The sequence below is a fragment of the Lithobates pipiens genome, unplaced genomic scaffold, assembly GCF_037356315.1.
Source record: "Lithobates pipiens isolate NorthernLeopardFrog02 unplaced genomic scaffold, aLitPip1_a1.2 Scaffold_16, whole genome shotgun sequence".
Classification (NCBI taxonomy): Eukaryota; Metazoa; Chordata; class Amphibia; order Anura; family Ranidae; genus Lithobates; species Lithobates pipiens.
Window position 1 is genome coordinate 568,728,025 of NW_027507748.1, and position 72,089 is coordinate 568,800,113.

Sequence of the window (72,089 nt, forward strand, 5' to 3'; positions counted from 1 at the left end):
ATGTAGGAAGTAGCAGCTCTCAAACATAGGTCCCAAACCTTAAGATGCCAAGAAACTGGCCTGATATCCATCCAGTTTATAAAGCTTTTCAATGCTCATGACTGTATGAAGGGACCCAATTGCTAGATGACAACTAGACTGAATAGTAGTCTACTATTCTGCTTTCTTCTAACCTCAAATCATGGCCATGTGTCCTCTCCAGGGACCTTAAAGGAAACATGTTCTCAACATTTCTGGAGTCAAGCTTGATACATGTGCACATTGTTGCACATTGTAATCATATCTCCACCTCTTCTCCAGAGTGAATAACTCAAATCTATGTAGTTGACCCTCATAGTTGAGGTTCTCCATCCCCCTTATTAATTTTGTTGCCCTTCCTGTCAGAAACCATGAACCAGATCGAGATAGAAGTACAATTAAATCACCCTTGTTTATTTTTTTTCTTTCAATAGATTTTCATTGGATTTTATCACATACAGATATAACAAAACAGAGGATAAGGGAATAAAGAAAGGTAAGGTAGGTTATGTTATTGGACACAGTAAAACAAGAAAATATCTGGGTACATACAATCACAAAGTATCTGCAACATATACCATGCAATTACTGAAATATAAGATAACTTCATTAACGAGGTTTGAACCTGGTGGTCCACAATTTCCAATTACTGTCAAAGGTTTTGCAAGAAAAGGAGTTAAGTGCCAGCAGTCTTTCAAAGGAGTAATTCCTATTCACAATAGCAATCACCTCAGAAAAGTTAAGGGCTAGAGAACTCTTCCAGTTACGTAAAATTAGGTTACGTGTTGCCAGGAGAATATGTGTTACCATGGCCCTATCACTGTATGGAAACTTATCTATACCGATGTGTAAGATAGCCAAGTTGGGGTTTGGGGGCGTTAAGATACCTGTAAGATCAGATATCGTTTGGAACGTTTTGTTCCATAGGCCTCTTAGACACTTGCATTCCCACAAAACATTTATTAAGTTCCCTATCTGACCGCATTGCCGCCAGCACTGAGGTGAGGAAGTCGGGAACATGACCGACAGTCTGTAGGGAGTGTAATGCCACCTATGTAGTATTTTCAGGGTCATTTCCCAATGACTTACGCAATGGGAGTATTTTTGAATGGTTCTGAGTGCTAAAAGCCATTGGTCTTCAGTAAAGGTAGTTGCTAAGTCCTTTTCCCATTTGCTAAAGGCAGAATGTTTGTGAAACTGTCTTTTGTCCTGGAAAATGTTGTAAAACAGGGAGATACCCTTGTCATTGGGTTTCGAATTGGAGTAGAAATCCCAGGCTTTTGTGGGTATTGAAATGAGGGGTATTGGGCATGAATTCAAAAAGTAATGAGCACGAGCGCATGAGAACCACAGGGAGTTCGTAGTTCGAATTTTGAGACAATGTGGTCTACCGACATAGGCACTGTGCCCTGGAACAAGTCCTGGACATAGCATATATTTTTCGCTTTAAGGCGCGACGTCTGTAGCGAGGGGAGTTTGGCGGATAGAAGTTCTATAGGTAGGTCGTATTGTAACCTAGTCGCTGCCACACTCTTACATTTGAAGAGATAGCGCCATGCTTGTAATGACACCTGTATAGTCGGGGACATATGACTGGTCACCCAGGGGTCCCAGGCATCGCTGAGCAGAAAGTCCGCAGGCCTGTCTACAGGAAGCAAAGAAGATTCGATGTCCACCCATTGTGGACTTTCTGCAGAGCGGAACCAGTATTTGAGTTGATCAAGTCTAGTGGCCCACATGTAATCTGTAAGATCTACATATCCAGCCCCCCCGAACGCCTTGTGGGGTAGAAGAACCCGACGAGGACATCTGGCTCTCTTACCCCCCCATGTGAATTTCCACATACTTTTGGACAATGCTTTAATGTATTGAGCGGGTATCGGGATTGGTAAGGAGCGGAAGATGTAGAGTATTTGTGGCAGTATTGACATTTTATAAGCTGCTATTCTGCCCAGCCATGATATTTCTTTTTTGACAATGTCCGCGAGTTGTCTGTCTATGCTAGTCAATAGCGGTGTAAGATTCTTCTCTGCAAGAGTGGATGTTGTGCCCGTCAACGTCAGGCCTAAGTAGGTGATGCCGTTGTCAGACCAGGAGTAAGGAAGAGTAGATTGCAGGACTAGTTTAGTGGATGGGTGAACTCCCAGGTCTAAGATCAAATCACCCTTGTTTATTAATAAAAAAATTAAAAGATAAATAGAGTAAGCGTAGTCAAAGCATAGCCAGAGTCCAATAACCGTATCGAATAGCCAGCCAGTCCAGAGTTCAATAACCAGATTGGGTAATCAGCCAGGCCAGAAGTCAGGGATCCAAGTGGAGCAACAGCAAGCAGGGTAAGGAGCCAGAAGGGATGTCAGCAAGCCAGTCTTTAAACAGAACTGCAGGAGATGGTTTCTTGTGATGTGACCAAGATGAAGGCAGAGATGAAGTAAGCTGGACAGCTTTAAGTAGGCAGGTCAGACGAGTAGGATCAGGAACAGCTGGGTGACTGTGGAGAGAGATGAGAGCTGGCAATTAGCCGACAGCTGAGCAGCCAGGCCAGAGAAGGAAGGGCTAAGCCAGCCCTGACAGTACCCCCTCCTCAATGACCCCTCTCCCTCGGAGGGCCACCAGGCTTGAGGGAAAAATGTCTATGGAACTTGCGGAGGAGGACAAGGGCATGTACGTCTGGGGATGAAACCCAGGAGCGTTCCTCCGGACCGTACCCATTCCAATGCACCAGGTACTGTATGCGCCCACAGAAACTACGGGAGTCAACAATGGATTGTACCTCATAATCCTCATGGTTCTCAACCTGAATAGGGTGAGGACGTGGCACCAAGGTGGAAAAACGGTTGCAGACCAACAGTTTCAATAAGGAGACATGAAACACATTAGAGATGCACATACTAGGAGGAAGGTCCAACGTGTAAGCCACTGGGTTAATCCTGCGAAGGATATGGAAAGGCCCAATAAACCGAGGTGCAAACTTCAGTGAGGGAACACGAAGTCGGAGGTTGTGAGATGACAGCCAGACCCTGTCCCCAACCTGGTAGGAAGGCGCAAGCAGGCATCTACGGTCAGCATGGAGTCTGTACCTATCATTAGCATGTTGCAAAGCCTCCTGGACTTGTACCCAAGTGGAACAAAGACCACGGAGATGCTCCTCTAATGCAGGTATACTCTGCGGAACAAACAAGTCAGGCAACATGGAAGGTTGGAAACCATAATTTCGCCATAAATGGAGACAATCGGGAGGCAGAATTCAAGGTACTGTTGTGAGCAAACTCTGCCCATGGTAATAGGACTGACCAGTTGTTATGGTGGTCAGCAATATAGCAATGTAGGAATTGCTCCAAGGACTGATTGGCTCGCTCTGCGGCCCCATTAGACTGCGGGTTATACGCAGAAGAGAAAGCAAGCTGGATTCCCAACTGTGCACAAAAGGCTCACCAGAACTAGGAGACAAACTGACTGCCCCTGTCCAAGACAATCACCTTGGGCAGCCCATGTAAGCAAAAGATCTCCCAAGCAAAAATGGAAGCCAGTTCCTTAGAAGTAGGCAACTTCTTAAGTGGAATACGATGACACATCTTTGAGAACCGGTCAACCACCATAAGTGTTGCCTTGGAAGTTGGGCAACTCCACAATGAAATCCATTGACAGGTGTGTCCAGGGCCTCTCTCCATTGGGTATGGGTTGTAGGAGGCCCACTGGAAGGTGTCGTGGAGTCTTACTCTGAAGCACACACGGCACAGCAGCTACGAAGGCAGTAACATCAGCCCGTGGACTAGGCCACCAGAACTATTGGGAAATGGCCCAAATGAGTTGATTCTTCCCAGGATGGCCAGCTACCTTGGAAGAATGGTAAGTCTGGAACACAGCAGTACGGAGACTCTCTGGGACAAAGCAGCGGTCACAAGGTTTCTCAGGAGGACCTGAGCAGCATAATTTTGTCACCCAAAGGAGAAGTAAGACTGGTGCAAACCGTAGCCAAGATACGATCAGGAGGAATCACAGGAACCGCTACCGACTCCGACTTGGAAGTGGAGGAAAATTGTCGTGACAAGGCATCAGCCCTTACATTCTTAGTACCTGGTAAGAATGAGACAGATGAGCTTCCAGGTTTTACTACCAATGCTTAAATAAACAAGCTGGGGCTAGAAGCTCATAGGTTTCTATAGAAGTGAGCCTGATTTTGCACTTTCTAGCTTTAGTAAATTGTGTACTTAAAAGTGGAGTATGCCTGTATATAGTGACGGATGGCATGTGTAATAGTAAACGAGTGTATAGGTTGGAAATTAGACCATGTTTATGTAGATCTGATTTACAGGCTTGTTCGAATATAGTGAAGCTTGGGGATTTCATATCAGATGGCGCATTGTTGTGAAAAAAGATTTCTATTTGAAGATATTTGAAAGTTTCTGTATGTGGAGGATCATAATTTTCATGAACAGTAGGAAATTGTGTGATTAGAGAAGATATATAGAAATGATGAGCACAGGTCAAACCAGCTCTTGACTATGCAGAGAATGAGTTTGGGGAGGACCAAGCCGGGTAGAATGAGGGATTATGGAGGAAGCAGAGAAGGGGATTATGTCTAGATTGTAGGCCAAATCAGTTTTTTTTAACCTACCCCAAATGGTAATGGGATTGGTACTGTTCGGTGCTGCGTTGGGTTTAGCCATAGAAGATTTCGAACAGATAGAGGATCACAATCGGCCAATTCTACTGCTACCCAAAGTGGGATTTCCGTTTTAGTGTGGTATTTGGAAAGTTGTAATAATTGGGCTGCATAATAATATTTTGTAAAATCTGGCACACCCAGACCACCCTGAATTTTAGGAGCATATAGGGTATATTTAGGAATTCTGGGTTTTGTCTTACCCTGATAAAATGTAAAGTTTTACGTTGTACGATGCATAAAAAGTGGGATGGTATAGATATAGGGAATACTCAAAAAAGATATAAGAGTTTTGGGAGGATGGACATTTTTATCACTGTAATTCTTCCTAATCAGGCCAATGGTATGGTTGACCAAATATTGAGAAGTTTATTGAGTTGTGAAAGCATAGGTGGGTAACTTGTTACATAAAGATCCAGAGGGTTGGCTGTAAAGTTAATACCCAAGTAAGAAATAAATGTTGTAGACCAGGTGAATAGTAGAGAATGAAGAAGTTGGATTTGAATGGCAAGTGCCAATGATATATTTAGAGCTTTAGATTTGTGGGGGTTTATAGAAAGGCCTGATACTTGTTCAAATTTAGAAAGGATGTTCAGAAGAGTTGGCACTGAGGTTATGGGAGAAGTAAGGAATATTAAAACATCATCTGCAAACAGACATAATTAATGTTCAAGTCCTTTTATGTTTAGGTTGGATTGAATGAGTTGAATGAGGGGTTCAATTACCAATGCAAAGAGGAGAGGGGATAGGGGGCATCCCTGCATGGTTCCTCTCTCAACATTAATAGGATCAGATTTAAAACCTGAATAGGAAATATATGCTTTCGGGTGTTGATATAAGGCAGCTATGCATTTCAAGAAATGTGGTCCGAAAGAATTGAGTGTAGATAAGGCCATGATAATGAATCAAATGCCTTTCGTATATCCGAGAGGAAACAGGCAGGGATATGGCATGAACGAGCTGCATGGGCCAGAAGTGTAGCTTGACGAATATTTTCGCCAGCTTGTCTTGAGGGAATAAACCCTGTTTGATCTCTATGAATAAGGGTGCCAATAATTGGATTAAATCTAGGGATAATATTTTGGCCAATATTTTAACCACTTCAGCCCCGGACCATTTTGCTGGTCAAAGACCAGACCACTTTTTACGATTCGGCACTGTGTCGCTTTAACTGACAATTGCGCAGTCGTGCAACGTGGCTCCCAAACAAAATTGACGTCCTTTTTTTCCCACAAATAGAGCTTTCTTTTGGTGGTATTTGATCACCCCTGCGGTTTTTATTTTTTGCGCTATAAACAAAAATAGAGCGACAATTTTGAAAAAAAACGCATTATTTTTTACTTTTTGTCATAATAAATATCCCCCAAAAATATATAAAAAAAGTTTTTTCCCTCAGTTTAGGCCGATACGTATTCTTCTACATATTTTTGGTTAAAAAAATCGCAATAAGCGATTATTGATTGGTTTGAGCAAACGTTATAGCGTTTACAAAATAGGGATCGTTTATGGCATTTTTATTAATAATTTTTTTATTATTATTTTTTTTACTAGTAATGGTGGCAATCAGCGATTTTTATTGTGACTGCGACATTGCGTCGGACACATTGGACATTTTTGACACATTTTTGTCAGTTATACAGCAATCACTGCTATATAAATGCAGTGATTCCTGTGTAAATGACACTGGCAGTGAAGGGGTTAACCAGGGGGTGGCAGTGTAGGGGTTAAGTGTTCCTAGGGGTGTGTTACTAACTGTGTGGGGGCTGGGCTTTCATTTAGTGAACACTGATCTCTGCTCCAATCACATGGAGCAGAGATCAGCGTCACTAGTTGCTAGGCAGAATGGGGAAATGCTGTTTACACGGCATTTCCTCCATTCAGCCGTCCCGTGAGATGATCGCGGGTATGCCCGCAGCGATCGAGTCCGCGGGACCCGCGACCAGACTCACGGGGTTCCCGAACCGGCACGCGAGCACGCTGCCGGCGGCGCGCACGCGATGGCAGGGCGGCATTAAAGATTGGATGTATCAGTACGCCAATATGCCTGCCCATGCCATTCTGCCGACGTACATCGGCGTGCGCTGGTCGGGAACTGGTTAATATCGATATTGAGGATAGATATTGGTCTATAATTAATTGCAACTGCAAGATAATCTTGAACCAGTGTCTTGTAAAGGGGTAGAATTGTTGATTTATCTTTGATTGTATACCCTTTTTAATGCATGACAGTATTTTGCTAGCTGTGGCTTGGCATTGCATGCTGTTGCTAAGTATGTGATCTACAAAAATCCCTAGATCCTTTTCCATCATTGATTCTCCCACTGGAGCCCTTCTGAATGTGTATTTTGCTTATACAGTAATATAAAAAGCCATGTATAAATGTATAAAAAAAATGGATTTGACAGTAATCCTTATGACAAACAATCTTTAATCACATTTTTAACACTTTTAACATTTCCATTGATATTAACAGAATGGATTACAAAAACATTGCCTTGCTTTCCGTGGTCTTGGTTTAGATGTTCTGAAATAAAATGAAACATATATAATACACTTAAATCAATTATAATTAGTTTAAAAAAAAAAACAAATGGCATACAATACATCATTGCATTTAAAGTAGGCACGTGTATCCTTATTTTGTATGATGTAATTTACTTATATTAGAAAACACACCTCAGAAGGAATACATTTGAGCTGCAGTTCCACATGGGTTTACCTTGGGAGCCACATGTCCTTTACTGTGCCATTTCATAAATTTCACTTGCTGCATACAGAAGGGGACTGAGACATGTTTGTGAGTGGACTGCTGGGGAGCAAGTTGTAGGGATAGCTATGGTAGTTACCTGTGAAACCTGGTAGAAACTTGTCTCTATGCTGTTTCTATGCTGTGTTCTACCTGGATACTGCCGATATGCTAAATTTCTGTTTAACTTGTATGTGTTTGGGGAGAAGGGAGTCAAATTGACAGCAGGCACTTTTTAAAAAAAATTTTTTATCTTGGTCAATAAGTCCCCAGTTTGGGTGTACTGCTACCAACAGAGAGACCTGAGTTTACGTCATGTGGAGCTACTTGAACTGAACTTTTGGCCTCATCCTACCTTGTAAAGTCTTCCCATGTCCAAGAAGGAGGCATGGTCAGATCACCCAAAAATCCTGGAGATCTGGTATTGACTCAGCTTCCTGGCTGATTACTTGCTTTCTGTCTCCTGCCCATGCATTCCTATTGGCCAGTAAAGCTTTACATCCCATAGCAAGGGAAGTCTTTTGCTACTTGCTGCATTCTCAATTACATTGAGCAAATTTTAACTGGGAAAGGAAGTCCAGTTGCAAATGGCACTAAAAAGTAGGAGAGGCTGAGAATCAACCATTTCAGTTCTTCATAGATGTGTTTAGGTGACTTTGTATACTTGTATCTAACTAAGAAAGCTAGTTATAGATGGGTCGAAATTTGGCCAGTTCGGTAGGGACCAGCCATACATGTGTGGCTGATCCCAATTGACAGAAGTCAATTTAACAATCGATTTCTGTTGAACAGACTTGTTCGAAATTTATTTTGATCAGCCACTGATCAGTGTAATCTGTCAGAATACAATATCTCACTAGGGAGGATTCATCTATACACCTATATACACCTATATACACCTATATACACCTATTTACACCTATATACCTTGATTGTGTAGATTAAAGAAATTGTTTTTTTTTTTTGTTTTTTTTGTTCAGCCTGCTGGCTAAATTAAAAGAAAAAAATCCATCTATGGCCAGTTTAAACCTGAAATAATTGTTTTTGGGTGAAATAACACTATAATATAATCCCCAAGTAAAAAAAATACATAAAAATAAAAGTCCAAAAAATGTAAAAGCAACTTTAATCATTTTAATGGCTCATTTATCTTCAGTGTTAACTGAAACATTGTGTTCACATATCTTTTTATATTTTAATAAATGAGTTTGCCAGTCTTATTTATTCAAGTAGAACTGATTTTATTTTGGATAGGGTGAGGGTTATAACCCAGGTCAGTTTTTTTTTCCCCCCCATCTGTGTCCTATTTAAGCCTCTTACACATGATTGGATTTTCGGCAGGGAATTGTGTGATGACAGACTGCCTAAAATACGACCATTAGTACACTCCATCAGACAATTGTTGGGCAACTGACAAATGTTGGATAGCAGGCTAATATATTTTCGGAGGACAACGCTCTGTTGTCAGATTTTCATATCGTGTGTACACAAGTCTGTCACAAAAAAGTCCAAAGTACAAACACACATGCTCGGAATCAATGCTCACCAAACACGACATTAGCAGAAGGCGCCCAAAGGGTGTCGCTCAAGAGCTGAAATTCCACATAGTACGTCACTACGTTTGTGTTTGTTGGCCAAGAATTGTGTATGTATGCAAGACAAGTTCACGGCACACGCCCTTCGGACAAATGTCTGTCGCTTTGTCTGTGGAAAATCCGATTGTGTGTACGAGGCTTAAAGCCCCATACACACTATTCGATTTTCTGCAGATTTTTGTCTTCAGATTTACCAAAACCATATAATATGAGGTCAAACCTTAAGCGTTTCAATTTGTATGCAATCAGACAGGCCATTGCACTACATGGTTTTGGTAAATCTGAAGACAAAAATCTGCAGAAATTCTAATAATGTGTATGGGGCTTTTGAGGGATTTTCCTTAAAAGAGAAGTATGTTTTTTTTATTTTAGATTCATACTTACCTATGTGGATGCTGCAGCTGTCCCCCGCCGTCTCTGCACTGAGAACCGATCCACCAAACATTGACGATGGCTCGGTTTTCACAGATTCCTGAGAGGAGAGCTGCTGACTGTCAGTCAGCGTCTCTCCTCTCCGCTTCTCCATGCTCACTGGAGCACTGAGCTGTGGAGGGGTGGGGAGCAGCCGTCTCAGCAGCTCGCTGAGACTGCTGTCAATCAAGTCAGCTGGCGAATCCAGACTTGGGAAGTTGGGATGATGTGGTGCCTCGACCGATGGCAGTGACTGTGTGTATTGCAGCCGTTCCGACAGAAGCCAGCAGCCGACCGGCTCCTGATCAGCCTTTCCTAAGCACGGCCATTCTATATATTCCTTCTTAGTGGCTTCTGATCAGCGCTTTCAGCCAATGAGCGCTGACCGGAGTGTTCTGGCATGGGGAGGGACCCTGTCAGAACACAATAGCTCAGCAGGGGAAATCGCTGTACTAATATTGCATTGTTAGTACAGTGGCTCCGATCTGAGCTGTCCAGCTGGGTTGAACGGAAAAAAACTAGTAGCGTGTACCAGGCTTCACCTTCCTGTCCCATAACCACAACAGGGAGTGAGATTAAAACCATCAAAAGTGAGGGGAATTCCTGGTAGTCACCAGGGTCACCAAGACTAGTGTCCCTATTCAAAAATGTCTTCTCTATTCCTGTTCTGACAAACATTAAAAATGTGGGATTTTCTTTTAGTAATGACAAAAGATTTGGTGACTGTCCCTAACAGAGACAGTCAGTAATAAAAACCTGACAGGTGGTCTAATCTACTCATCTAAAACCAAACAAAAAAAAAAAGTTTTACCTTCAATTATACATGAACGCTTTAATGACATTTATTTGCTAATGTTAAACACTACTCTTGCCCTGAAAATATACAGTTGTGAAGAAAATACTTACGCTGTTAATCCAGGAGATGTAAGCGGACACTCTGGTGAACACTGTGGGCTTCAGGTAAGCATTGCAACCAAGGGAGGAAACAAAGCTAGCAATACCATGCACCTCAAACACTCCACTGACTGGACAGTTCAGAGGTCCACCGGAATCACCCTATGAATATAATATAAAAATGAAGTATTACTTTATACAGAAAAAAATGAATATTATAAAAAAAACATAAAGAGATAAAACTCACATTGCAACCAGCCTGGACTCCATTGCCACCAGCACACACCATGGTGGTCTTCACAGTGCTGCCCCAGTAGGAGCTGGTAGAGCAGGTTGCGTGTGCAACAACGGGCAGGGGAGCCTGCTGGAGGATGGAAGGCAGAGATCCACCAGCTGTTGATTAAACAAATAATTGTATTTATTTTAAATTTAAAGGAGGTTAGACATACTAGCAAAGTGACTGTCGCAGTAGGCATGCATTGTAGGTAAGAATATTTTAAATCAGTATTAAAACCCAGAACCAAAAATGTATTATATTGCAGCTTACTAATCATTACATGTGTTGGCTGCATTAGTTTTTTTTAACTTATTTTATTTTTTTAGGCTTTTTTTTCCCCTCGGTTTTCAGCTGGTGATTTGGCCAGTAACACACCTTCTGTATTAGCCCCTGTACACACGGTCGGAGATTTCCACAACCAAATCCGTTGGATTTTGCCCGTCGGATTTTGTCCGAAACTGTTGCATACACAAAGTTGGCGAAAAAATCCGATCTTTCAGAACGTGATGACGTAATTTCGTTACGATGGGACTACAATCAGGCTAGTAGCCAATAGCTTTGATGTAGGAATTTGATCTGAGCATGCGTGGCACTTGGTCCGATCAAAATTCTCTACACATGATCGGAGTATGTCCGATCGGCCCAGTTGGTCGGGAAATATTTCCAACATGTTGGAAAATTGGGTCCGACGGATATTCCGACGGAATCAGTCCGATGCATACCACACACAGTCGGATTATCCGACGACACGGTCCGATAGGACACATTCCGACGGATTCTCCGACTGTGTGTACAAGAGCTTAGAGTGCCCGAGTGCACTGCACTGCAGTTACACAATCAGTTACAGCAACTGTTTGTTTTTCCTTTGGGATAAAGGTTTTACCTGAATAAATAAAATCTGACCATTGTAAGCACACCTGTCAGTAGTAAATGGCTTGTCTCAACACTCTAGCTGATACATTTGCAGCTGAGCATGTTCTGTTGCAAATCAACAGACTTAATGGCCACATCATCAGTTAAAGTAAAGGAAATCAAGCCTAAAAAGATAACAAATGCAACCATCAAGTCAAAAGAATTGGTAAGCTTTGTTTGTTTGCTGTTGGGTTTAATACTGGTTTAAGTACAGAATTCTAAGGTCTAAGTGTGTGTCTTAATACTAGACCACACACAAAATATGACTTGACAGCAATAGGCTTCATGGAAAACATGGATTACAGGAAAATATCTGTAATGTGCACTGGAGTCAGAATTTCCATTTTATTTTCAAACCTGTAAAAATCTGCAACCTGATTGCTAACAGCATCAAAATCAAATCAAATCAATACGCGTGATTTTGTTACAGAAATACTTACTGGTGGTTCTTCCCCATCCAGTAATTGTGCAGCTGTAGTTGTTGGCCAGGATACTGCCATCAGCTGGCAGAGAAGCCAGCTTAACATAGTTATTCAGAGTGGCACTGGCAGCCAAATGGAGGATGGCAATATCGAAACTAAAAAAAAGAGACCACATGATATACAATAATTAGCAAACTCAAATCATTATAATTATTATACAGGATTTATAGAGCACCAACAGTTTAACAAAATGAAGGCAGACATTACAGTTACATTACCATTTAGTAAAAGAGGAATCAAAGGGCCCTGCTCGTTAGAGCTTACAATCTAGGATGCCAGTGTATTATATTAGTGTGTATACCCCAATTCCAAAAAAGTTGTGAGGCTGTGTAAAATCTACATAAAAAGAATGCAATGATTTGCAAATCTCATAAACATATATTTTATTCACAATAGAAAACATATCAAATGCTTACACTGAGAAAATTGACCATTTTAAACATTTCTCCTTAGCTGGACTTCATGTGACATCCTGGAGTTTAAGAGTTTAAGTGGTTAAATCTGAATGATGTCTTCAGCTGTAGGCATCATTCAGAAATCTTTTTCTGCCAGCAATTCCCTGTCATGTAAACAATCATATCGGCTGTTCAGCCAATTGATTATATTTACAGGAGGCAGGAAGGGACGTGCGATTCGCGAGCCAGAGAAGGAATCCGTCGGCGACGAAAGTTTACCATAAAGCTGACAGAGGACCAGATGGTCTCCGGTCAACTCTATGACTCTTGGAGGCCGGAGGCTGGCTGACGTTATGACGTAATGTCCGGCCCCGGCAGATGTAAACACTGCCATGTATTCGGCTGGAGAGGCTGAGATCATCTTTTTTTTTATCTCAGGCTTTCCAGCCTAGGGGAGAGATGTGGGGAACGATGAACATTAAGGCTACCTCATCCTTATTTAAAATTTATGGATTACTGCGGTACCAGAGAGGGACTTATTCACAAATTAATTAAGAATAAGTTTATTATAACAAAATTCTATACAAGAAAACACATAGTAAAACATCCAATACATTTGTGAGGTTCGATACAGTAGTTACACATATATATATATATATATATATATATATATATATATATATATATATATATATATATATATAAAATCAAAGAGATGGTTGACACGTTTCACTTGCAGAATGGTGCCAAACTTCGATACTTAAAAATCTTCATAGGCGACACAGGTTAACTGTTTAGAGTTACAAAGGTCGTCTTGGCTAGAATTACTGCTCTCGCTGTAATGTTTGTGGTGATATCTCACATGTGTGGTTTGAACACCATTTACATATGCTGGCACGATGTAGTATGCGTTCCCTTCTGCATGCGAGCACATGGCAATTGGGGCACTTTGAATTTTTTTTACATTTATTTTAGTTTTATTTTCTATTTTGAAACTTTTAGTTGAATTTTTTTTAATCGCTTTTATGCCTATTACAAGTGGTGTCAGTGCTCTCTATCTCGGTGCTGCTGTCAGTGCTCTCTATCTCGGTGCAGGTGTGGTGTCAGTGCTCTCTATCTTGGTGATGGTGTCAGTGCTCTCTATCTCGGTGCTGGTGTGGTGTCAGTGCTCTCTATCTCGGTGCTGGTGTCAGTGCTCTCTATCACAGTGCTGGTGTCAATGCTCTCTATCTCGGTGCTGGTGTCAGTGCTCTCTCTCTATCTCGGTGCTGGTGTCAGTGCTCTCTATCTCGGTGCTGGTGTCAGTGCTCTCTATCTCGGTGCTGGTGTCAGTGCTCAATCTCTATTTCGGTGATGGTGTCAGTGCTCTCTATCTCGGTGCTGGTGTCAGTGCTCTCTATCTCGGTGCTGGTGTCAGTGCTCAATCTCTATTTCGGTGATGGTGTCAGTGCTCTCTATCTTGGTGCTGGTGTCAGTGCTCTCTATCTTGGTGCTGGTGTCAGTGCTCAATCTCTATCTCGGTGCTGGTGTCAGTGCTCTCTATCACAGTGCTGGTGTCAGTCCTCTCTATCTTGGTGCTGGTGTCAGTCCTCTCTCTCTATCTCGGTGCTAGTGCTGGTGTCAGTGCTCTCTATCACAGTGCTGGTGTCAGTGCTCTCTATCACAGTGCTGGTGTCAGTGCCCTCTATCTTGGTGCTGGTGCAAGTGATCTCTCTTTATCTCGGTGCTGGTGTCAGTGCTCTCTATCTCGGTGCTGGTGTCAGTGCTCTCTATCTCGGTGCTGGTGTCAGTGCTCTCTATCACGGTGCTGGTGTCAGTGCTCTCTCTCTATCTCGGTGCTGGTGTCAGTGCTCTCTATCATGGTGCTGGTGTCAGTGCTCTCTATCATGGTGCTGGTGATCATCTCCTGCACCCTCTTCATAGCCTACCCTGACCTTTCCTCTCCTCCATTGCCTTCATGCACTCCTGAGTCCTGAATTGTCAAAATTTCACAGATAAAAAAACGAATGCTTGTCGTTGTCGATCCCAGATTCACTTAATACTTTTATTATGTCAGTGTCCATGTGGTGGGATTATGTGTGCACAGCTAGTAAGTATTTTGTGGCTGAAAATATGACCTGTAGGTTTTTAAGGTTCGCCTGCCATCGAAGTTCGCTTTCGCGAAACGTCCCGTCGGAAGTTCGTCCTTCTCTAGCAGTGATGGTCATCACAGAATCATGCCTGTTTTTAATGCAGTCCTGTCTGAGGGCCCGAAGATCACGGGCATTGAAAATTGCATTTCGGCCTTGTCCTTTGCGCAAAGAGATTTCTCCAGATGCTGGTCATCTTTTGATGATCATATGTAGTGTAGATGAGGATATAATTAAAGTCTATGCAATTTTACATTGAGGAACATTATTCTGAAATTGTTTGATGATTTTAAGATGCAGCTTTTTACGGATCGATGAACCTCTGCTTATATTCACTTCTGAGACACTCTGGCTCTTCCTTCTTAGTACCACTTACTTTGCCAGCTTTTTATTGCCCTGAGATGTGCCACTGCCATCAATTTCAAAATGACCTTATTTTTTTGGTACATTTTCTCAGTTTAAACATTTGATATGTTTTCTATTTTCTATTGTGAATAAAATATGAGTCTCCCCACAGTCAGAATACAACAGCTCAGCATGAGTGATTCTTGATGTGGATGTTGTCTTTTTTTTTTGTTCAACCCGCTGGTTGAAAGAAAAAGAAAAGACTCATATATGGCTGCTTAAGCCTGTGACCATAGTTCAAGAGCCATGCAGTGCATCCTTATGATTATCATGATGTCAAGTTGATATGGATGATAAGATAACCAGATAATGTCTTACCCAGCAGCTACATTGTTAGAATTCCATCTGACATGCTTTATGATGCTGGACACAGCAATGATCTGTTCAGTCCCCTCATTCACACTAAGGTTGTGATCACCAAGAGCCACACGGAAGGAGACAACTCTGTAAAAGAGAAATAAAGAGTAATAAAGAATGCCGTCTCCATGTGTAACCTTTTAACAGGATAGCTTTAAAGGCTACGTTCACTTTTTCAGGCAGAATCTCACTTTTCCTACTAAATTCAACGAGAAATAATAAGCCGCGCTAAATCCCACAAACATCAAATTGTGCAAAAATAAGAAGTGAATCGTGGACTGTTAGTAGCCTCTACACATAAATTGATATACACTTATGTCATAAATAGTGAGATACATATATGTGTTATAAACTCAGGCCATGCAAATCACTCATTCCTTGCAGTATAAGATCAAGTTGCATGTACCTATAATAATACAAACTCTAAAAAACACCCAGTGTGTGAATTGCAAGTCCGTATATATAGATCACAAAAAACTCCTTTCAAAAACTGTGAATAGAGTCCTCCACAAATGAACCATAAAAAATCCACTGCTGAGTCCAATTAAATAGTGCTTGATCCACCACCAAAAAGCGATTAAATTTGCCGCTTACCAGAAAGTCATGACCCCCCGCTACAGAGGGTCACCAAAGACCTATGGATATAGCCTCGTCTTCCAGCCAAGAGGGGTCCTCAGTGTTCTCCTTGCGTCACCACTCCAATAAGGGTTATGGAGAAAACACTCCCAGAAGTCTTTCTCATAGATCCAGAGGGACTCAGGATAGGAACATCTGTCAGCTGACACTGACTGATTTTGTGTTCGGTGATATCACTCAGTGATTCAAACACCTGAAGGCAACTGTCACAGCTGTGAGTGGCTTCCTCCTCTAGTTCGTCTCCCTCCTCATGCCTTTTCTTACAATCTGGCTCTTCACCATATTCAGACTTATCGTCTAGTTTACAGCTGGGGTCTGAAGGAGGTTCATCTGACTCGGGGCTTTGTAGTTGTCATTGTTGAGGTTCAGACAGCAGTATTTTTTTCCTTACTAGTAAATCCTCCTCGTGATCTCCCTCTGTTTCCTCTGCAGTAGCTTTCCTCTCCACCACCTGTTACTGCTGATTGGATTCTACCTGATGTTACTGATTCAGCAAGTAGCTTCTACCTTGATTCTACCTGATGTTATTGAATCAGCAAGTAGCTGAATCAGTAACAGCAGGTAGAATCCAGTCAGCAGTAACAGGTGGTGGAGAGGAAAGCTACTGCAGAGGAAACAGAGGGAGATCACGAGGAGGATTTACTAGTAAGGAAAAAAATACTGCTGTCTGAACCTCAACAATGACAACTACAAAGCCCCGAGTCAGATGAACCTCCTTCAGACCCCAGCTGTAAACTAGACGATAAGTCTGAATATGGTGAAGAGCCAGATTGTAAGAAAAGGCATGAGGAGGGAGACGAACTAGAGGAGGAAGCCACTCACAGCTGTGACAGTTGCCTTCAGGTGTTTGAATCACTGAGTGATATCACCGAACACAAAATCAGTCAGTGTCAGCTGACAGATGTTCCTATCCTGAGTCCTTCTGGATCTATGAGAAAGACTTCTGGGAGTGTTTTCTCCATAACCCTTATTGGAGTGGTGACGCAAGGAGAACACTGAGGACCCCTCTTGGCTGGAAGACGAGGCTATATCCATAGGTCTTTGGTGACCCTCTGTAGCGGGGGGTCATGTCTTTCTGGTAAGCGGCAAATTTAATCGCTTTTTGGTGGTGGATCAAGCACTATTTAATTGGACTCAGCAGTGGATTTTTTATGGTTCATTTGTGGAGGACTCTATTCACAGTTTTTGAAAGGAGTTTTTTGTGATCTATACATACGGACTTGCAATTCACACACTGGGTGTTTTTTAGAGTTTGTATTATTATAGGTACATGCAACTTGATCTTATACAGCAAGGAATGAGTGATTTGCATGGCCTGAGTTTATAACACATATATGTGGGGCGTGGCCTAGCGATGCACTAGAGCAGACGTGCTTCGCGGGAGCTCTGGCATCGGCGCCGATAATTGATCTTATTTGACTAGATCCCCCTCACTACTACTTGCCCCAGGCATGGGGAGGAAAACGGGCAAGTCCCTGCCCAAGAAGGGCTCAGCTTCGGGCAACATTAAACGTTTTTTGGCCGCGGAGTCCGAGGAGGTCCCGGACCATGACGGCCTAGGCCGCACGCCGCACAGCACGCTGCCGATACTCACCCCCGCCTCTTCAGCCAGACCGGAGAGCAGATCCCGCTCGCCCGATACCTCGGCCGAATCGGAGGATGAGAGAGAATTGGCCGGCCCTGCCGAGATAGCTACCAGGGTGAGTGATCTCCCGACTAAGGCCGACCTCGCCTCGATGCTGTTGAACCTTGAACGAGCGATTCGGAAGGAAGTGTCGGCGGTCCGTTCGGACTTATCACAGGTACTGGTATGTGTGGAAGAGACGGAACAACGACTGGATAGACACGCGTCTGCTATTCGATCGCTTCAGACGACTACCCGTCAACTTACGATCGCCCACCGTACGGCGCTATATAAAATCGAGGACCAGGAAAACAGAAACCGACGCAACAACGTTCGGATCCGTGGCCTTCCGGAGGCGACCGGAGACGACGACCTCTTGCCATCAGTCAGGGGCATTTTTAACAGCCTTCTCGGCAAGGCGCCTGACGCGCCGTTAAAGATTGATCGGGTCCATAGGGCCCTCCGACCTCGCTCCATGACCACGGAGGTTCCACGAGATATCATCTGCAGACTTCATCACTAGTGATGGACGAACTTCCGACGGGACGTTTCGCGAACGCGAAACGCGAACGGGCACAAACGTTCGCGAAAACGACCGTTCGCCGCGGGCTCCATTGACTTCAATGGGAGGCGAATTTCGCAAACCTTTAGGTCGAATTTGCGGCCACGGGGTAATTATTAGGGGGTAGCACGTAGTCCCACCACCTGGACAATAGCATAATACATGTATGAGGTGAATTTGGGATCGATAACTACAAGCATTTTTTTTTTATTTGGGAAATTGTTCTGACAATTCAGGACTATGGAGCTAATGAAGGCAATGGAGGAGAGGGAAGGTCAGGGACCAGGGTAGGCAAACAAGAGGGTGCAGGAGATACAGAGCACTGACAGCAGCACCGTAATACAGAGCACTGACATCAGCACCGTGACATACAGCGCTGACAGCAGCTCCGTGACATACAGCGCTGACAGCAGCTCCGTGACATACAGCGCTGACAGCAGCTCCGTGACATACAGCGCTGACAGCAGCTCCGTGACATACAGCGCTGACAGCAGCTCCGTGACATACAGCGCTGACAGCAGCACCGTGACATACAGCGCTGACAGCAGCTCCGTGACATACAGCGCTGACAGCAGCTCCGTGACATACAGCGCTGACAGCAGCTCCGTGACATACAGCACTGACAGCAGCTCCGTGACATACAGCGCTGACAGCAGCTCCGTGACATACAGCGCTGACAGCAGCACCGTGACATACAGCGCTGACAGCAGCTCCGTGACATACAGCGCTGACATCAGCTCCGTGACATACAGCGCTGACAGCAGCTCCGTGACATACAGCACTGACAGCAGCTCCGTGACATACAGCGCTGACAGCAGCTCCGTGACATACAGCGCTGACAGCAGCACCGTGACATACAGCGCTGACAGCAGCTCCGTGACATACAGCGCTGACAGCAGCTCCGTGACATACAGCGCTGACAGCAGCTCCGTGACATACAGCGCTGACAGCAGCACCGTAAGCAGCCCCAGGAGGAAGTCAGCACAGCACAGGGATGGTGTGATCCCCTCATAATAAGAACCCCCAGGAGGAAGTCAGCACAGCACAGGGATGGTGGGAGCCCCTCATAATAAGAACCCCCAGGAGGAAGTCAGCACAGCACAGGGATGGTGGGAGCCCCTCATAATAAGAACACCCAGGAGGAAGTCAGCACAGCACAGGGATGGTGGGAACCCCTCATAATAAGCAGCCCCAGTAGAAATATGACACCGCTCAACCTCTTCAAAGAGGAGGGTAGGGGCATATAGTACGGTGTGCTTTTTTGGGTCAGGGAAGTGAGCCAAATGAATTAAGAAGGTCTGTGTGCTTGATTCCAAAAATTGTTTATAGACATATACATGGTCTACTGATCACATGTGTTGAATTCCTCCGAGATCCATGCCTCATTCATTTTTAGAAATGTGAGGTAGTTAACACTGTCGTGAGCTAGGCGAGTACGCTTATCGGTCACAATCCCCCCTGCTGCGCTGAACGTCCTTTCGGACAGGACACTGGATGAGGGGCAAGCCAACAGTTCGATTGCAAATTGGGCAAGCTCTGGCCAGAGGTCAAGCCTGCCCACCCAGTAGTCTAGGGGTTCATCACTCCTCAGAGCGTCCACATCGGCCGTTAACCCAATGTAGTCGGACACCTGACGGTCTAGGCGTTCCCTGATGCTGGATCCGGATGACACCTGTCGATGGGTCGGCTGAAAGAATGACCTCATATCCGAAGTCACCAACACATCTTCAAACCGGCCTCTTCTTGCAGGCGCTGTTGGATTGGTACCCGCAAATCCTTCTCTGGGAGTGGGAATTGCTCCTCTGCCAGCGCACGCAAAAGCAGAATGCAGCATTTCTCGAAGCAAGGCCTGGAAGTGCTGCATTCTGACAGCCCTCTGCGACGGCGGTAACATTTCCGCCATTTTGTGTTTGTACCGGGGATCTAAGTACGTTGCCACCCAGTACTGGTCCTTGACCCTCATGCTTTTTATACGGGGGTCCCTATTAAAACACTGGAGCATGAAGGCCCCCATTTGCACTCAAGCGGAAGGTATGTGGTGGTGGTGGTGTTGTTGGTGGTAGTGTCTTTGGGGGTGCACATAGCAGAGAGTGAAGAAGAGGGTGCAGATCGAGAGGATGAGGAGGGTGCAGAAGAATAAGGCTGAGTGAGCCACTCAACCAAGTCTGGTGCGTCCTTTAAAGTAATTGAACGCACCTTCTGCAACTTCCCACTTTGGCTCAAGGCTGTTGCTCCTGCCCTACCCCTACCACCCCTGCGGAAGGGCCTGCCTCTTCCTCTGCCTGTCATTTTTTAAATCACCCTGTGACAAAACTCTTAGTCCCTATACCGCTGAAGGACTGCTGCAGTATAGGGCAGCGGTCAGCAGTAGTGCACGTCAACCCTATGTATTGTGGACCGATAGCGGTCCTTACAGAACAGCAGACTGTACTGCACTCAGGCCTATGTACCGTAGCACCCTATACCAAGTTACCAGTCCTTATAAAAACTTTTGTGGACCAAGCAGGTTGTGTGTTAGTGATTAGCAGACTGTACGTCAGTCCCTATACCAATGAAGGACTGCTGCAGTATAGGGCAGCGGTCAGCAGTAGTGCACGGCAACCCTATGTATTGTGGACCGATAGCGGTCCTTACAGAACAGCAGACTGTACTGCACTCAGGCCTATGTACCGTAGCACCCTATACCAAGTTACCAGTCCTTATAAGAACTTTTGTGGACCAAGCAGGTTGTGTGTTAGTGATTAGCAGACTGTACGTCAGTCCCTATACCAATGAAGGACTGCTGCAGTATAGGGCAGCGGTCAGCAGTAGTGCACGTCAACCCTATGTATTGTGGACCGATAGCGGTCCTTACAGAACAGCAGACTGTACTGCACTCAGGCCTATGTACCGTAGCACCCTATACCAAGTTACCAGTCCTTATAAAAACTTTTGTGGACCAAGCAGGTTGTGTGTTAGTGATTAGCAGACTGTACGTCAGTCCCTATACCAATGAAGGACTGCTGCAGTATAGGGCAGCGGTCAGCAGTAGTGCACGGCAACCCTATGTATTGTGGACCGATAGCGGTCCTTACAGAACAGCAGACTGTAACGCACTCAGGCCTATGTACCGTAGCACCCTATACCAAGTTACCAGTCCTTATAAGAACTTTTGTGGACCAAGCAGGTTGTGTGTTAGTGATTAGCAGACTGTACGTCAGTCCCTATACCAATGAAGGACTGCTGCAGTATAGGGCAGCGGTCAGCAGTAGTGCACGGCAACCCTATGTATTGTGGACCGATAGCGGTCCTTACAGAACAGCAGACTGTAACGCACTCAGGCCTATGTACCGTAGCACCCTATACCAAGTTACCAGTCCTTATAAGAACTTTTGTGGACCAAGCAGGTTGTGTGTTAGTGATTAGCAGACTGTACGTCAGTCCCTATACCAATGAAGGACTGCTGCAGTATAGGGCAGCGGTCAGCAGTAGTGCACGGCAACCCTATGTATTGTGGACCGATAGCGGTCCTTACAGAACAGCAGACTGTACTGCACTCAGGCCTATGTACCGTAGCACCCTATACCAAGTTACCAGTCCTTATAAGAACTTTTGTGGACCAAGCAGGTTGTGTGTTAGTGTTTAGCAGACTGTGCGTCAGTCCCTATACCGCTGAAGGACTGCTGCAGTATAGGGCAGCGGTCAGCAGTAGTGCACGGCAACCCTATGTATTGTGGACCGATAGCGGTCCTTACAGAACAGCAGACTGTAACGCACTCAGGCCTATGTACCGTAGCACCCTATACCAAGTTACCAGTCCTTATAAGAACTTTTGTGGACCAAGCAGGTTGTGTGTTAGTGATTAGCAGACTGTACGTCAGTCCCTATACCAATGAAGGACTGCTGCAGTATAGGGCAGCGGTCAGCAGTAGTGCACGGCAACCCTATGTATTGTGGACCGATAGCGGTCCTTACAGAACAGCAGACTGTAACGCACTCAGGCCTATGTACCGTAGCACCCTATACCAAGTTACCAGTCCTTATAAGAACTTTTGTGGACCAAGCAGGTTGTGTGTTAGTGATTAGCAGACTGTACGTCAGTCCCTATACCAATGAAGGACTGCTGCAGTATAGGGCAGCGGTCAGCAGTAGTGCACGGCAACCCTATGTATTGTGGACCGATAGCGGTCCTTACAGAACAGCAGACTGTACTGCACTCAGGCCTATGTACCGTAGCACCCTATACCAAGTTACCAGTCCTTATAAGAACTTTTGTGGACCAAGCAGGTTGTGTGTTAGTGTTTAGCAGACTGTGCGTCAGTCCCTATACCGCTGAAGGACTGCTGCAGTATAGGGCAGCGGTCAGCAGTAGTGCACGGCAACCCTATGTATTGTGGACCGATAGCGGTCCTTACAGAACAGCAGACTGTAACGCACTCAGGCCTATGTACCGTAGCACCCTATACCAAGTTACCAGTCCTTATAAGAACTTTTGTGGACCAAGCAGGTTGTGTGTTAGTGATTAGCAGACTGTACGTCAGTCCCTATACCAATGAAGGACTGCTGCAGTATAGGGCAGCGGTCAGCAGTAGTGCACGGCAACCCTATGTATTGTGGACCGATAGCGGTCCTTACAGAACAGCAGACTGTAACGCACTCAGGCCTATGTACCGTAGCACCCTATACCAAGTTACCAGTCCTTATAAGAACTTTTGTGGACCAAGCAGGTTGTGTGTTAGTGATTAGCAGACTGTACGTCAGTCCCTATACCAATGAAGGACTGCTGCAGTATAGGGCAGCGGTCAGCAGTAGTGCACGGCAACCCTATGTATTGTGGACCGATAGCGGTCCTTACAGAACAGCAGACTGTAACGCACTCAGGCCTATGTACCGTAGCACCCTATACCAAGTTACCAGTCCTTATAAGAACTTTTGTGGACCAAGCAGGTTGTGTGTTAGTGTTTAGCAGACTGTGCGTCAGTCCCTATACCGCTGAAGGACTGCTGCAGTATAGGGCAGCGGTCAGCAGTAGTGCACGGCAACCCTATGTATTGTGGACCGATAGCGGTCCTTACAGAACAGCAGACTGTAACGCACTCAGGCCTATGTACCGTAGCACCCTATACCAAGTTACCAGTCCTTATAAGAACTTTTGTGGACCAAGCAGGTTGTGTGTTAGTGATTAGCAGACTGTACGTCAGTCCCTATACCAATGAAGGACTGCTGCAGTATAGGGCAGCGGTCAGCAGTAGTGCACGGCAACCCTATGTATTGTGGACCGATAGCGGTCCTTACAGAACAGCAGACTGTAACGCACTCAGGCCTATGTACCGTAGCACCCTATACCAAGTTACCAGTCCTTATAAGAACTTTTGTGGACCAAGCAGGTTGTGTGTTAGTGATTAGCAGACTGTACGTCAGTCCCTATACCAATGAAGGACTGCTGCAGTATAGGGCAGCGGTCAGCAGTAGTGCACGGCAACCCTATGTATTGTGGACCGATAGCGGTCCTTACAGAACAGCAGACTGTAACGCACTCAGGCCTATGTACCGTAGCACCCTATACCAAGTTACCAGTCCTTATAAGAACTTTTGTGGACCAAGCAGGTTGTGTGTTAGTGATTAGCAGACTGTACGTCAGTCCCTATACCAATGAAGGACTGCTGCAGTATAGGGCAGCGGTCAGCAGTAGTGCACGGCAACCCTATGTATTGTGGACCGATAGCGGTCCTTACAGAACAGCAGACTGTAACGCACTCAGGCCTATGTACCGTAGCACCCTATACCAAGTTACCAGTCCTTATAAGAACTTTTGTGGACCAAGCAGGTTGTGTATTAGTGTTTAGCAGACTGTGCGTCAGTCCCTATACCGCTGAAGGACTGCTGCAGTATAGGGCAGCGGTCAGCAGTAGTGCACGGCAACCCTATGTATTGTGGACCGATAGCAGTCCTTACAGAACAGCAGACTGTACTGCACTCAGGCCTATGTACCGTAGCACCCTATACCAAGTTACCAGTCCTTATAAGAACTTTTGTGGACCAAGCAGGTTGTGTATTAGTGTTTAGCAGACTGTGCGTCAGTCCCTATACCGCTGAAGGACTGCTGCAGTATAGGGCAGCGGTCAGCAGTAGTGCACGGCAACCCTATCTATTGTGGACCGATAGCGGTCCTTACAGAACAGCAGACTGTACCGCACCCAAGCCTATGTACCGTAGCACCCTAGACAGACCAAGTTACCAGTCCTGATAAAGAGCTTTGTGGAACAAGTGAGTTGTGAATGATTAGCAGACTGCAGCAGAAGGGCAGCAGTCAAGTATAATATTCTTTCTATATTTGGAAGAAAGAATATTATACGTGTACAAGCCTATTACCGTACCACTGATACCAGTCCTGAAAAGAACCTTTGTGGAACTAATAGTAACAGCAAGTCTTTAAAATTATCCTCACTGCCTGACACACTGCTTCCTGCCTGTCCCTATACAAATTGGCAAAAAAGAGTAGGCTGGAACGATTAGCTGGAACAGCTCTTTTGTGGACCTGATAGTAACAGCTAATGATGATGATGATGATGATGATGAAGAAAGACTAATCTGGCTGAGCTGTCCCTAAAATAGCAGCATACAGCGCTCTGTCCCTTTATCTAAACTGACAAAAGAAACTCAGGCTGCTGACCTAACACCTATACCAGTCCTGAAAAGAACTTTTGTGTACCAAATAGCTAGCGTTTTCTCTGTCCCTACTCCACACAGGATCCTTTCCCTACAGTGACAGAAGAAAGAATGTAAAATGGCCACCGGATCGGGTGTATTTATAGGTTAGGGGGAATGTCCAAGTGTCCATGAGCTGTCATGTCTCAATTGGTTGTCCTGTAACACATGATAAACGTGTCACGAAAGGTTAAAGTTCTTGTATACATTAAACACGTAAGTCCGCCGGGGCGAACGACGGAAAAAGGCGTTCGAACCCGCGGACGGCGAAAGTCGGAAATTCGCCGCGAAACGACCGCCGGGCGAACCGTTCGGCCATCACTATTCATCACTACCCGGATAAAGAACTAATTATGAAGAAGGCCCGGGATGCCACGCCATTTGATTTCCATGGCGCCTCCCTCACCTTATATCCGGACCTGGCCAAAGAGACTTTGGATAGGCGTAGAGCCTTGCGCCCCCTCACGGAGCTTCTACAGTCTGCCTCTATCAGGTACCGATGGGGCTTCCCTGCTGCTTTAATCGCCTCGGTCAACGGCAAGACCTCTGTCCTAAGGTTTCCTGAAGACTTACCACGCTTCTGTGCTGACCTGAACCTTGAAGTACCTGAGCTACCGGGTTGGACTGATGTCCTCCCGCCACCACCGAAGCTCCCTGACCGTCAATGGCACAGAGCGGGCCGGAGGCCTCTGGCTGCGGATCTGGCTTCCCAGGGGCACCCCTGACCGGCGTAATGTGGGGTTATTCCTGTGTCCCTTCTCCCTCCGGCCCTCACAGACACCTTGGATCCTGCAAGCGGGAAGCTGATTCTCTAGTATTTGCCACTGACTTGGTTTCACTTTATTGGCCTCTGGATTACCTTCCTTGCTGCCCGGGATTTGCCACAGCGGGACGCTGCTCTTTTCTGTTTTCCCAAGTTCTTGCTGTTTCCTTTTTGCTTGTTTTTGCAGTCCCGGATACCTATCAATGCTTGATCTCTGGGACCTTCCCCGGTTCTACCCCGCCAGCTGTCTGAGCTTTTGCCGGGCTGTGCGACATATATGTGACCCCCTGTGGTCTCTGGCCCTGAAAATGATTGTTTGCCTCTTGGCGCCGTACTCAGTTCCGGATTGGACTTGAACCCTGTTTGCCGACCCTGTTTGGATCACTGTAATTTACATTTTGCCGTTGTCCTCCTTATTAACTGTTTTTTATTGGAAATGTTTATGTATATGTAGTGAGTTTAACTGCGGCGCCGATGCCGGACTACCGTGGCGTGACCCTGGCCCTCGATGGCGTGGTTTGTCCTCGGTGGCCGGGTTTCCGCCGCCCCCCCTCTTGGTGGGTGCCGCCTTGCCCGGGGTCCCGGTGCCCTTGCCCCGCTTTGCGGGGGGGGTGCGGGGTCCGCGGACTGGGTGCGCGCCGCTGCACCGCAGTTTTCTGCGTGCGGTTAGTTCTGCTACTATGCTGCTGTCTTTGTTGCTACTATTCTGCTTCTTTCCCTGTCGCTCTCTCTACTCTCCTTTCTCTCCTTTGGTTATCCTTCTTGTCCCCGTCCCTCCCCTGCCCAACCCTTTCCCCCTGGTGTGGGGGGCCCTATCTGCCTTGGGTGTATTGCTGCTGGGGGGTGTGGGGGGTGGGTGCCCCCTTTCTGAGACCCGATGGCTGCGGTGAAATTTATCTCATTTAATGTTAGAGGCCTTCATGCCCCTGGGAAGAGACATCAATTGTTCCGGGAACTGAACCGTCTCCGGGGGGATGTGGTCTTTCTGCAGGAGACCCATCTCACCCATACCACTTCCGTCAAATTGTATTCTCCCAAATACCCTACCTGGTACTATGGTCTCTCGGATATTACTAAGGCCAAGGGCGTAGCCATCGGGTTTCGGAGGGGTACCGCGTTTAAGTTGGATGATATGTTATGTGATCCGGCTGGCCGTTATTTGTTTCTCCGGGGCACTCTGGGCAGCATGTCATGCACCTTAGCTACTCTTTACTCCCCCAATAGACAACAGGCTTCCTTTGTCGCCTCGACACTCTCTAAACTAGGAGACTTCGCGAGGGGTTGTGTGGTCCTGGCGGGTGACTTCAACGCGGCCCTGGAACCTTCTCTGGACACTTCCAGGGGGAGTTCGCCTTTGTCCTATAAACAGCTGAAATGCATACGTACAAAACTGCATGAGCTGCAGTTGATGGACACCTGGAGGATCGCACACCCCCGCGAACGTGACTTTACCTTTTTCTCCCCGGTGCACCATACCTACTCGAGAATTGACCTCTGTTTTCTCGATCACCAACACCTGCCACTCTTAGTTAAATCGGCCATTGAAACATCTCCCCTGTCGGACCACGCTCCGACTTCGTTTACCCTTAAGGTTGAATCTTTGCCGCCCAAGGCCGCTACTTGGCGGCTGAACGAGACCCTTTTAACCGAGGAGGCGGACAGGAAAGTTTTGGGTGAGGAACTAGATTTCTACTTTCAGACTAACATGTGTACCGAGATCTCTCCGGGCGTGCTATGGGAAGCACACAAGGCCTTTATTAGGGGTAAACTTATTGAACTGGGGGCTAGGAAAAAGAGGGAACGGGTGGCACAGCAGCTTCAGTTAGTTGCGGAGATTAGGAGCCTAGAGAAGATTCATAAACGGAGCCTCTCAATCCCCGTTCTGCACACCCTTACAGCGAAGCGAGAAACCTTGAAGTCCCTCATGCATTTGGACCAGAAGTCTAGATCGAGGCTGGTAGCCCAGCGCTTCTACGAATGGGGGGATAGACCTAGTAGGTTGTTAGCGGCTTCCATTAGGCGACGGAGAGCCGCTGCGTTTATACCTAAAATTAGAACCTCGGGGGGGTCCATGGCCTACGAAACTCCTCGGATTGCTAAGGAATTCCAGGATTTCTACCAGCAGCTATATCATGTTCGGCGTATAGACTCAGACGGGGAAGCTCGGCGGCAGCTCATTCGGGAATACCTGGACCGGGCGGCCCTCCCTCAGCTTCCCGCTGAGGCCCTGGCTGCCCTGGAAGGGGAATTTTCGTCGGCGGAATTATTGCGAGCACTCCGAGCTATGGCGAAGGGCAAAGCACCCGGCCCGGACGGCCTTTCAGTAGCATATTATCGCCTATATGCGGATAAATTACTACCCCACCTTTCTAATTACGCTAATGTGACCTTGTCCGGGGAGGTTCTCCGCCCGGAGACTATTCATGCCCATGTTACGGTCATACCGAAGGACGGGAAGGACCCGGCCGATTGTGCAAGCTATCGCCCTATCTCGCTGCTCAACATCGACGCCAAAATTTACGCCAAGGCTATTGCGAATAGATTGTTGCCTCTGGTCCCACAATGGATTACGCGGGATCAAACCGGTTTTATACCAGGGAGAGAGGCTCGCGACAATTCTCTACGCACCATTACACTGATGTCGCTTGTACGGCGTCGGACCCAGCCCACCCTGCTGCTTTCCACGGATGCTGAGAAGGCTTTTGACAGGGTGGACTGGGAGTTCCTTATGGCGACGCTGTCTCGTCTCGGGGTCGGCCCTTCCCTCAGATCGCAAATTTTAGCTCTTTACCATCATCCCACGGCCCAGTTGAGGGTTAACGGTACTCTCAGTGACCCCTTTACTCTATATAACGGTACGCGCCAGGGTTGCCCGCTTTCGCCCATACTTTTCGCAATATCGCTGGAACCTTTCCTGTCTATTATCCGTAGTAACCCGAACATACACGGTGTTGAAGTGGGTGGGACGGAACACAAATATGCGGCCTATGCCGATGATATTTTATTTTACGTGCAACAGCCACTGATTTCTCTCCCTAACCTCGTAGCCGAATTTACAGCTTTTGGCAGGGTTTCGAATTTTAAAATAAATATGTCTAAATCCGAAATTCTGAATCTCACGGTCCCTCCCCTTGTAGCCACGTCTCTCAGGCAATCTTTTCCCTTTGCTTGGCAGACACGGCGCCTAAAATATTTAGGTATTTATCTGACGCCCAACCCACTTGCTCTTTTCCGCGCCAATTTCCTCCCGCTTCTTAATACGCTAAGGTCAGACATACAGAGATGGTCCCAGGTGGGTCACTCTTGGATGGGTAGGATTGGGGTGGTAAAGATGAACCTGCTGCCCAGGGTGCTCTTCTTGCTGCAAATGATCCCCTTTGGGGTACCGGTGGGGTTCTTCACTATATTACATTCAATGGTTTACAGGTATATCTGGAATAGGAGGAAACCCCGACTGCCACGGTCCCTGCTTATGCGCCCGCGGAGCGCGGGGGGACTGGCGGTGCCGGATTTTCGACTCTATTTCCGGGCTATTGTGCTAGCCAGGCTCTCGGACTGGAAATATGGTATGAACACTAAATTGTGGGTCGAGCTGGAAACGCTGCTGGGTGGGACTGACCTTTCTAATCTTATGTGGCTTCCAAAGCATCATAGGACTCTGTCTGCTGATTCTTCACCTCTAACGACCTCTTCTTTGGCAGTGTGGGACTCTTTGTACAAAAAAAGCTCCGGGCTCTATAACTCACCTTTACTATCTTTGTCAGGCCACAACTATTTTCCGCCCGGTAATGTGGGACCCAACTCACGTGCCCCTTGGAGCCTTGGGGACAAGACTTTCCTTCACCAGCTCACCGGACCATCCGGGGTTCTCCCTCTCCCCACCATTTTGGGGGAATCGCCTATTTCACCTATGGATCAGTGGAAATACTACCAACTGTCGGCATTTGTTCGATCTCTTCCTAAACCGCTACGCTCCATATCCGAGCTTACACCACTGGAGTCTGCTTTCTCAGGTGACCTACCTGTGGAGAGACCTGTCTCCTATTTTTACCACCTGTTACTATCCCTAGAATCTCACAGGACACCTACTTTTATCCGCAATTGGGAACTGGATTTGGATGAGACACTCACTCCTGCCCAAGTGTCTACTATTCTTCACAGGGCACACGCCACCTCGGGGTCGGCCAAAACAGCTGAGATGTCCTACAAGCTTCTGACCAGATGGCACTATACGCCTATAACGCTACACCGGTTTTTCCCCCAGACCTCACCGCTCTGCTGGAGGGAATGCGGGGAGCGAGCCTCCCACGCCCACATCTGGTGGTATTGCCCACGTATACGCCCGTTTTGGCTCGCAGTTCTGCATTGGATCCAGCAGATTCAGGGTCAGGAGGTTCCGAATGATCCATGGCATGTGCTATTCCACTGTTCGGAAAAGCCGGCAGGCTCATATAAACGCTCTATTACGCCCCATCTTCTCAATGCGGCAAAGACTCTTATCCCGAGATATTGGAAACAGAGGAAGATTCCCACGCTCCGTTGCTGGCTGCTCAAGGTTGATCAAATATACTACATGGAAGATATGACACTCTCCCTGAGAGGCAAGTCAGACCTTGCAAAAAAGATTTGGGCCTGTTGGGTCGCCTTTAAGTACACGCCCCCGTATGCAGCTATAGTATCCAGTCCTGTGTAATATAATATACTGTAGCCATGTATGGTCCTTGTTTTTGATGTATTTCAATGAACTATGTATATCATGCTTTAGCCTCTGAAATTTCAGTCTGGCGGTTGGGCCCCCCCCCCCCCCCCCTGCTTTCTTCCCTCTAGTCGGACTTTCCTTTCTTCTTTCTCCTCTTCTGGTTACAAATAGGGGGGAGTCATGTACATTTTTTGAGCTATCCATATTGGAGTCTAAGCAGCTTGTTGGGTGAATGTTGCCTACTGGTTGTATTGCTCCTCTGATTTTATATTTTATATTTTATATCAGCGATGACTTGTATGTGCTCCTTCTCTTTACTAATAAAAACTAATTTAAAAAAAAAAATAACACATATATGTATCTCACTATTTATGACATAAGTGTATATCAATTTATGTGTAGAGGCTACTAACAGTCCACGATTCACTTCTTATTTTTGCACAATTTGATGTTTGTGGGATTTAGCGTGGCTTATTATTTCTCGTTGTGTTTTTCTGTATTTATGTGACACAGTCAAGCTGCAGCCAAATCTGTCGTGTTTAAGAGTATCACATATGACTGATTTTTATGTTTCACCTTAGCGCAGTTTTTCTCCCTTTTTTCCTAATAAATTCAAGCCTTTTTGAATGTCTTTTTATCCTCTTCGTTAGCGGGCAGTCCGGTTTCCGATAATAGTGTTCTCTGCAGCAGATTCGCCGTGTGATCACTTTTATCGGCAGCGGGAGAGGGCCCCCCCCGCTGCTCTTTGGTGCCCTCCGCCGCTTACCGGAGCTGTTGGTAGCAGCAGAGACTCTGTCCATGCTGCACCCCTGCAAAGTGCTGCCCTAGGCCTGGGCCTTTTTGGCCTAGGCCAGGATACAGCACTGTCCTGTACATAATGCAAGCTTTATTACCTGTCCACGCAGTGAGCAGCAGTCAAGACACGGTTAGCACGGATCAGGGAACCTCCGCAGGTGTGGTACCAGCTGCTGCCAGAGAGATACTGCAGAGAGATCTGGATAGAGAAAATATGCTCATTATAATTATATAACGATTATTTTTAGGTTAGAGAGCAGCAATGCTATCAAACTCTTTCCATTATGGCATCTAATTAAAAGTTATCACTTTTTTTGTTATATGTATACTAGTATTTGACTAAATGCATAAGAAAAAGAAAAATCCCCTAAAACCACAAAACTATCAATTTTTAATTGCAAATATTCAGGAAAAAGGCACTATATAAGGGACTAAGTTCTACACATAATGAAAAAAACTTTACAATTAAAATGTACATGAAGACAGTTACACAGTATATTACGGATACTGTGTATCTGCAAAGCAGGGACATGGATCCATGTCTTCCCCTAGTAAAGGCACCTCCCACACTGTAATAAAGCACTAGCTAGGCATACACTTAACCTTTTGATTGGTCCTGGTGTTAACCCCTTCACAGCCAGTGTCATTAGTACATTGACAGTGTATGTTTTTAAGCACTGATCATTGTATTATTGTCACTGGTCCCCAAAATGTGTCAAAAGCGTCAGTTAGTGTTCAAATGTCCATCGCAATATCGTAGTCCTGCTATAAGTCCCTGATCGCTGCCATTACTAGCAAAAAATAAATGAATAAAAACATCCCATAGTTTGTAGACACTATAACTTTTGCCCAAACCAATTAATATACGCTTATTGGTATTTTTTTTTTTTTACCAAAAACATGTAGCAGAATTTATATTGGCCTAAATTTATGAAGAAATTCGATTTTTTTACTTTTTTTATTAGAAATGTTTTATAGCAGAAAGTAAAAAATATTGTTTTTGTTTTTTTCAGAATTGTTTTTTTTTGTTAATAGTGCAAAAATTAAAAAACGCAGAGGTGATCAAATGCCACCAAAAGAAAGCTCTGTTTGTGGGAAAAAAGGACATACGTTTTGTTTTTGTACAGCATCGCATGACCTGTTAGTTAAAGTAATGCAGTGCCGTATCGCAAAAAATGGCTTGGTCACAAGGGGGGTAAATCATCCAGGGGTGAAGTGGTTAAGTCCGATTTAGTTTTGTGGCTTTTGTTGTTTTTGTTTTTTTACCATGATTTCTTTTAAAGAAACACATTTTTTGCCTTGACTTGTTTTAGGAGTAATTTTAAACAGGGCAACTTATTGAATAACATGATTACCTTATTTTAGGTAAAACAGTAGGGAGTACATTATTTTGTTCTTTCTTATAATATATTGTGCTTTATTACTGTACTGTACTGATAGGGTTATACTCCTGACTTTACATTGTACAAGAGTTGCTGGTTGTAAAGTAATCAAGCTAGGGATGAGCTTCGTGTTCGAGTCGAACATACGAGGTCAATTTTTCTACCACTGTTCAACAATGGCATGTAATTACAATTCTTGATATAATCGTTCACAGCAGGGCGCTCCAGCGCCCACCAAGAGTCACTTTGAGGGCTTACAATGTTGTGACAACACCAACACCTTGTTCCGCCATTTCTGCAGAGCATATAGGGCAGGCCCCTACTTTCAAACATCCAACTTACAAACATCTCCTACTTGCAAATGGAAGGAGACAACAGGAAGTGAGATGAAAAAAGACGGACAGCGAAACAAATTATACAGGGGTGATAACCCTTCCCTATGTTTTCCAAAAAGATTAAAAATTTATTTTTTTGACTGGAGCTACACTTTAAAAATTTACCAGTTCAAAATTACAAACAGATTCTACTTAACACAACAAATCTACACAGTCCCTGTCTTGTTTGCACCGCCTGTATACTGCTGTTCTGAGGATATAGGGCCTGGGGGCCCGAACGTCTTTCCTTTTTTTAATATGGGTAAGGGGTTCCCCTTAATATCCATACAAGACCCAAAGGGGCTGGTAATGGGCAGGGGGGCTACCCATGCCATTTTTCTCAATGATTTTCATCCATATTGCCAGAACCAGATATTACATTAAAAACGCAAGCAGTTTGAAATGACTTTTTTTCAGTTAAATGTCATTCTGTGCAGGGACTGTTCTAAACATGGGAAACACGTGGCACTTCACTGGCATACTATAGATACCCCCCAGGCACCATATTTAAAAGAATATTTCACTTTTTTTTCACTTTAATCATCATTAAAATCAGTGCTCCTGCCAAAATGGCCATTTTTAAAAAACATTTTAGGCATTGACCCATGTCCCCTGGAGCAGGAGCCAGGTCCCCAAACCCTTTTTAGGACAGTATCTTGCATATTAGCCATTAAAATTAGCACTTTTTATTTCGAACATTCGAGTCCCATAGACTTCAATGGGGTTCTAAAGTTCGTACAAATTTTCGGTGCGTTTGAAAGTTCTGGTGCGAACCGAACCAGGGGGTGTTCGGCTCATCCCTAATCACAGCTATGCTAATGAAGTTATACTGCAAGGTAGGTTGTGTGCAGAAACGTTTTTTAACAAATGATTGTGCTGAAGTTTGTATATATCTATTTGGCACTTGCTTTTTCCACAATGAGTAAAGCATTTTTTGGGGTGCAAAAATTGCAATCTTATAATGTACAGTGCACACAGTGAGTGGGCTCAAGTTTTAAGCCCCTACCGCTGTTAGCGTAATTTTGCCACATCCAAAATGTATCAAATTATTCTCCTCTGGGTACCCAAGACTCAACTGCCCCAGGGAAAAAATATCTACAGCCCTGGGAAGCTCATCCCTCCACAATATGATCATAAAAAGCTCTGCACAAACCAGCCACATTGAATACAAATATCTTAACCCATGAATGCCATTTTAAGGCTTATGTAGAAAACTAAAATAGGACTTAAGGGATTTAAAAAAAATTCTGGCTAGGGGTTATGACCCTTGTCAGTTATATCCCATAGCCAAACAGGAATTAGAGGAAATCCCTTCATAATTAGGGAACTTCTGGTTGTTACCAAAACTAATGTCCCCACTGGAAGATTTCCATCTATTCTTGTTCTAGTGATAACCCAAAATGTGGGATTGTCTTTCACTTTCACTCATTGATAGCATTAAACAGAACAAAACTAGTGTAAATCCCACTAAAGAGCACACACACAACAACAACACAAAAGAAAAGGAACAACACATATGTCAATGCAGCCTTCCATTCCTGGACAATTATGGTTTCCAGATCTCAGGGTTAGGCCTTACCTGCCAGGGCCATGCATTTGGAGAAGCGTCAGAACCTCCTACAACTTTTGCATTGTCCTCAATAAATCTGAGTTTTTCATCAGCAGCATATCCTGTGAGAAGAAAAGCAGGGTTTCAAACAGTTCAAGATCTGAAGGTTTATAACTTAATTGGGTTAAGTATATTATTCCCTGGTAGACAATCAGAGAAGCCAATGGGACAGTATGAAAATTAAAACATAGCAACATAATAATACACCAGATATATAATAATGTTAGTTTAAAGTGTATGTAAACCCAAAAACAAAAAAAGGAATACACTGTTCATATTTGGAGTGCAGTTTAGTCTACTGAGCTAACCATTGGCTGGACCTGCTAGCTCTGTGTTCTGTGGCAGCAGTGCGGCTCTAATGAAGCAGTCATTCAGGAGGAAGAGCTTAAACCCTCCCCACCTGCACTATAGCCGAAAGACGGCTACACACCAGCTCTCTGGTTCTGGGAGGGCATCCATGGTTGTCTTCTCAGAACTGCTCCTCCCGCATGCCCCCTGTAGCGCGCATCAAGTATGCTCTGTGACAGCTGTTTCCTTTAGACACAGCTGATCACATATTGTGGTAAAGGACCAATCACAGTGTCCCTTTACCATGTGATTAGCTGTATTCAATCAGAGCTGATCACATGTAAACAGACTTCCCAGTTATCTGCATTCCTTTCCTCACATGCTGTCTCTGTGTGAGGAAAGGAGAGCCAATAACTGGCAAGAATGACAGGGCACAGTGAGTGCATTGTTTACGCTGATAATCAGGATAGCCCCATCAGTGGCCATCAGTGCTGTCCATCAGTCCCCATCAGTACCACCTCATCAGTGCAGCCTCATCAGTGCCCATCAATACCACCTCATCAGTGCTGCCTATCAGTGTCCATCAGTGCCGCCCATCAGTGCAGCCTCATCAGTGCCTCCTCATCAGTGCCCATCAATACAGCCTCATCAGCACACATCAGTGAAGAAGAAAACGTACTTATTTGCAAAATTTTATAACAGAAACTAAGAAAACTTTTTTTTTTAATAAGTTTTCTTTTGTTTAGTAAAAAATAAAAAAACCCAGTGGTGATTAAATAACACCAAAAGAAAGCTCTATCTGTTTAAAAAAAAATGATAAAAATGTCATATGGGTACGTTATTATAATTTGTTCAGTGTAATTATGCAAAAACAGTGCACTTCAAACGCATATTAAAAACTGACAGTTCCAGTAAACCCAAATCAGGATTCATAACTACAACATGTGTGATAAACATGCTTACTGCACTACTTGATGTTAATATAGGACTATGAGCAGTTTAGTGGCTTTGAATACATATTCGGCAGTGAGAGAACTTACCACAAAGGACCAGAGCGGCGAGTACAAGGAGCCTCAGCATTGTGAATTGGTTGTCCAGATATGTTCAGCACAACTCTGGACCAAAGCCCTGGTGTTTTATAGTCAGGCCACAGGCACTGGGAATCATTCCACATGTGAAACGTGCTTGTTTTTCAGTTGTGGAAATGTACTATTATTGGTATAGGAAGGACAAAGTGGATAAATTTAGACATTTGAAGAGTAAACTTCATTACCATTTAGCCTATATAAAACTAACAGGAGGCATGCTATCCACTTTCAGACCGGACCATTTTGCTGGTAAATGACCAGAGGTCTTTTTACACTTTGGCACTGCGCTGCTTTAACTGGTAATTGCGCGGTCATGCAATGTTGTACCCAAACAAAATTTGCGTCCTTTTCTTCCCACAAATAGAGCTTTCTTTTGATGGTATTTGATTGCCTCTGCGATTTTTATTTTTTGCGATATAAACGTAAAAAGACCGCAAATTTTGAAAAAAAATGATATTTTCTACTTTTTGTTATTAGAAAAATCCAATAAACTCAATTTTAGTCATAAATTTAGGCCAAAATGTATTCAGCCACATGTCTTTGGTAAAAAAAAAGTCAATAATTGTATATTTATTGGTTTGCGCAAAAGTTGTCACATCTACAAACTAAGGTACGTTTTCTGGAATTTACGCAGCTTTTAGTTTACGACTGCCTATCTCATTTCTTGAGGTGCTAAAATGGCAGGGCAGTACAAAACCCCCCCAAATGACCCCATTTTGGAAAGTAGACCCCCTAAGGAAATTGATAAGAGGCATGTTGAGCCCATTGAATATTTTATTTTTTTGGCTCAAGCGATTGAATAATGACAAAAAAAAATTTTTTTTTTTTTTTTTACACAAAGTTGTCACTAAATGATATATTGCTCACACATGCTATGGGCGTATGTGAAATGACACCCCAAAATAAATTCTGCTGCTTCTCCTGAGTATGGGGATACCACATATGTGGGACTTTTTGGGAGCCTAGCCGCGTACGGGGCCCCGAAAACCAAGCACCGCCTTCAGGCTTTCTAAGGGCGTAAATTTTTGAGTTCACTTCTCACTACCTATTACAGTTTTGAAGGCCATAAAATGCCAAGATGGCACAAAACCCCCACAAATGACCCCATTTTAGAAAGTAGACACCCCAAGCTATTTGCTGAGAGGCATGTTGAGTTCATGGAATATTTTATATTTTGCCACAAGTTGCGGGAAAATTACAAACTTTTTTTTTTTTTTTTTTTTTTTAACAAAGTTGTCACTAAATGATATATTGCTCATGCATGCCATGGGCATATGTGAAATGACACCCCAAAATAAATTCTGCTGCTTCTCCTGAGTACGGGGATACCACATATGTGGGACTTTTTGGGAGCCTAGCCGCGTACGGGGCCCCGAAAACCAAGCACCGCCTTCAGGCTTTCTAAGGGCGTAATTTTTTGATTTCACTCCTCACTACCTATTACAGTTTTGAAGGCCATAAAATGCCAAGATGGCACAAAACCCCCACAAATGACCCCATTTTAGAAAGTAGACACCCCAAGCTATTTGCTGAGAGGCATGTTGAGTCCATGGAATATTTTATATTTTGCCACAAGTTGCGGGAAAATTACAAACTTTTTTTTTTTTTTTTTTTTTTTCACAAAGTTGTCACTAAATGATATATTGCTCACGCATGCCATGGGCATATGTGAAATGACACCCCAAAATAAATTCTGCTGCTTCTCCTGAGTATGGGGATACCACATATGTGGGACTTTTTGGGAGCCTAGCCGCGTACGGGGCCCCGAAAACCAAGCACCGCCTTCAGGCTTTCTAAGGGCGTTACAGTTTTGAAGGCCATAAAATGCCAAGATGGCACAAACCCCCCCCAAATGACCCCATTTTGGAAAGTAGACACCCCTAAATTTAGGGGTACACTAGTGAGACTAGGTAATAAATGGCGGGTGCCCTGAAACTATAAAAAAATAACTAACCAACCAGCGTCACCTGTAACAGTTATATGGTGATCACTGGTGAAAGGGTTAACTAGGGGGCAATTAGGGGGCTTTATGCGGTAGTATATGGGGGTCCCTGGCGCTATAAAAAGCTGCAGCGAACCTAAATACCTACCTGCCTAACTAGCGTCACCTGTGACACTAATACAGCGATCAGAAAAACGATCGCTTATTAGGCTGGGTTCACACTGGAGCGATGCGGGAACGCCACGAATGCGCGGCGGGTTCCCGCATCGCATGCCTCCCGGCGGCAGTTCACACTGCCCTATGCGAACTGCTGGGAGTGTCAGTGAAATGTTACTGACACCCCCAGATCAGTTCGCATATCGCAGTGCGATCTGCAAACTCGGATCGCATGGTGTGAACACCCATGCGATCCGATTCTGCTGCGGGCCAAAAAAAGGGTCCCGTGCGAATTTGCGGCGGGTGCGGCGGGTGCGGCGAATGGCTGAACTCGAATCGCACAGAGATCGGATGTGATTTGCACTGCAGTGCGGTGCGAATCACATCCGTTCTCATAAACCGCTGCAATGTGAACCCAGCCTTAGTGACACTGGCGACGGGGGGTGATCACGGGGTTAAACCTTTATTGGGGGGGTTAGGGGGGTACCTTAGAACTAAAGGGGGCTAACCCTAACTGCCCTAACAGTTATTAGTCACAAATGACACCCGCCGGGTGATCAGGGGGTTAAACCTTTATTAGGTAATAAATGGCAGGTGCCCTGAAACTATAAAAAAATAACTAACCAACCAGCGTCACCTGTAACAGTTATATGGTGATCACTGGTGAAAGGGTTAACTAGGGGGCAATCAGGGGGCTTTATGCGGTAGTATATGGGGGTCCCTGGCGCTATAAAAAGCTGCGGCGAACCTAAATACCTACCTGCCTAACTAGCGTCACCTGTGACACTAATACGGCGATCAGAAAAATGATCGCTTATTAGGCTGGGTTCACACTGGAGCGATGCGGAAACGCTGCGAATCCGCGGCGGGTTCCCGCATCGCATGCCTCCCGGCGGCAGTTCACACTGCCCTATGCGAACTGCTGGGAGTGTCAGTGAAATGTTACTGACACCCCCAGATCAGTTCGCATATCGCAGTGCGATCTGCAAACTCGGATCGCATGGTGTGAACACCCATGCGATCCGATTCTGCTGCGGGCCAAAAAAAGGGTCCCGTGCGAATTTGCGGCGGGTGCGGCGGGTGTGGCGGGTGCGGCGAATGGCTGAACTCGAATCGCACAGAGATCGGATGTGATTTGCACTGCAGTGCGGTGCGAATCACATTCGTTCTCATAAACCGCTGCAATGTGAACCCAGCCTTAGTGACACTGGCGACGGGGGGTGATCACGGGGTTAAACCTTTATTGGGGGGGTTAGGGGGGTACATTAGAACTAAAGGGGGCTAACTCTAACTGCCCTAACAGTTATTACAGTCACAAATGACACCAATGCAAAAAAAAAAAAAAAAAAAAAAAAATGACATTGGTGTCACTGTGACTGGGGGGCAGGGGTAATTGGGGGGGTGATCGGGGGGTAAAGGGGGGGTGTGAGTGTGCCTGGCATGTTCTACTGTGTGTGTGAGTGTTGGTGCAACTTACTGATCCGCTCTCCTCCGTGTCGGAACGAAAAATACCGACACGGAGGAGAGAATACATCACTTCCTCTCCTGTGTTTACATTACAGGAGAGGAAGTGATGTCACCGGGGATTTCTATTCGTCGGGAGCGATCGCGAGGGGGTGGCCATGAATGAATGGCCGTCCCCTCGTCCGGGATCGCTCCCGTACGAATACCGACCGCCGCAGGCACCGGGCGGGGGCCCGATCGGGCCCCCGACCCGCGGGAGGCAAGGGACGTACATGTATGTCCTTATGCCTGCCCGTGCCATTGTACCGACGTACATCGGCGTGCGGCGGTCGGCAACTGGCTATTCTTGCATTCCCCTTATTTAGAAATGCAGAGGTTAATGTTTAACTAAAGGCAAACATTTTTTTTTTTTTTTTGCAGATTTGGATAGAGCAAAGAGGGAAGAAGGTATTGAAAATCAGTGAGATTTTTATTGCTGTCTGTGTCCCCATTAGGGAGCTTCACCATCTCTATTATCCAGTTCACCATGATCACCAAGAGTGAAAGTGAAGGGAAATCACAATTTTTTGGTTGTAACCAGGATGAGAACAGAGAGGAAATCCTTTCAATGGGGTCATTAGTTCTGGTGATCCTATTAAAAACTGGGAACCCTCTCACTTTGGAGGGATTTTCTTTCACTTCCTGTTTTAGCTATGGACAGGAAGTGAAGGGAAATTTCGCCAGTTAGACACAGATGGCACAAAAAAAAAAAAACTGGCAAGGTTATGATCCTCCAATACTGTATCAAAAAAAAAAGTTTTGCCTTTAGTTCTACTTTAATTTCAATAATTTTTATTAAAGGTTTACAATACAAAGAACAAAGGTCTCGACTTTTCATTGTGCAAAATACAACTTGTTCAGAGAGCTATACATTCACTGTTCTGATTTACTTGGAAATTAGTCCTCTTATTACATACATGGACCTTTTATTTCTTGCTAATGTAGCACTGACCCCCGAAGGAGCTGCTGGTTTGAATTGGGCCTGCACTCCACCGAGAAACCCCACTAACTTGACTCAATCCCCTTGACACAGCTGTGGTGCAATGTAATACAGTACAATATAAGACAATGCAAAGTACCTGTATTATACCCTCAGGATCCACGGGCTCCACCTGGTGGGGAAAAACAGTATGCCCCACTAATGGATACTTAACCAGAAATATTTTTTACTGCTAAATATTTAGACAGGTGGTTACAGAAATTGTGCTGTCATCCCAACGTAGGACGAAGGCACAATATATTTCAATATAAAAACAATATTAACTGTATATTTATAATATATTTATATATATATATATATATATATATATATACCTGGGAGCTCCCCCTACTTTAAAGGCTAAACGTTAGATCTCACTTAAAGTACTTTATCCGGGGTCTTCTTTCTTCGCTAGCTAAAAGTCACTCCTTTGTTATTTGTAATCCAAAGTCTGTGGAGGGTTAAGCAGAATTGCTCCTGGTGTAACTCCAATAACTTATCTACAACGCTTGAGGCGCCAAGGTAGATAGGCCTCAAGCCTGCTCAATGTCAGTTGCTCTGCTACTCCTCCGTGGAACCACAGATTCCAGTGGGGCCTGTATGTGAGTCTAACTGCATGTAAAAGTTAACAAACTGTGGGCCGTAACCCGCTCACCAACTGGATCAGAGTTCCACGTGATCACTTTAGTCCGGTGACTGTAGCTTGCCTCTCAGTCAGCTGGGCCAGGCGCTCTGTATCGCTCCTCTAAATTAATCCGGTTCTCCGATTCTCTGCTGAGTGTCTCTGGATCTTCTCAATCCGGTCTCCATCTCTCCGGCTCCGTCTGGTCACTTCACAACTGAACAGGCTGACGTTCCGCGATGGCTACAGGCCGCTGTCTCCAGGAAGCCTCCCCCGCAGATCCGCACAGGCAGGCAACGCGATCCCAAGAGACCTAAAATGGCTGCTCGGGTCCTTTTTATCCACTACCCAGCATGCACTGCATAAGAGAGTGTTCCTTCTCAATCAAAACAACAGTCACTTCCTGTCCAAGTCTTTAGGTTGTTCTCCAGTAAAAATATACAGGTGCCTTACCCATATTTGGTCACTAGATGGCTGTGGTACGGAACCACAGTAATGTCCATTAAGCTTACATTAAAGTATACAGTGTTCTTGGGTAGGTCACATAGACTCCTGGGTAACAAGGTCAACCTTCTCAATCAAAACAACAGTCATATCCTGTCCAAGTCTTTAGGTTGTTCTCCAGTAAAAATATACAGGTGCCTTACCCATATTTGGTCACTAGATGGCTGTGGTACAGAACCACAGTAATTGCCATTAAGCTTACATTAAAGTATACGTAACCACATCAATAGGCAAGGATGTCAGCGCTACACTAATATTGATTACAGTTTGCTTAGTTAATTGTGGCACATACTCTCTTTTCATCTCGATATCTTATACTTTATGTGATATCACTGCATCTATGATCCATAGCCTGTCTCTCATCCAAATCTCCAACGTATTCTCTATCCGCTGAGATGACCCAGCCCCCCATCTACCTATCGGGGAGCCTGGGCCATCCCAACGCGCAGGCTTCACCTACCACAGCCGTGTGGGCCATGATCTATCAAGGGTGCATGATAACAACAATGTAACAAATAGAGCCAAATTGAGACCAAATAATAGAGGATTATTAAGAGGGGGGTAAAACAAAAGGGAAAAGAAGAAATTGCTGGGTGGAAGGCAGAAAAGGGAAAATCAAAGGAGGGGAGGGGGGAGAGCCATGGTCCTATGTCCCGAGACCCATTTCTCAAAAGTAAATCTAGTTTGTGAGTGTCCTGGGGTCGTGTGTCAGATATTCAATCCATGGGTCCCATATTTTATGGAACAACTGCATCTTCTCTTGTGCTAATGCTGTTAACCTTTCATTTAACATAAGCCACGACATTTTGCGTTTAAGCTGATTGAATGGCAGGACAGGTGACCTCCAATTCCTTGCTATAGTTATTTTAGCTGAGATAAATATAAATGTGAAAAGTCATCTTTGGGACTTAGAGGCCTCCGCTATCCTGCCACCCAGAAGTGCATGTTTTGCTGATTTCGTCAGATTCATCCTGGTAAGGGTATAAATAAAATTGTTCACCCTGATCCAAAATCTCCTGACCTTGGGGCATGTCCACCATATATAGTAAGTGGATCCTACTTGACCGCATCCCCTGAAGCATTTGGAGGTGGCACCAGGCACAAATATTGCCAGTCTGGCCGGTACCATGTACCACCTCAATAAGACCTTATAGTTAGCCCCTATAATGGAGGTATTGATGAGTGATCAATATGCTGTCTCAGAAATCGCATGCCATTCTTCTAGGTCAAGGGTTTCCTGAAGATCTTGTTCCCATTGGCGCATGTATTTCAGTTAAGTTGAGACAAACATCATTATTGTGTATATATTAGATATGTGTCCTCTGATTTTATCATATTGCCTACATAGATGCTCCATGGGGGTTAATGTCACTAGATCTCCTTTACGAGCTACTGTTTGTATATAATAGTGTATTTGGGTGTATCTAAACCATTCTGCAGGTGGCACTTCATATTTATCTATTAGAGATCTTTCAGATAGCATACCCTTGTGATCACAAAGGCTGGCTATTCCTAGAAGGCCCTTGTTGGTCCACCTTTCGAACAGGTGAGGAGTGAGGCCCGGGGTGAACTCTCTATTTTTTAATAACGGTACTAATGGATTGTGGGGTGATTTGAATTTCTGAGTCCTTGTAAGTCTGTCCCATATTTCTAACGAGAGGGAGAGAGTAGGACATAATATAATTGGTCTCTCTTTCATCGGGAGCCACAAGATTTTTGAGATCTGCTCCAGAAGACAGGAATAAGATTCCATATTCATCTATATTGCTTGTGGTTGTTGAGAATGAAACCTAGAGAGTGGGGCCAGCTGAGCTGCGTAAAAGTATTTCTGTAGGTCAGGCAGGCCCAGTCCCCCTTTCTGTTTTGGAGTGTACATTGTACCTTTGTTCACCCTAGGCCTCTTATCTCCCTAGATAAACTGGAGAATGTTGTTTTGAAGTGTTTGAAGATCCTTTCGGACCAATGGCACTGGTATGGTGCGAAACTAATATAGTATTCTCGGTAACACATTCATTTTTATTGAGTGTAGTCTGCCGAAACCACGATTGGGGGTGAATTTTCCATCTAACTAGGTAGTCAGTTAATCGCTTGAATAGAGCAGGATAGTTTCTTTTGTATAGCGTTTGGATTGTTGAGGTCAGATGTATACCAAGATACGGAAGAGACTCTGGCTCCCATATAAATTGGTAGGATTGCTCTAGAGTATTTTGGGTAGTATTCAGTAATGAAAGGTTCAATGCCCTGCATTTGCTATGATTAATTTTTAGCCCTGAGATCTCAGAGAATGGTTGTAATAACGCATATAATTTGGGGAGGGAAGTAATCGGTGATGACAGTGTTAGCAATAGGTCATCGGCAAAGAGAAGGCATTTATGCTCACGATCCCCCTGATATTCTGGCTCTCCCGAATCCTGATGGCCAGGGGCTCTATCGCTAAAGCGAATAGCAGCAGGGACAATGGGCATACCTGCCTAGTCCCCCTCCTAATAGCGAGGGGCTGAGAAGAGTACCCTCTAAGCATTAATGAGGCCGACGGGGGGTGTCGTATAGTGATCAGAGGAGGGCCAGAAAGTGTTTGCCAAATCCATAGCGATGTAGTACATCAAACAAATAATCCCAGGAGAGGGAGTCAAATGCCTTCTGAATATCTAATGAAAGCAACATTACCCTTCTAGGGCTTGTTATCCCAGTCAGATTGAACCGCTGAATTAAGATCTATTATTCTATGAGTTTGGTCCGATATCTGTCCACTTGGAACAAAACCAACCTGGTCTGGGTGGATATAGTTAGGGAGAAAAGTATTTAATCTAAGGGCCAGAACTTTGGTTAATATTTTTAAGTCTGTATTTATTAATGAGTTTGAGTGGTAATTTGCACATCTCCATGGTCTTTACCCGGTTTTGGTATTACGTTAAGATATGCTGCATTCTCTTGACTGGGTATTTTGTTTCCCCGCCTAAGGTCATTAAAGTAAGAGCACAGGTGGGGAGTCAGTATTTCTTGATATTTTCTATAGTAATGGCAGGTAAAGCCATCCGGTCCTGGGGCCTTAGAGTGGTGGATGGTCTTGACGGCCATCTTAATCTCTAGTTCTGTAAATTGTTTGTCCATCAATTCCATGTGGGCTTGTGTCAGTTTGGGCAGTTGGATGTCGCAGAAGAACCTTTCAGCCTTAGATGGCTCATATTTAGTCAGCGGGCTGTACAGTCTGGCATAGAATTTTTGAAATTCCTTGAGAATTTGTTCGGGGTTCTGAGTAGGGTGACCAGTGGACAGTCTCAATTTAGGTAGAGTAGGTGTGTATGGTCGGGGTACTAGCTTCCTGGCTAACATTGTGGTTGGTTTGTCCCCCATCGCATCGCATAATACTTATGTTTGGACCAGCTTATATGTTTCTCCGCTTATGTGGTCAGACTTAAGTTGAGTGCTAGTCTTGCTTTGTCTATTTTGTGTCTAATGTCATTCTGAGGGGTTCTATGCTGTTCTTCCATTAACGAGTCTAGGTTCGCTTCTAATTGTTTAATGGTTTGTTCTCAGGACCGTTTTGCTCTGGCAGCTAGTATCAATTTGCCCCGAATTGGAGTCTCGTGGGCTACTCAATTAATTGCGGGTGATGTGTCCGTTGACTTGTTAATTCTAAATTATCCCTGTATTTCTTTCTCAATTTTAGCCACTTAACAACCGCCCTATATCCAAATGACGGCTACAGGGCGGTTTCTTATCTCTGGGAGGCCGTCATATGAGGTCCTCCCAGAATTCCGCTCTCGCGCTCCCCCTGGGGAGCGCACTCGAGAGCATCCGTGACCGCCGGGTCCACAGGACCCGGCGCATCACGGATCACGGTAAACGGCCGCTCATAGCGGCCGTTTACCACGTGATCGCTCCGTCAAATGACGGAGTGATCACTTGTAAACAAACCGGCGTCATGTTATGACGCCGGTTCCTCCCTCCCCCTCTCTGTACCGATCGGAACAGCGGAGGGGGAAGAGATCGGTGTCAGCAGCGATGTGGGCTGCATCTGCAGTGCCCACATCGCTGCTCACCGAAAATTAACCCCTCAATTCCCTGCCATTACTCTGCATTACTCTGCAATACCCTGCCATTACTCTGCATTACTCTGCAATACCATGCAACACTCTGCATTACTCTGCATTACTCTGCAATACTCTGCATTACTCTGCAATACCCTGCAATACCCTGCATTACTCTGCAATACCCTGCAACACTCTGCAATACACTGCAATACTCTGCATACTCTGCATTACTCTGCAATACCCTGCAATACTCTGCATTACTCTGCAATACCCTGCAACACTCTGCAATACCCTGCAACACTCTGCAATACCCTGCAACACTCTGCAATACCCTGCAACACTCTGCAATGCTCTGCAACACCCGCCAATACTCTGCAACACTCTGCAATGCTCTGCAACACTCTGCAATGCTCTGCAACACCCACCAATACCCTGCAACACTCTGCAATGCTCTGCAACACCCGCCAATACTCTGCAACACTCTGCAATGCTCTGCAACACCCACCAATACCCTGCAACACTCTGCAATGCTCTGCAACACCCGCCAATACTGTGCAACACTGCAATGCTCTGCAACACCCTCCAATATCCTGCAATGCTCTGCAACGCAATACTCTGCAACGCCATACTCTGAGATACCCAGCCATACCCAGCCATAGTCGGTGATACCCTGCAATACCCAGCCATAGACACCCCCCCCCTCCTCCCGCTGCCCTCCGGTGCTTCTACCGACTCGCCTATACGATCAAATGCAGAATCTTTTTTTTTTTTTCAGGCTTCCCAGCTTAGAGGTGAGATGTGGGGTCTTATTGACCCCATATCTCACTGTAAAGAGGACCTGTCATGCCATATTCCTATTACAAGGGATGTTTACATTCCTTGTAATAGGAATAAAAGTGATCAAAAAAATTTTTGGGGGGGAAAAAAATGTCAAACTAAAATAAATAAAGTAAAATGAACAATAAAATTTTTTTTTTTTTAAAGTGCCCCTGTCCCCATGTGCTCGCATGCAGAAGCGAACGCATACGTAAGTCCCGCCCACATATGAAAACGGTGCTCAAACCACACATGTGAGGTATCGCTGCGAACGTTAGAGCGAGAGCAATAATTCTAGCCCTACACCTCCTCTGTAACTCAAAACATATAACCAGTAAAAAAAAATGTAATCGTCGCATATGGGGATTTTTAAATAGCGACGTTTGGCACCATTCCACGAGCCTGTGCAATTTTGAAGAGTGACATGTTAGGTATCGATTTACTCAGTGTAACTTCATCTTTCACATTATGCAAAAATTGGGCTAACTTTACTGTGTTTTTTTTTTTTTTAAGCACAAAACTGTTTTTTTTCCAAAAAAAAGCATTCGAAAAATTGCTGCGCAAATACCCTGCAAGATAAAAAGTTGCAACGACCACCATTGTATTCTCCAGGGTGTTTGCTAAAAAAAACATATATATAATGTTTTGGGATTCTATGTAATTTTCTAGCAAATAAATGATGATTTTTACATGTAGGAGAGAAATGTCAGAATTGTCCTGGGTGCTCCAGAACGCCTGATGGTGCTCCATGCATGTTGGGCCTCTCTGTGTAAAAGTCTCACACATGTGGTATTGCCGTACTCGGGAGTAATAGCAGAATGTGTTTGGGGGTGTAATTTGTGGTATGCATATGCTGTGTGAAAAATAAACTGAAATAAACTGATAATATGACAATTTTGTGAAAAAAAAAAAAGTAAAAAAAATCTTGATTTGCAAAGAATTGTGGGAAAAAATGACAACTTCAAAAAACTCATCATGCCTCTTACTAAATACCTTGGAATGTCTTCTTTCCAAAAAGGGGTCATTTGGGGGGTATTTGTACTTTTCTGGCATGTTAGGGTCTCAAGAATTCAAATAGGCCGTCAGTACTTCAGGTGTGATCAATTTTCAGATATTGGCACCATAGCTTGTGGACTCTATAACTTTCACAAAGACCAAATAACATCCACCAATTTGTACTTATTTTTACCAAAGATATGTAGTAGTATAAATTTTGGCCAAAATTTATGAAGAAAAAATTACTAATCTGCTAAATTTTATAACAGAAACACAGAAAAATTCATTTTTTTACAGAATTTTCTGTATTTTTTCTTTTATAGCACAAAAAATAAAAAACCCAGCGGTGATTAAATACCACCAAAAGAAAGCTCCATTTGTGTGAAAAAAAGGACAAAAATTTCATATAGGTCCAGTGTTGCATGACTGAGTAATTGTCATTCAAAATGTGAGAGCACCGAAAGCTGAAAATTGGTCTGGTTATTAAGGGTGTTTAAGTGCCCAGTGGTCAAGTGGTTAGTATATATTATTGGGTCATTAAATAAGCTTGCATTGAGTCGCCATGGAGAGGGTGAAGCTTTTGTCCAGAGTCCTGTCGTGGAGAGTTTAATTGGGGAGTGGTCAGACCAGGGAGTGAACAGTATTTTAACTGATGTTAGATACGGGAGTAAGGGGGTGCGCACTAATAGATGATCTATCCTAGAATATGTGTGGTTCACCTGTGAAAAGTACATATAATCCCTGGGGTTACTCTCCCGCCATGCATCTATCAGGTCGTGAAGGTGAAAAAAACTTGCTACCTTACTGCTCCCAGTCGGTGGTCATTTGAGAAACGGTTTAATAGGGTCAGATTTATCCATAATCCTATCCAGCGGGATATTGCTATCTCCCCCCATGATCACCTTTCCGTGAACCTTGGGCATTAGTATTCTGAACATTTTACTAAAGAACTTTGTTGGTCCTGTGTTCGGGGCATAGTATGATATAAAAGAGACTATCTGATCATGTATTCGTCCCACGGCCATAATATATCTGCCTCCTTTATCCTTTACTATTGTGATGGGTGTAAAGGGGGTCTGCCTTGAAAAGCTAACCGCCGCTCCTCCCTTTTTGTCAGGGCCATTAGCCAAGTAAAACTGTGGGTATTTGATATTTAGATATCGGGGGGCTGAGGTTCTTGAGAAATGGGTTTCCTGAAGCAGGAGGACATCAGCCTTTTGCCTGTGGTAAAAATGAAAAGCTTTGGTCCTTCTAGTTGGGGAATTAAAAACGTGTACATTGTGGGTAATTACTGAAAAGTCAATTGAGTATGTCTTAGACATTGTGGTAGGGCAGAGCACTCTTACCTTGTGTCACTGAGGGGGTAGATGGGACTTCTAGAGCAGGTGTCATCTACTTTTGTATCTTCCAGGACTGAATTTCATAGGTGGGGCACAGAACTTTAGCTCAGGGGGAAAGGAAGGTAGGGGGGAAGAGAAAAGAATAAGAGAAAAAAGATTAATCAGCATTACTTAATGAACTCAAGTAAGTTAGCAACGTTGTGGTGAATATCCCCTACCGGATACAGTGTTTGAACTGTAGTGGGCAAGGGTACCGTCCTCCTTAGAGTAGTAGTCTTGCAGATGGGTGGCATGTATTGCCGTCCCGACCCAAAGAACTAAGGCTTTGATGCTGAAACAGTGAACTGCACAATATTTGTGCTACTGGGGGTGACCGTGTGAAACCAAAGTCATTTATGGACTCAAACCGGTCCATCTTAGTGGGGGGGAGGGGGCCAGAGAGTCCTGTGTGATGAATCCCAATTCCAGTAGTAGGTCTTCACCATCTTGAAATGTAAAAAAGAAGTAGAATCTTCCTTTGTGTGTAAAAGATAATTTGAAGGGAAATGCCCATCTATATTTTATTTGTTTGTTGATTATCTGTTGTAGCAAAGGCTTCAGGTTCCTTCCTTTTTGCACCATGGAAAGAAGCTAGATCAGTGAAGAGTTGAATTGGCACTCCAAATTATGATAAGTCCTGTCTGTTGCAGGCTGCAAACATCAGCTTCTCTTTTATTCGGTAATAGTGCGGCTTGACTATGACGTTGCGCGGTAGCCCATCTGTTCTTGGGGCTGTCAGGACTCGATGGATTCAGTCCATCTCCATTTGGTGTGGGGCAATGTCCGGAATAAATTCTTCAATTAGCTCTCTCATGGCACCCGCTAGTTCAGAGTGTGTTTCAGGGAAGCCGCGTATGCATGCGTTATATCTGAGAGAGCGATTTTCTAAGGCCTCGATTTTAGTATAGGTCTCCTCTAGCCTGTCCTGGAGGTCACAAATCATATTAGAGTTTTTATTGACCTTTTTGACTGTGCTGTCCGCCTTAGTTTCCATGAGCTCAAATCTCTCTCCTACGCTGTGAATGTCCTTTTTGAGATCAGTGGTGATCATGGTACAGGCTTTAGAAAGCTCTTGCTGCAGCATAGTAGAGAAGCGTGCTAATGATACTGCATCTCCAGAGTAGTGTGTCTGCTGGGGCACAGTAATGGCAGGGCTGGGCTGACTAAATATGGCCTCTATGATGTCAGCCATGTTTCTGTTCATAGAGGACACAGGGGAGTCCACAGGCTCCCGCATGTCCCTGTATGCGTCTGGGGAGGGGGGGTGTGATAAGGACTTCTTCCATGTCTCCTGATGATTGTGAGGAGAACGCATCTCTGATTTGGTCCGGATGACTCCGCTTGTCCTCCATCTGCTGGGTTTTGTCTGCCAAGGAAGCTGTGCTGCCTCATGTGTCTGGATGTCCCAGCGCCATCTTGGATTGGGGTCCTGCTCTTCCATTGGATTTCGGCTGTTTTCTCTGTCCCCGTTTAGGTTGGCCTTGTGCCCTCTGGTTCATTACAGTCCTGGAATGTTCGTCTTTTCGTTCCCGGAGCGCTGTCCCCGCTGCCTGCGCTGGTTATTGCTAATTTGGGCCAGAGTGTGCGGAGCCCTTTCAGAGCACGTCTGTCTCCGGGATCCCGCGAATGCGCACAGTTCTACTTTAATATATACAAAAATACCTGTTTATTATGGCTACATGCTGTTAGACAATGATATTATACCTCCCCATAATGTAATGCTTGGCACAAGCCCTAAGAGTAACCTTTAAAGTGTATCTAAACATGTGGCACATGTTCCTATAATATTTACAAAAGCCTTTTTCAAAGGATAAGTTCACCCTTTGTAACATGTTACAGGCATATTCAGGGTGTAACCTGTAACATGTTACAGATGCACCACCCCCCCGCTCCCCCCGTTCTGACAGCTAGCGGCAATTAATCGAAGTCTGCAACAATGTCATGCAGGGCTTCACCCATCTGGCCGTGTCATCCATTCACAGTGTTCTGTGAATGGGAAAACGACAAGGTCAGACAGCTTGCAATAGAGGAAATCTGGACAGCCGCACTCCGGTGAAAAATGTCTTTATTGAATAATCCAATACAGCATCGATACAGCAATCAATGACAGTGGATGAATCACCTGATGCATTTAACACCAGCCTTTGTGGCTGTCAGCTTGTAGTTCTCAATTCTCCATTTTTGACAGGTACCCATCCCCTACAACCAGGAGATCTTGTCCCAGCAAGATTCCGCTGCATTACAACGACAATCTGCTAATCGTCAGTGCAATGCTTTACAGGTTTATTACAAAAAATAATAATATATGCACTTTTTTTTTTACATGCAAAAAATTAGCATTTATATTTTTTTGTGTATCCTTTAGTTAATTTCCTTATCTAAGGGCTGTCAATCAAAGCCAGTGACAAGGGAGCGGGGGGACGGGGCTGGGTTCCGGTGTCTGTATCAATGGACATAGCAGCGGGGCTCGGGTACGAGCACTCACGAGTGCCCCTAAGGGAAGTAGCTTCCAATGGGGGCACTGGACAGAGGGGAGGGCCCGAGGGGGAGGGGCAAAGAGGAGCTTTGCGGCCGCTCTGTGCAATTCTATTGCACGGAGTAGGCAAGATGTTTAGAAATTTTATTTATTTATTATTTACCTTTGCAATCACTTTAAACTGATTGTAAACTCTCACCTTGTAAACAATAGAGATGGCCTTGCGGTTCGCCCGGTGGTCGGTTCACGGCGAACTTTGCTCGTTCGCGGTTCGCTAAACTAGCCGACTTCTGGCACTGTTTGCGGCAATATATTCGTTTACATTGTGAAGAACTTTGACCCATGACACATCCATCATGGGGTACAGGACAGCCAATTGAGACATTTCAGCACATGGACATACTCCCTACCTTATAAATAGACCTGATCTGGCGGCCATTTTACATTCTGTCTTTTGCCAGTGTAGGGAAAGGACGCTGTGTGGAGCAGGGACAGTCAGTCTAGTCACTAGCTATTACTATTAGGTCCACAAAAGTCCTTTTAAGGACTAGTATAGGTGTACAGTATATAGGGTTGTAATGCACTTATAATATACTTTCTTTCAAATATAGAAAGCATAATATAGTGCACTGCATGCAGTGCTGCTGACCGATTCTGCAGCTGTCGTTAGGGAGGGACAGTTTGGTGTTTGGAGCAGGGACAGTCTGCAATTCACTAGCTACTAGCTAGCTACAATTAGGTCCACAAAGGTCCTTTTAAGGACTGGTATAGGTGTACTATTTGGTGTGCAGTATATAGGGGTGTAATACACGTATAAAATACTTTCAAATATAGAAAGCATAGTATAGTGCATTTCCACTGTGCGGCACTGTGACTGCTGAGCGGTTCTGCAGCGATACTACAAAGAGTGACAAACACAATTAGAAAAAAGTATTATAACTGGTGTGATAGACCAGTGGCCCCCCAAAACGACAGATTGAAGCGGGGTGTTATATACCTTCTTCCACATATACTGCACTTCTCTAAAGACTTTTATCACAGGGTCATTTAAAAAATGACAGGCAGAGGAAGAGGCAGGCCTTCCACGGGGTGGTAGGGCAGGAGCAACAGGCTTGAGCCAAAGTGGCAAATTGCAGAAGGTGCATTCGATTACGTCAAAGGACACACTAGACTTGGTTGAGTGGCTCACTCAGCCTTACTCTTCAGCACCCTCCTCATCCTCTCGATCTGCACCCTCTTCTTCACGCTCTGCTGTGTGCACCCCCAAAGACACTACCAGCAAAACCACCACCACCTTATACCCTCCGCTTGATTCACAGGAATTATTTTCCGATCCATCACAAGACATTACCGATGCGCAGCCATTCTTGGCATTGGATCAGGAAGAGGAGGTAGCAACAACTGCCACTCAGCAGTCTGACGACAGTACCCAGATCAGCCCAAGGAGGTTGGTCTCTGGTGTTGCTGCCTACTCCGAGATCTCTATTTATAGCGGTGGGGAAGGTGGCGTTGATGATGACGTGTCTAGTGATGTCATGTGGGTGCCCACAAGAGAGGAAGAGGAAGGGAGTTTAGAGGGAGATATGGACCAGCAGATAGGGAGGAGAATCAGGCGGAACTTACATTGCACAGGAGGGACAAAGCAGACTGCTAATGTATCAGGAGCGAGGCATCAACCATGTACGGTCACATCTGGCACTCCCAGGATGCTGGCACATGGCTCCGCAGTGTGGGCTTTTCTTAACGTGTCCGCTGCTGACAATAGTGTTGCCATCTGCAGCCTTTGCAGTCAACGCATAAGTCGCGGCAAGCCCAACACTCACCTAGGGACGACCGCCTTAAGAAGGCACATGAGCTGCCATCACCGAGCCCAGTGGGAGCAACGGAACCCACAAAGCCACACTCCAGGCTCTCACCGTCCAGCCTCTTCTACTTCTCCTTCTCCTCTCTCCTCAGAATTGTCCTCCACTCCACCTTCCATAATGCCGTCCTCACGTTTTTCTGGAAAAAGGCAGACTTCCGTGGGCCAAATGTTTGAACGTAAAAAAATGATGACGCCGGATAACCCTCTTGCCCAACGGTTGACTGCTGGCTTGTCAGAACTGTTAGCCCGCCAACTACTGCCATATAAACTGGTGGACTCGGAGGCTTTTCGAAAATTTGTGGCCATTGGAACACCACAATGGAAGGTCCCAGGAAGGAAGTATTTCTCACAGAAGGGCATCTCACAGCTATATGGCCATGTTCAGCGGCAAGTGAATGTATCTCTGGCACACAGTGTCGGTGCCAAGATACATATGACCACAGGCACGTGGTCTAGCAAACACAGGGAAGGTATATAACTTTTACTGCCCACTGGGTGAACCTTCTGACGCTGTCAAGCATGTAACCCGTGGCACCCGTGTAGATTTGGTTTTACTGCCACGGATTGTATGCAGGCCTGCCTCTTCTTCTCCTACTCCATCCTCCCTCTCCTCCTCGGCTGATTCCTCCTTTTCCGCTGCTAGCGTCTCTTCTGATGCGCCGCCCAAGATCCCCAGAACCTATTCGACATGCCAGGTGAGACGTTGCCATGCTGTGCTGCGTCTGTTGTGCCTAGAAGCCAAGAGCCACACTGGCCCTGCACTCCTTTCAGCTTTGCGTTCACAGGCAGATCAGTGGCTAACACCACTCAATTTGACAGTTAGTGCATTGAAACAGGGCAAAATTACACACGTGCCATGCATGGCACACGTCTTAAACTTGGTCGTGCAGCGATTCGTTGTCAAATACCCTGGGGTCCAGGACATCTTGCGGCAGGCAAGGAAAATCTCGGTCCATTTCAGAAGATCTTACACGGCCATGGCTCGCCTTGCTGACATTCAGCGCCGACACAATCTGCCGGTCAGATGTCTTATTTGTGATTCCCCGACGCAATGTAACTCAACCTTCTATATGCTTGATAGGCTGCTCCAGCAGAAACATGCAGTTAACGACTACCTGTATGAACTCTTTTTTTTCACCGTGCCAGTGGCTGCTCATGCGCGACACATGCAGACTTCTGCGGCCATTTGATGAGATCACCAAACTGGTCAGTCGCAGCCATGGCGCCATCAGTGACATCGTACCTTATGCCTTCTTTATGGAGAGTGCATTGCGTCATGTCATTGATCAAGCCGTGGAGGAGCAGGAGGAGGAAGATGAGGAAGTCGCAGTGCTGGATGAATTCCCGGGGGGGGGGGGGCTATTCTATCTGAGACAAGTCAACAACAGGAGTCTGAAGAGGAGTCAGAGGAGGATGGTGCCAGGGCGGATGAGGAGGAGCAAGAAGAGCATGCTTTAAACCTTTCTGTGATCCCTGTTGTTGTCCGTGGATGGGGAGAGGAGAACGAGGAGGACAACATTATCCTGGATGATGAGCAGGAGCCAGGCCACCACACCGCTTCCAGTTTAGTACAAATGGGGGCCTTCATGCTCCAGTGTTTTAACAGGAACCCCCTTATAAAAAGCATAAAGGCCAAGGACCAATACTGGTTGGCAACGTACTTAGACCCCCGGTACAAACATAAAATGGCGGAAATGTTACCACCATCACAGAGGGCTGTCAGAATGGAGCACTTCCAGGCCTTGCTTAGAGAAATGCTGCATTCTGCTTTTTCGTGCGCTGGCAGAGGAATTCCCACTCCTAGAGAAAAAGTTGCGGGTACCAATCCAACAGTGCCTGCAAGAAGAGGGCGGTTTGAAGATGCGTTGGTCACTTCTGATATGAGATCATTCTTTCAGCCGACCCATCGACAGGTGTCATCCGGATCCAGCATCAAGGAACGCCTAGACCGACAGGTGTCCGACTACATCGGGTTAACGGCCGATGTGGACGCTCTGAGAAGTGATGAACCCCTGGACTACTAGGTGGGCAGGCTTGACCTCTGGCCAGAGCTTGCAAAATTTGCAATGGAACTGTTGGCTTGCCCCTCATCCAGTGTCCTGTCCGAAAGGACGTTCAGCAGAGCAGGGGGGATCGTGACCGATAAGTGTACTCTCCTAGCTCACGACATGAGGCATGGATCTCGGAGGAATTCAACACATGTGACCAGTAGACCATGTATATGCATAACTCTATAAACGATTTATATAATCTAGCACACAGACCTTTTTTCTACCTTTGGCTCACTTGTACAAAAAAAGTACATCGTACTATATGCCCGTACCCTCCTGTTTGAAGAGGTTGAGCGGTGTCATATTTTTGGGTCCCACAGCGAGTTGCTGGTATCAGTGCTGGTGTCAGTGCTCTCTATCACAATGCTGATGTGGTATCAGTGCTCTCTATCTCAGTGCTGGCGTCAGTGCTCTCTATCACGGTGCTGGTGTGGTGTCAGTGCTCTCTATCTCGGTGCTGGTGTGGTATCAGTGCTCTCTATCTCGGTGCTGGTGTCAGTGCTCTCTATCACGGTGCTAGTGTGGTGTCAGTGCTCTCTATCTTGGTGCTGGTGTCAGTGCTCTCTATCACGGTGCTGGTGTGGTGTCAGTGCTCTCTATCTCAGTGCTGGTGTGGTGTCAGTGCTCTCTATCACGGTGCTGGTGTCAGTGCTCTATATCACAGTGCTGGTGTCAGTGCTCTCTATCACGGTGCTGGTGTCAGTGCTCTCTATCTCGGTGCTGGTGTGGTGTCAGTGCTCTCTATCTCGGTGCTGGTGTGGTGTCAGTGCTCTCTATCAAGGTGCTGGTGTCAGTGTTCTCTATCACGGTGCTGGTGTCAGTGCTCTCTATCTCGGTGCTGGTGTGGTATCAGTGCTCTCTATCTCAGTGCTGGTGTCAGTGCTCTCTATCACGGTGCTGGTGTCAGTGCTCTCTATCACGGTGCTGGTGTGGTATCAGTGCTCTCTATCTCAGTGCTGGTGTCAGTGCTCTCTATCACGGTGCTGGTGTGGTGTCAGTGCTCTCTATCTCGGTGTTGGTGTCAGTGCTCTCTATCTCGGTGCTGGTGTGGTGTCAGTGCTCTCTATCAGGGTGCTGGTGTCAGTGCTCTTAATCTCGGTGCTGGTGTCAGTGGTCAGTCTCTATTTCGGTGCTGGTGTCAGTGCTCAGTCTCTATCATGGTGCTAGTTTCAGACAGTGAGGGAGATAGCAGCGGTGAAGCTAATCAGCAGGCAGTGCCAGCACCATGGCTGAGGATCAGCACTGGACTGGCACCTCCGGACCACTGCAGTGGAGCCCTGCATAGGTGGGGGTAAGGGCTGGGTAGAGGGAGGGGTCAGGGGCTCAAGCACAGGTTGGCACACTGGGACAATGGCACAGGATTGCGCTGCCCTGACTGTGGCACTGATCATCTCCTGCACCCCCTTCATAGCCTGGCCTGACCTTGCCTGTCCTCCATGGCCTTCACGCCCTCCTGAATTGACAAAATTTCACAGATAAAAAAAGAATGCTTGTCGTTGTCGATCCCAGATTCACTTAATACATTTGTTATGTCAGTGTCCATGTTGTGGGACTATGTGTGCACAGCTAGTAAGTATTTTGTGGCTGAAAATATGACCTGGAGGTTTTTAAGGTTTGTCTGCCATTAAAGTGAATGGAATCCGCCGCAAACCGAACTTTTCGGCACGATCGCATTCGCAAAACGTCCCGTCGCAAGTTCGTCCATCACTAGCAAACAACCCATTTGGTTTAAAATAGAAATGAAATGCAAAACATTTCTGTATAGTTCTATAAAAAACTAATTATAAATATTTTTTTCCCTCTAACTAAGTTTCTGTGTGGGGGCTGTGCGCGGGGGGGGGAAAAGTCTGATCAATGGAGGAGAGCAGGCTGAGCTCCCATCGTAGTTTGAGTACTGACCGGGGTCTGCTCTCCTGCTTAGTGTGTTCAGTTGTTTATTGTAAAGCAGAGAGATTGTCAAGAGCACCAAAAAAAGCAATTCAATGAGAACAGGATACTTTTTTTATATACAGTAAATACATGGTACAGCAGGCACATATCAGGAATATAAAATGTTGGGTTTACAAACGCTTAAATCCTGACTCCTCTACTCTTGACCCAAGCTCAGGTTTTATTTAACCATAGCCCTTTAATCTCCACACACTGTTAACACAATCTGGTCCCATCCACAATTTTCTGCAGCATGTTACATGCTGCATTATTCACCTTCTCTTGGTGCCCAAGGATTTGTGGACGTGGTTAAATTTGGCCGTGGTCTGTAGAGTGTCTCTTGATTTCATTTTGAAAATCAGATAACCTTACTGCATAACTGTCAGAAACATTGAATCAGACCAAGACAGAAGTACAATTAAATCACACTTGTTTATTAATAAAAATAAAAAGGTAAATAGAGTAAGCGTATTAAAAGCATAGCCAGAGTCCAGTAACCGGATCAAGTAGTCAGCCAGTCCAGAGTTCAATAACCAGATCAGGTAATCAGCCAGGCCAGAAGTCAGGGATCCAAGTGGAGCAACAGCAAGCAGGATAAGGAGCCAGAAGGGATGTCAGCAAGCCAGTCTTTAAACAGAACCTCAGGAGATGGTTTCTTGTAATGTGACCAAGGCAAAGGCAGATATGAAGTGAGCTGGACAGCTTTAAGTAAGCAGGTCAGATGAGCTGGATAAGGAACAGCTGGTAACTGTGGAGAGAGATGAGAGCTGGCAATTAGCCGACAGCTGAGCAGCCAGCCCAGAGAAGGAAGGGCTAAGCCAGCCCTGACAATATCCTACATTATTTCACACTGGTGGTGGTTTTTTGATGTAGTGTAAAAAGGCAGGGGGTGATCAGCTTATATATTTATCTGTTTTCCGAACATATCACTTAAGGCAGCTCTACTGCGCTGGGTCATGTACCGGATATGAAATCTGCCCTCCTGGGTATGGGGCACACACACCCTCTCCAGTGCTGTGATTTAATCCAGCACCAATCTGTCATCAGGTACAGGACAATGATTTTAGGCCTGGACCTGCTGATCAGTTCTGGCGAAGAACAGGCAATGAACATCTGTTTTTTTTTGTACTGGTTCAACCAGTCCCTGATAACCAGGTGCTCTTTTTCCCGTGAGTCGCACTAGGTAGCTATAAATTTAGTGTCCAAAATGTCTAAAGAAAGGTTCACAAGAAGTGCGCCAAACTAAGTGCAGTACATAAAAAATACCATTTAATATGATAAAAGTACACAGCCAATTGGCTACTCAAAAAATAACATAGTAGTCAGGCATAAGATATAGCAGAGGGGAAAGTAATCACAGCCACTATTGTCCGGAGGAGTGAAGATGGTGAATTGCTGGAACGGCCATTAAAGATGTTGGGCAGTAGAGGCTTCAGCGTAGCAGTGTTAATCTTATCAAAAACGCCGCCTTGTGGATGTCAGGATGATGGCAGTAGGCAGTATGAGGGCCGTCTAGCGTCCGGAGACCTAGAAAACTGGAACCGGAAGTGCGTCTCAGCGTGGAACGCAAGCTCTGCATACCAGAAGTGACGTGCCGACCAATCAGAAGACGCGTTTAACAATATCCATTGTTTCCTCAGTTCTGTATGTGTGTGTGTATGTATATGTACATATTTTTACAATAATTTTTTTGTGTGTATGTATGTATGTGTATATATATATATATAATTATTTCCCTCGATTTCTTCCCCCCTCTCCCCCCTTTTTTTACTGTAGAAAAATATAGAGACTTCTGGCGGTGACTGATTCTTGCGCCATCTTATTACTATTTCTTATATGCAGCAGAATGTCAGTACTAGTGCCACGCTACTTTATGGTGAACTAGAGAGCACCAACGGCCTAGTACATCCTGGTCCTTTACATACCAGCACTATAGTATCACTTGGTGATGTTGCGGGTCCCATAAGTGCAGTCCAAACTGGTGCGGTGGCTAGCACGACTAGTGTCCCACAGCCACCAAGTTTTAGAACACAGGCCTGTAAAACCCATAGGGGTTTATTTACTAAACACAAATCCACTTTGCACTGCAAGTGGACTTGGAAGTGCAGTCGTTTTAGATCTGAGGGGAAGATCTTAAATGAGGGGAAGCTCTGCTGATTTTATCATCCAATCGTGTACAGGCAAAAATGCTGTTTTTTTATTCTCCTTGCATGTCCCTCTTAGATCTACAGTCACTGCACTTCCAAGTATTATTATTATTATTATTATTCAGGATTTATATAGCGCCAACAGTTTGCGCAGCGCTTTACAATATGAGGGCAGACAGTACACTTACAATACAAATCAATACAGGAGGGATCAGAGGGCCCTGCCCGTTAGAGCTTACAATCTAGAAGGGAGGGTTAAGTTGAAACAAAAGGTAATAACTGGGGGGATGAGCTGATGGAGAAAATGAAAATACAGTTAGGTGTGGGTGGGGTAGGCTTCTCTGAAGAGAAGTGTTTATAGGGACACTTGCAGTGCACTTGTATTGCAAAGTGGATTTGCCTATAGTAAATAAACTCCAGTGTGTCCTTCCTGATGTGCTTGCAAATCCTGAGTGAGATTCTGCAGCACTTGTACTTCCCCCATGCCCTGCTCAACCCAAATTCCTTCCTTGCCAGACAATTTTAATGTAAACCTGTCACTGTTGCAGAGTTTAAAACTTTTTTGGGCCTAATCCTCAACATGGGCATTGCTAAAAAAGAATGAGTTGCAGTAATAATGGTCCACAGACCCCGAAGCATCATATGCCTGTGTTTGCTGCTGCCATGGCCAGGCGTAGATATGAGGATATAATGCGATTTTTATGCATTTCAACAAGAATTCACTCTAGCGCCCTCGGGATGACCCTGAATTTGTTCAGCTCCACAAAATTTAGACCTACAGTATGTAAATCGTCTTAACCACTTGAGGACCGCCGTATTGCCAATGTACGTCAGCACAATGGCACAGGCAGGCACAATCACGTACATCTACGTGATTGCCTTCCAGCGGGTGGGGGGTCCGATCGGACCCCCTCCCGCTGGTTACGGCGGTCCGATTCGGTCCAGGAGCGCTCCGTGATGAGGGGATGGCCGTTGGTTTTCGGCCACCCCCTCTGGATCGCTCCTGGCCAATGAGAAGCTTCCTCCCCTGTGTATTGTTTACACAGGAAGGAGGAAGTGATGTCATTCTCCTCGGGGCGGTCTTTTTGACCGGACTACGAGGAGAAGAGTAAAAGTAAGTGTGCACCAACACTACACTGACATGTAGGTACACACAGGCACACAAACCCCCCCCGATCCCCCCCCCGATCGCCCCCCGATCCCCCCCCCGCCCCCCCTCCCCCCCCAGTCACAGTGTCACTGATTGCATTGATCATTTCTTTACTGATCAATGCATTCAGTGTCAGTTGTGACAGTAAAAACTGTCAGGACAGTTAGTGTTAGGTCCAGGGTAGCCCCCTATCACCCCCCAATAAAGATTTAACCCCCTGATTGCCCCTAGAGTTAACCCTTTCACCCCCTTTTGCCAGTGTCACTAAGCGATCATTTTTCTGATCGCTGCATGTGTCGCTAGGTAGCTAGTTATTTTTTTAGGTTCACCGCTAGGTTTTTATATCGCTAGGTACCCCGATATACTACCCAATAATGGGTTTAACCCCCTGATTGCTGCTAGTTAACCCTTTCACCCCCTTTTGCCAGTGTCACTAAGCGATCGTTTTTCTGATCGCTGCATTAGTGTCGCTACAGTCGCTAGGTAGCTAGTTATTTTTTTAGGTTCACCGCCAGGTTTTTATAGCGCTAGGTACCCCGATATACTACCCAATAATGGTTTTAACCCCCTGATTTCCGCTAGTTAACCCTTTCACCCCCTTTTGCCAGTGTCACTAAGCGATAATTTTTCTGAACGCTGCATCAGTGTCGCTAGTGTCGCTAGGTAGCTAGTTATTTTTTTAGGTTCACCGCCAGGTTTTTATAGCGCTAGGTACCCCGATATACTACCCAATAATGGTTTTAACCCCCTGATTGCTGCTAGTTAACCCTTTCACCCCCTTTCACCAGCGATCACAGTATAAGTGTCACTGGTGACGCTGGTTAGCCAGTTAGTTATTTAGGTTCCCCGTCAGGTTTTTATATAGCGCCAGGGACCCCCATATACTACCTAATAAAAATTTGAACCCCCTGATTGCTCCTAGTTAACCCTTTCACCACTGATCACCGTATAAGTGTTACGGGTGACTCTGGTTAGTTTGTTTTTTATAGCATCAGGGCACCCACCATTTATTACCCAATAAAGGTTTAACCCCCTGATCACCCGGCGGGTGATATCAATTAGGTTTTAGGGTCAGGGTCTGCGTCGCCCCAGGCAGCGCTAGGTTAGTGCCAGTACCGCTAACACCCACACGCAAAGCATACACCTCCCGTAGTGGTATAGAATCTGAACAGATCAATATCTGATCTGATCAGATCTATACTAGCGTCCCCAGCAGTTTAGGGTTCCAAAAAAACGCATTGTTAGCGGGATCAGCCCAAATACCTGCTGGCACCTGCGTTTTGCCCCTCTGCCCAGCCCACCCAAGTGCAGTATCGATCGATCACTGTCACTTACAAAACACTAAACACATAACTGCAGCGATCGCAGAGTCAGGCCTGATCCCTGCCATCGCTAACAGGTTTTTTGGTAGCATTTTATATTCAAATCCGGAAGGCAGTGCTTGGTTTTCGGGGTCCCGTACGTGGCTAGGCTCCCAAAAAGTCCCCCACATGTGGTATCCCCGTACTCAGGAGAAGCAGCAGAATTTATTTTGGGGTGTAATTTGACTTCTGCCCATAGCATGTGTGAGCAATATATCATTTAGTGACAACTTTGTGCAAAAAAAAAAAAGTTTGTAATATTCCCGCAACTTTTGGCAAAATATAAAATATTCCATGGACTCAACATGCCTCTCAGTAAATAGCTTGGGGTGTCTACTTTCCAAAATGGGGTCATTTGGGGGGGTTTTGTGCTATTTTGGCATTTTATGGACTTCGAAACTGTGATAGGTAGTGAGGAGTTAAATCAAAAATTTGCACCCTTAGAAATTCTGAAGGTGGTGATTGGTTTTCGGGGTGCCGTGCGCGACTAGACTCCCAAAAAGTCCCACACATGTGGTATCCCCGTACTCAGGAGAAGCAGCAAAATGTATTTTGGGGTGTCATTTCACATATGCCCATAGCATGTGTGAGCAATATATCATTTAGTGACAACTTGGTGCAAAAAAAAAAAAGTTTGTAATATTCCCGCAACTTGTGGCAAAATATAAAATATTCCATGGACTCAACATGCCTCTCAGTAAATAGCTTGGGGTGTCTACTTTCCAAAATGGGGTCATTTTGGGGGGTTTTGTGCTATTTTGGCATTTTATGGCCTTCGAAACTGTGATAGGTAGTGAGGAGTTAAATCAAAAATTTGCACCCTTAGAAATCTTGAAGGTGGTGATTGGTTTTCGGGGTGCCGTGCGCGACTAGACTCCCAAAAAGTCCCACACATGTGGTATCCCCATACTCGGGAGAAGTAGCGGAATATATTTTGGGGTGCAATTCCACATATAACCATGGCATGTGTGAGCAATATATCATTTAGTGACAACTTTTTGTAAAAAAAAATTTTTTTTTTTTTTTTTGTCATTATTCAATCCCTTAGGACAAAAAAAATAAATATTCAATGGGCTCAACATACCCATCAGCAATTTCCTTGGGGTGTCTACTTTCCAAAATGGGGTCATTTGGGGGGGATTTGTACTGCCCTGCCATTTTAGCACCTCAAGAAATGAGATCGGCAGTCATAAATTAAAAGCTGTGTAAATTCCAGAAAATGTACTCTAGTTTGTAGACGCTATAACTTTTGCGCAAACCAAAAAATATATGCTTATTGACATTTTTTTTACTAAAGACATGTGGCTGAATAAATTTTGCCCTCAATGTATGACTAAAATTTAGTTTATTCGATTTTTCTTATAACAAAAAGAAGAAAATATCTTTTTTTTTCAAAATTCTCGCTCTTTTTCCATTTATATCGCAAAAAAAAAAAATCGCAGAGGCAATCAAATACCATCAAAAGAAAGCTCTATTTGTGGGAAGAAAAGGACGCAAATTTCGTTTGGGTGCAATATTGCATGACCGCACAATTACCAGTTAAAGCAGCGCAGTGCGAAATTGCAAAAAGACCTCTGGTCCTTAAGGTATTTATTGGTCCGGAACTGAAGTGGTTAACCAAAAATTTGCAGACTTTTATACGCCCCAACAAAATATCTGCATAGATAAGTCCCTCGTTCATTTTTCTGGCCACCTTGCATTCAAACAGTATCTCCCTAGCAAACATTCCAGATCTGGGGTCAAAACGTATAAGCTCTGTGAGAGGGAAACAGGCTATACATGTAATTTTTGGATTTATGAGTGTAGCACCCTGATGTTTAGGCAGGGTTGCTCCTAAATTTACCTGCCAGGTGTAGTTACCTTGGTTCATTGTTAGGGATCAATTGATTTCACCCCAAGTCTGGAATTGCTGCACTTCCCTCTTTTGCCGCTAGGTGGCCAGGTACCTGTAGGCATTAGATAAGACAAGGGCAAAGCAAGGACAGATTAGGAGTATATGGGGTATCTCAGCCAATGGACAGGGGTTTTCTTAAATCCCTTGGCCTGCTGGGAGAACCTATATATTTGTGTGGAGTCAGATGATTAGAGTTCTGTGCCACCTGGATGGCTGACTAGGTGGATGTGTGTTTTATTGCCCGGGCTGCTAGGCCGGAGTTTGGGGCTATCCCAGGCATATCTGACTGCTAGGCTGTCTGAGGGCCTATCCAGAAGCAAGAGAGCAGTGTAGGGTTGGGACTGCGGCTTGCAGTCCAACTGTTCTGCAAGAGAACCTGTCGTGGTCGGAGGTAGAGGGGAAGATGTCGCTACTAAGGAACCAGCCACCTTATTACCAGGGACCACAGTGTGAGAATACTGTTTTGGTACTTGCTTCAGCTACACAAACAGGGGACGAATCTGGAAACTTCAGCAGGTGTCAAGCCAGGGACCCAGCCAGCAGAGGTGACGCTTGCAGAGCAGCCTAGTGTATCAATCCTGAACCAAGCAGACCAGTGGGTTGAAGCTTGAGATGTATCTGGAGTGCTAAGCTAGGGACCCAGCATAGAAGCGGGGGTGACATTTGAGTTAGATACTTAGGTGAAGATTAGAGGAGCTCAAGGGATTCAGTGGCAGTGAATCATCAAGTCTAGTGAGAGAGACTGGGAGCTCAGTGGCTTGAGTGTTTGGTGATGCACTTCTAGGTTTTTCTGCATTAGATACACATTAATATCACTTTATTTCTGTTATTAGTGACATTTATTAGCTACTCCCAGTAGCACGAGAGACATTTCCCCCTTTTTTTCAGTGGGTTGAGAATCTACAAGAAATGACTGTAGAGAAAGCAAAGGAGTTTGTTACAACTTTTGTTAGGAACTGTTCTAATACTGTTGCCATAGGAGACAGAATTCCTACACATGCAGATGTGGCGTCTTGCTGGATGCCTTCCCCTGCATGGCTGTCTACCTGTAGAAGTCTCAGAGTCTGCCAATTGACATTGTAACTACCTAAGGTGTCCTGGCCCTAAACCTTCTCTCCTATGGTTCTGTTCAAGAGGAATAAAATCTATTTGCATTCAAGAAGTGTCTGGTGCCCATGAATCTACCCTTACATTACACCCACTATACCTCACAACCCTCTCTATTTGGAAGGATGTCAGCAGCTCTTGGCTCTGGAGGTTCTCATTTGACTGAAGGAGGTCTGGGACCTTGCTACATGAGGTAAAAGTCATATGGAGCCCCCCCCCCCCCCCGGATTCCCAGACTACATGAGAAGCAGTGGCAAGATATGGGAAGCAGTGGCAAGATAGCATGGGACTTGGTGTCACCATTATTACAAAAGGGGTACCATTTGTACGTGGACAATTATTAAACAATCATGCCACTTTTTAGACACATTTTTAATCTTGGAATAGGCTAATGTGGCACTGTGCGACCTAATTGCCGGGGCTTCCCCCAACAGCTTGTAAATACCTGACTTAGAAAGGGAGAGAAATAATGAATTGCTTGCAGTGAAGTAGAAGGACAAATGGGATGTTTTTGTCCTGTCTTCCATTCAGAATAGAAGTTTGGGAGTCTGGACCCCACCCTAGACTCACCAAGGAAAGGAAGGCAGGCAGACTGTCTCGGTACAGTGTGAAAAGATACACATGAAATATATAAAACAAATATGAAAATTTACAAAATTTATTGATACAGAGTACAAAAACAACAAAAGATGCTAAAAGACACACAGATGGCATGGTATTTCAACTGGTTTTGCGGGTTTGCTGCTTCATCAGGAAATATATCTGTGGATAAATACAAATGCAGTAATATAAAGAAATTTAATGTAAATTGTATGAAAAATTGTATGAAAAATCATACAATGGAAAAAAGATAAAGGGGGTATTCCAAATATATAGGGCTGCTTACCCATGCTTCAGTGTATGCAAGGCATATGACACACCCGGAAGAGCCTCCCACGGCAATTGTGAAGGATATGTATAAAAATCACCAGAAAGCTAGCGTCTGAATAAAATGGTATAAAATACATTATCAGGCAATTGCCCAGTGTCATTAAAAAATTGCAAGTGCAAAGAAGGACATATATCACAGTGAAGAAATTGATGGTAGACAGTGGAATGTGATTGGGAAATAGAGAAAAAACTGGAGGGGGAGGGGGAAAAGGAAGAGGGAAGGTAAAAAGGGGAAGGGGAATGTACAGGGTGTACAACCACTTTAAGTCTTTTGCAGACTCTAACAGGTTTTCTTCTAAGAGTGCCCTGTATCTCGCTCCATCCATCTTCCCATCAACTCTGACCAACTTCCCCGTCCCTGCTGAAGAAAAGCATCCCGACAACATGATGCTGCCACCACCATGTTTCATGGTGGGGATGGTGATTTCAGGGTGATGTGCAGTGTTAGTTTTCTGTCACACATAGTGTTTTGCTTTTAGGCCAAAAAGTAAAATATTGGTCTCAGATGACCGGAGCACCTTAAACATTGTTTTTGTGTCCCCCACATGGCTTCTCGCAAACTGCAAATTGGACTTTTCTTATGGATTTCAACAATGGCTTTCTTCTTGCCACTCTTCCATAAAGGCCAAATTTGTGGAGTGCATGACTAATAGTTGTCTTGTGGACAGATTCTCCCACCTGAGCTGTCAAACTCTGCAGCTCCTCCAAAATTACCATGGACACCTTGGCTGCTTCTCTGATTAATGCTCTCCTTGCCCGGCCTGTCAGTTTAGGTGGACGGCCATGTCTTGGTAGGTTTGCAGTTGTGCCATACTTTTTCTATTTTCAGATGATGGATTGAGCAGTGCTCCGTGAGATTTTCAAAGCTTGGGATATTTTTATTATAACCTACACACTGGTGGACTTTACTTATTAGATGACTTCTGAAGGCAATTGGTTCCACTATATTTTAGTTAGGGGTATAAGAGTAAAGGGGGCTTAATACAAATGCACGTCCACACTTTTCACATATTTATTTGTAAATTTATAAATATATATATTGTTTTAGCAAACAGCCTAAGGAATAAAATGGTGGTCGGTGCAACTATTTATGTTACATGGTATTTGCGCAGCAATTTTTCAGACGTGTTTTTTTAAAAGAAACGGTTCCATTAATAAAAAAAATTTAAAAACACTAAAGTTAGCATGATTTTTTTTGTATACTATGAAAGATGATGTTATGCTGAGTAAATAAATACCTAACCTGACACGCTTTAAAATTGCGCACACTTGTGGAATGACGGCAAACTTCAGTACTTAAAAATCTCCATAGACAATGCTTTAAAAGTTGTTACAGGTTACATGTTTAGTTTTACAGAGGAGGTCTAGTCTAGTGCTATAATTACTGTGTTCGCTCTAAGATTTGCAGCATATGAAACCTGTGTGTAGCGGGCTCTGATACTAGCCAGTGCCTCACCAGCTACTGACCTCACCGCACGTCCCTGGTGTATACATACACACACACCGCATCAATTTAGAGTGTTCCATACATTATGGCCCTGGAATCATTCTTCTTCCTCCGACAACTGTAGTATTAATTATGTGTACATAAAGGTGGGAAGGTGCTTTTACATATGTACAGTATTTTTTTGTGTATATTATACTTTTATTCCAAACACACAATTGGCACTAACAGAGGATTCCAGTAGAAGTGACACTGTAAAAATGCATGTAGAAGTGATGTAGCTGAGCTACGCGGTGTAGGAAAACTGATCGTTGCTGATTACCTCATCATGCACCATTTTGTAACAGTGCCAGACATTTTAGATCTGAGTAAATGTTAGTAAACAAATCAGCCTTATCGCGGAGAACACATCTGATGAACCTGGTCTCTGATGTAATGTTACTTAATGATCTGTTAGGTATGAAGTAACTTCTATTGGTTAAAGTTTTTTCTTAAAGTGTTAATTCCCCTTTACAAGAAATATGTAAAGGTTACCCATACCCCCCCCCGGTGTGTACTTACCTTCCACCATCCTGAGCTGTCAAAGCTCCCACAAGTGCTGCACCAGTCTGGGATTTAATGTCTCTTCTGCTTTCTCTTCTCTTAGTTCAATGACAATCAAATTGACCCATCTGTTTGGTCTGTCCTGACAGAGCCCTAGGTGACAAACAATAGTTGAACTCTTCACTCTCTATAAAAAAACTAACTCAAAAAAAGGGGGCATCAGTGGGGCAGAGATTGTGACATAATCTGCCTGCCTCAGCCAGAGGGAGCCTTGTACTCATTCAGAAAATACAAAGCTTCATGTGAATGGCTGAGCTGTGCACAGTCTGACTTGATTTTATTCCAGGAGGGAGGTTGGAAATTCTGTGTCTCGCTGCCAGAGCACAGGGTTGTATTCTGTGTGTAGCTGAAGCTACAAGCAGTCGATACAGCACTAAAACTTGGAATTAGGCTTTAAATTACCCATTTCTAGTCTGCCATATACAGTATCTCAGAAAAGTGAGTACACGACTTACATTTTTGTAAATATTTTATACTATCTTTTTTTTATATGACAACACTAAACAAATTACACATTCTACAATGTAAAGTATTGAGAGTACAGCTTGTAGTACAGTGTAATTTTTCTGCCCCCTCAAAATAACTCAACACACAGCCATTAATGTCTAAACCGCTGGCCACAAAAGAGAGTACACCCAACATGGCACCTCATGGCAAAGAACTCTCTGAAGATCTGAAAAAAACAATGGTTGCTCTACATAAAGCTGGCTTAGGCTATAAGAATATTGCTAAGACCCTCAAACTGAGCTGCAGCACAGTGGCCAAGACCATACAGCAGTTTCACAGGACAGGTTCCACTGAGAACAGGCCTTGCATCATATCCAGAAGTTGTCTTTTGAAAATAGACATATGAGTGCTGCCAGCATTGTGGCAGAGGTTGAAGGGATGGGGGTTCAGCCTGTCAGAGCTCAGGCCATATGCCGCACACTTCATCAAATTGGCCTGCATTGCTGTCCTCCCATAAAGAAGCCTCTTCTAAAAGATGATGCACACGAAAGCTTGCAGTTTGCTGAAGACAAGCAAATTAAGGACATGGATTACTGGAACCATGTCCTGTGGTCTGATGAGACCAAGATAAACTTATTTGGTTCAGATGGTGTCAAGCGTGTGTGGCGGCAACCAGGTGAGGAGTACAAAGACAAGTGTGTCTTGCCTACAGTTAAACATGGTGGTGGGAGTGCCATGGTCTAGGGCTGCATGAGTGCTGCCAGCAATGGGTAGCTACAATTCATTGAGGGAACCATGAATCCCAACATGTACTGTGACATACTGAAGCAGAGCATGATCCCCTACCTTCAGAGACTGGGCTGCAGGGCAGTATTCCAACATAACGACCCCAAACACACCTCTAAGCCCTTGTACACACGGTCAGAGAATCCGTCGGAATGTGTCCTATCGGACCGTGTTGTCGGATAATCCGACTGTGTGTGGTATGCATCAGACTGATTCCATCTGAATATCTGTCCGACCCAATTTTCCAACTTGTTGGAAATATTTTCCGACCAACTGGTTCGATCGGACATACTCCGATCATGTGTAGAGAATTTTGATCGGACCAAGTGCCACGCATGCTCAGATCAAATTCCTACATCAAAGCTATTGGCTACTAGCCTGAACGTAGTCCCATCGTAACGAAATTACGTCATCACGTTCTGAATGATCAGATTTTTCGACAACTTAGTCCGACCGTGTGTATGCAGCAGTTTCGGACAAGATCCGACGGGCAAAATCCGACGGACAAAATCCGACGGATTTGGTTGTCGAAATCTCCGACCGTGTGTACAGGGGTTAAGATGATCACTGCCTTGCTAAAGAAGCTGAGAGTAAAGGTGATGGACTGACTAAGCATTTCTCTAGACCTAAACCCTATTGAGCATCTGTGGAGCATCCTCAAATGGAAGGTGGAGGAGCGCAAAGTGTCTAACATCCACCAGCTCTGTGATGTTGTCATGGAGGAGTGAAAGAGGACTCCAGTGACAACCTGTGAATCTCTGGTGAACTCCATGCCCAAAAGGGTTATGGCAGGGCAGGAAAATAATGGTGGTCACGCAAATCATTGAAACTTTGGGCCCAATTTAAACATTTTCATTTAGGGGTGTACTCACTTTTATTGCCAGTAGTTTAGACATTATTGGCTGTGTGTTGAGTTATTTTGAGGGGACAACAAATTTACCCTGTTATACAAGCTGTACACTCATTACTTACATTATAGCAAAGTGTAAATTCTTCAGTGCTGTCACATGAAAAGATATAATAAAATATTTACAAAAATGTGAGGGGTGTACTCACTTTTGTGAGATACTGTATGTAATAAGAAGAACACTTTGGTACATTCCTTTGGGAAGCATTGAGCAGGTAAACATACACCTGTTGGCATGTATTTTAAGAACAAGGCCATTAGGTATTGCATTTAAGATACTAGTGATAGCATATTCCACAGAACACACAAAGAATAAATGTTCAAAAATAATGCTTCACTATCACAGGTGAAGTAATATGCTCTTTAAAATAACACAGTTTTGTTGAGGTTCAGTTGCTAGCCAAAAGGTACCTCCCTAACAAACAGGGGAGGGGGGAATGGCGTAGAAGTGTATGGTCGGCCTCAGGTTATTAATTTCACCCCTGGCACTCGCCTGAATGTGAGACTGTGACAGCCACTCAATACTGTTAACTCTCAACTTTTTTTTTTTTTGGATCAGTGAAGGATTGGGACCCAAAATGAGAAGGATTGGTTAATTTTGTCAGATTGTTTATGACAAGCCTTATATGTACACTTTTGCTTGGGTCGCCCACTTATTCAAGTGGCAACCACCTACAGCACACAATTGTGCTCATTTGTAAGGGGGGTTTCCCTTTAACATATCTTCTTGGCCCCCTGGGCTATGTGGTGTTCTGTAGCAGTGGTGGAAGAGAGGTGTGGAAGAGAGGTCTGTCAGCGTGAAAAGAGAAAGCCCTGTACATATTTTATTACATATATTATATAGAACTTCCCCTCTAGAGGAAGACACCACAAGGCCTAAGGCATGAAGATGATATGTTCTGTGAACCACAAAAGTTACTGTACTTTAAATAGAGTGAGACCCCTTTCATATCAACTGTGCTAAAACACATAGCTCACAGTTCTCTACCTGACCATTTCTGACTGCAATATCATTGTATGTATGTATTGGGCGCCTACCATCGCTTTGTAATAATCTTTTACAAAGGCATGGATTTCCTTAAAGTGGAAAGAATAAACATCCATCTGTCACTACCGAGGTTAGGAGGCCGAGATGCTGAGAGGGCTCCCCTTGCGGCCGAGTGCAGTGCAACCCTGGAGATGGCACAGGGATGCAGTGCCCACAGTGGCACAGGTTGCCGGGTAGCAGCAGTAGATGGAAATGCTGAGCAGACCAGTCTCTGGAGGCAACTATGCAAGAAGTCCAAGGCAGGGTCAGGGTCAAGCCGAAGGTCAAACACGGGAGGTCAATCCGGAGGTAAGAAGGATGAATACTGAACTGGAGATCAGGAACGGAGGTCAAGCCAAGCCGAGGTCGGGTGCCGGGAGCAGACAAGGAGTATCAGGAACAAGCCAGAAGTCGGAGCCAGGAGAGTAATCGGAAGCAGGTCAAACAAGCCGGGTCGGTAACAGGAGATCAGGTAGCAGAGATAACAGGCACGGGTACTCAGGAAGAGCTGACGATAAACCAGCAATGTGATGCTGTCAGGTGAACGTTTAAATAGACCCGGCGCTTGGATTACGTCGTGAGCGCGCCACCGCGTCCGTACGCCTACGACGTGTAACGTAATGCGTTCGTACTACCCGGCGCACGCGTACTCGATCGGGGGCTCCATCAGGCGTTCGTCTGGGAATCATATTGCGTCTTCGTGGGCGCTGACGCGCGTTAACACGATCGCGTCCCACAAGGTAACTCCTATTTCCCTGACAGTGCCCCCCCCCAAGGGGCAGCCTCCGGATGCCTAAACGAGCCCATTTTTCAGGATGAAGACATCGAAACCTGTGTATGAGTCTAGGTGCATGTACAAAACTTGCAGGTTCCCAAGAATTTTCCTCAGCCGAATACCCCTTCCATTTAATTAGAAATTGGATTGTCCTACCTCTCCGACGACAATCAAGGATAGATTCGACTTCAAATTCGGTTTCATCACCAACCTGGACCGGAGGCGGGGGCACTTCTTCTCTACCTGAAAAAGGACTGGAGATGACACGTTTGAGAAGGGAGACATGGAAAACGGGATGAATTCTAAGAGAATTAGGCAAAGCAAGTTCGAATGCTACAGGGTTAATTATACGTCTAATCTCAAAAGGGCCCAGGAACTTGGGTCCCAACTTCCGAGAAGGACATGACAATTTTAAGTTCACAGCAGAGAGCCACACTTTGTCCCCTATCTTAAAGGCAGGGTTAATTCT

At 45.0% G+C, this 72,089-nt stretch overlaps 1 protein-coding gene across 1 annotated transcript; it reads right to left on the reverse strand.

Moving 5' to 3' along the window:
- Positions 1-7,089: 7,089 nt before the first annotated feature.
- On the reverse strand, positions 7,090-35,899 carry LOC143983698 (chymotrypsin-like elastase family member 1). Its single transcript, XM_077483700.1, has 8 exons — positions 35,744-35,899; positions 34,386-34,477; positions 31,149-31,249; positions 15,246-15,371; positions 11,957-12,093; positions 10,575-10,720; positions 10,340-10,489; positions 7,090-7,205 (listed from the first exon to the last, which is right to left on the reverse strand). The coding sequence occupies exons 1-8, from the start codon at positions 35,781-35,783 to the stop codon at positions 7,197-7,199; spliced, it is 801 nt and encodes a 266-aa protein (XP_077339826.1). The 5' UTR covers positions 35,784-35,899; the 3' UTR covers positions 7,090-7,196.
- Between the last annotated feature and the right edge of the window lie 36,190 nt (positions 35,900-72,089).

What these genes read in the sequence shown, in the direction of transcription:
- LOC143983698 (XM_077483700.1), bottom strand. Translation starts at nt 35,783, where the DNA reads ATGCTGAGGCTCCTTGTACTCGCCGCTCTGGTCCTTTGTG. An exon ending in TCTAACAATGTAGCTGCTGG is followed by an intron (nt 12,094 to 15,245) that starts GTAAGACATTAT and finishes TCTTTTTTTTAG; the next exon opens with TTTCGATATTGCCATCCTCC. An exon ending in GAGTCCAGGCTGGTTGCAAT is followed by an intron (nt 10,490 to 10,574) that starts GTGAGTTTTATC and finishes TTATATTCATAG; the next exon opens with GGTGATTCCGGTGGACCTCT.